This window comes from Cervus canadensis, chromosome 13, assembly GCF_019320065.1.
Source record: "Cervus canadensis isolate Bull #8, Minnesota chromosome 13, ASM1932006v1, whole genome shotgun sequence".
In the NCBI taxonomy this organism is placed as follows: domain Eukaryota; kingdom Metazoa; phylum Chordata; class Mammalia; order Artiodactyla; family Cervidae; genus Cervus; species Cervus canadensis.
Window position 1 is genome coordinate 4,872,378 of NC_057398.1, and position 72,089 is coordinate 4,944,466.

A 72,089-nucleotide genomic window follows, 5' to 3' on the forward strand; every position below is an offset into this window, starting at 1 on the left:
AATCATAAAGGATTTGATTTAGGTCATACCTAAATGGTCTAGTGGTTTTCCACGCTTTCTTCAATTTCAGTCTGAATTTGGTAATAAGGAGTTCATGATCTGAGCCACAGTCAACTCCTGGTCTTGTTTTTGCTGACTGTATAGAGCTTCTCCATCTTTGGCTGCAAAGAATATAATCAATCGGATTTCAGTGTTGGCCATCTGGTGATGTCCATGTGTAGAGTCTTCTCTTGTGTTATAGGAAGAGGTGTTTGTTATGACCAGTGCGTTTTCTTGGCAGAACTCTGTTAGCCTTTGCCCTGCTTCATTCTGTACTCCAAGGTCAAACGTGCCTGTTACTCCAGGTGTTTCTTGACTTCCAACTTTTGCATTCCAATCCCCTATAATGAAAAGGACATCTTTTTGGGGTGTTAGTTCTAGAAGGGCTTGTAGTTCTTCATAGACCCATTGAACTTCAGCTTCTTCAGTGTTACTGGTAAGGGCATAGACTTGGATTACTGTGATATTGAATGGTTTGCCTTGGAAATGAACAGAGATCTTTCTGTCATTTTTGAGACAGCATCCAAGTACTGCGTTTTGGACTCTTTTGTTGACTATGGTGGCTACTCCATTTTTCTAAGGGATTCCTGCCCACAGTAGTAGATACAATGGTCATCTGAGTTAAATTCACCCATTCCAGTCCATTTTAGTTCACTGATTCCTAGAATGTCGATGTTCACTCTTGCCATCTCCTGTTTGATCACTTCCAATTTGCCTTGATTCATGGACCTAACATTCCAGGTTCCTATGCAATATTTCTCTTTATAGCATCAGACGTTGCTTCCATCACCAGACACATCCACAACTGGGTGTTGTTTTTGCTTTGGCTCTATCCCTTCATTCTTTCTGGCATTATTTCTCCACTGATCTCTAGTAGCATATTGGGCACCTGCTGACCGGGGAGTTCATCTTTCAGTGTCTTGTCTTTTTGCCTTTTCACACTGCTCATGAGGTTCTCAAGGCAAGAATACTGAAGTGGTTTGCCACTGCCTTCTCCAGTGGGCCACATTCTGTCAGACCTCTCCACCATGACCATCTTGGGTGGCCCCACACGGCATGGCTTAGTTTCATTGAGTTAGACAAGGCTGTGGTCCATGTGATCAGATTGGCTAGTTTTCTGTGATTGTGGTTTCAATCTGTCTACCCTCTGATGCCCTCTCTCAGCACCTACGGTCTTCCTTGGGTTTCTCTTACCTTGGACATGTGATATCTCTTCATGGCTGCTCCAGCAAAGGGCAGCGCTGCTCCCTACAACAGATGCATAAAAAGCATTTGACAAAATTTAGCATCCATTTATGATAAAAACTCTGAGTTAAGTGGGTACAAAAGGTACATACCTGAATATAATAAGGGCCATAATGACAGGTTCACAGCTAATATCATAATCAGTAGTTAAAAGCTTAAAACTTTTACTCTAATATCAGGAACAAGACAAACCATTTTATTCAACATCAACGTTGCCATTTTATTCAACATAGAATTGGAACACCAAGCCACAGAAATCAGAGAAGAAAAAAATGTCATCCAAATTCAAAAGGAAAAAGTGAAACCGTCACTATTTGCAGGAGACATGATATTATATATAGAAAACCTTAAAAGCCAGGGATCTTTTAGAGCTAATAAACAAATTCAGTAAAGTTACAAAATACAAAATTAACACACAAATATCTGTTGCATCTCTTACTTTAACAACAAACTATCATAAAGAGAAATTAATCAAACAGTCTCATTTACAATAACATCAAAAAAAAAAAGTACCTGTATTTAACCAAGGAGCTGGAAGACCTGTATACAGAAAATTATGTCATTAATTAAAGAAATTGAAGAAGACAAATAAATGGAAAGATATTTCATGTTCTTGGATCAGAAGAATTAACACTGTTAACATGTTCAGACTAACCAAAGCAATCTATAGATTTAGTGTAATCCCTATCAAAATTCCAATGGCATTTTTCACAGAAATAGAACAAACAATCCTAAAAATTTCATATAAGCCAAAGGACCACAAATGGTCAAAGCAATCTTAAGGAAAAAAAAAAAAAAAACAGCTGGAGACCATGCTCCATGGTTTCAAACTGTATTATAATGCTCTAGAAATCTAATTTTTTTTAGCTCATTATATTCAATTTAATTACCTCTGAAATACATAGAAACATTTTACATATTTCCTTTGGTTCACATTTCTAAGAAACAAAGTGATGGAAGAGATGTTTAAAAGCTACAGGTGCTGGAGGGCAAGGACCAAGTGAAGCCCTGACAAGTAGACAGAGTTTCCCCAGACTAATTCAGAAGCTCAGAGAGAACAGCATTCTCTGCACATGTGTATGCAGTGTTAGCCTAAAAGCAGTCACATAGATCAATGGGACAGAATAGAGAGCCCTGAAATAAATCCCCACTCATGTGGTCCATTATGGTGTCAGGAAAACTGAACAGCTATATGCAAAAGAATAAACCTGGACTATCATCTTACACCATCCAGGAAAATTAACTCAAAGTAGATTCAAGACTTGAACATAAGACCTAAACTCATAAAACTCCTAGAAGAAAATGTAAGCAGAAGCTCATTGATATCCATCTCAGCAATGATATTTTTTAAATTTGACACCAATAGCAAAGGCAATAAAATAAAAATAAACAAGGGGACTACATCAAACTAGGGCTTCCCTGGTGACTCAGACAGTGAAGTGTCTGCCTGCAATGCGGGAGACCCGGGTTTGATCCCTGGGTTGGGAAGGTCCCCTGGAGAAGGAAGTGGCAACCCACTCCAGTACAAAATCCCATGGATGGAGGAGCCTGGTAGGCTACAATCCACGTGGTTGCAAGAAGCTGGACACGACTGAGCGACTTCACTTCACATCAAACTAAAAAAGCTTCTGTACAGCAAAGGAAATCATCAACAAAATGAAAGGGCAACCTACTGAATGGAAGAAAATAATTGCAAATAATATATATTTCCAAAATACATGAAGAACTCACACCACTCAGTAGTAAAACATCAAACAATGTGATTTAAAATGGGAATAGGATCTGAATGGACATTTTCCAAAGAAGAGACATAGATCACCAAAAGTTACATGAAAAGATGCTCAACATTACTAATCATCAGGGAAATGCCAATCAAAACCCCAAATGTTATATCATCTCATAATCAAGGTTCCTCAAAATATAAAAAATACAACTACCATACAATGCAGCAGTTCCACTCTGGGTATTTATCCAAAGGAAATGAAAACACTAACTTGAAAAGATATCTGTACCCCAATATTCATTGCAGCATTATTCATTAGCCTAGATACAGAAACAATGTAAGCGTCTATTGATGGATGAATGGATAAAGAAAATGTGAGAGATAGGTAGATAGATAGATAATAGAATATTATTAAGCCATAACAAAGAATGAAATCTTGCCATTTGCAGCAATATGGATGGACATGGACCGTGATGGCATTTTTCTAAGTGAAATAAATCAGATAAAGAAAGACAAATATTGTATGATCTCACTTATATGTGGAATTTTTCAAAAAAGAAAGAAAGAAAGAAAAAAAAGCTCATACATGGAGAAAACAGGTAGGGCCAGAGGCAGGAGCTGGGGGTTTGGCAAATTAGGTGAAAGAAGTCAAAAGTTACAAACTTCCAGTTATAAGTCATGGGGATGTAATGTACTGCACGGTGACTCTAGTAATGCTGTATTGCATACTGAAAGTTCTAAAGAGAGTATAAAAGGTTCTTATCACAAGAAAAAAATAGTCTGTACATATGTATGGTGTTGGATATCTACAAGACACTGTAATGTTCATTTTGCAGTATTTTATATATATATATGTATATATATATATATTATAAGTACACCTAAAGCTAAGACAGTGCTATCTCTCAATTTTAAGAAAAAGCCCATATTTTACAACATAATATCTAAATTATCTTTGTAAAGAAAACAAAAAAATGCCACACTAAAATTGTAAAATATATTGGAAAGATATTATATCTGTAACCAGTGAAACATAATTAATCATATATGCAGTAGCATAATTTAAGAAAAAAATATTTTCAAAAAGTAGTGTGGGAAGGGTAATTAATAATTGCTTTTGCTAAAATATAAGGTATGGCTGACTCTTCATTACAAGGTGATTAGAGGTGCAGTCGAAAACCCACACATAGTTTTACCTTTATTCTCCCACATCCACTGCCAGTCCGTGGCTCTGCATTTACGATTCCACCCGCTGCAGATGCCGCCGTCCTTAGGCAGGAATTTAAATTTAAATTGTTGAAGAACATTCTAGGTCTAAGGAAAATAGGCAAACCTGGCATTCTAAAACTTTTTAATTCTTGGTAATATTGTAACCAAGAATGAATAATTTTATATACTAAAAATGTATATATTTGTACTCAAGAGAAGAATTTAACATAGTCTATTAACTTCCAGAAATATTGCAAAATTGAGTGAGGGCACACACATTTTTTTTCATAACCTGCATGGCTTTCGTCATTTTCCAGGCTCATTCATTCAGAAAAGCTTACCCTAAAATGGTCAGTCTTTATAATCTTAGCGCTGCTGCCCTCCTGTGGACTATTAAGGTATCTGACGGTCCCTTTCTTACATTGGTCAGATTTCCATCATTGCAGATTCCCAGAAGCCATTTTTTATTTTGTTTTAATTAACTAGCTATTTTCTTCTTGCCTTCTAGGAAATTAACTTTTGAAAAGAGGCTAACATCTGTGTGCTCAGTCAACTGTTTTTCCTTCACTCTGGCTTAAAAATCTAAAGAAAGTGACCAAATTGCCTTAAGTATGAATCACATTGAGAAAGGAACCGCCCTGACTCCTGACTTGCTAGCCACCCCCAACCGCCCAAAAAAAACAAACTTGTTTGGGGTAGTAAATTCATATTAGCTGGGCATCAAACTTAGGCACTCAGCCTTTTTATTGTCCAGCTCTCACATCCATACATGACTACTGGAAAAACCGTAGCTTTGACTAGACGGAACTTTGGTTGACAAAGTAATGTCTCTGTTTTTAATATGTTGTCTACATTGGTCATAACTTTCCTTCCAAGGAATAAGCATCTTTTAATTTCATAGCTGCAGTCACCATCTGCAGTGATTTTGGAGCCCAAAAAATAAAGTCTGCCACTGTTTCCACTGTTTCTCCATCTATTTGCCATGAAGTGATGGGACCGGATGCCATGATCTTTGTTTTCTGAATGTTGAGCTTTAAGCCAACTTTTTCACTCTCCTCTTTCACTTTCATCAAGAGGCTCTTTAGTTCTTCTTCACTTTCTGCCATAAGAGTGGTGTCATCTGCATATCTGAGATTATTGATATTTCTCCCGGCAATCTTGATTTCAGCTTGTGCTTCCTCCAGCCAAGCATTTCTCATGATGTACTCTGCATAGAAGTTAAATAAGCAAGGTGGCAATATACAGCCTTGACGGACTCCTTTTCCTATTTGGAACCAGTCTGTTGTTCCATGTCTAGTTCTAACTGTTGCTTCCTGACCTGCATACAGATTTCTCAGGAGGCAGGTCATGTGGTCTGGTATTCCCATCTCCTTCAGAATTTTCCACAGTTTATTGTGAGCCACAGTCAAAGGCTTTGGCATAGTCAATAAAGCAGAAATAGATGTTTTTCTGGAACTCTTTTGCTTTTTCGATGATCCAGCGGACATTGGCAATTTGATCTCTGATTCCTAGGCCTTTTCTAAAACCAGCTTGAACATCTGGAAGTTCACAGTTCATGTATTGCTGAAGCCTGGCTTGGAGAATTTTGAGCATTACTTGTGTGAGATGAGGGCAATGTGCAGTAGTTTGAGCATTCTTTGGCATTGCCTTTCTTTGGGATTGGAATAAAACCTGAACTTTTCTAGTCCTGTGGCCACTGCTGAGTTTTCCAAATTTGCTGCCATATTGAGTGTGGCACTTTCACAGCATCATCTTTCAGGATTTGAAATAGCTCAACTGGAATTCCATCACCTCCACTAGCTTCATTCTTAGTGATCCTTCCTAAGGCCCACTTGACTTCACATTCCAGGATGTCTGGCTCTAGGTGAGTGATCATACCATCGTGATTATCTGGGTCATGAAGATCTTTTTCCTACAGTAGTTCTGTGTATTCTTGCCACCTCTTCTGAATATCTTCTCCTTCTGTTAGGTCCATACCATTTCTGTCCTTTATTGAGCCCATCTTTGCATGAAATTTTCCCTTGGTATCTCTAATATTTTTGAAGAAATCTCTAGTCTTTCTCATTCTACTGTTTTCCTCTATTTCTTTGCACTGATCATGAGGAAGTCTTTCTTATCTCTCCTTGCCAGTCTTTGTAACTCTGCATTCAAATGGGTGTATCTTTCTTTTTCTCCTTTGCTTTTTGCTTCTCTTCTTTTCACAGCTATTTGTAAGGCCTCCTCAGACAGCCATTTTCTTTTTCTTGGGGTGGTCTTGCTCCCTGTCTCATGTATAATGTCACGAACCTCCGTCTATAGTTCATCAGGCACTCTGTCTATCAGATCTAGTCCCTTAAATCTATTTCTCACTTCCACTGTATAATCATTAGCAATTTGATTTAGGTCATACCTGAATGGCCTAGTGGTTTTCCCTACTTTCTTCAATTTAAGTCTGAATTTGGCAATAAGGTAGAGAAGGCAATGGCACCCCACTCCAGTACTCTTGCCTGGAAAATCCCATGGATGGAGGAGCCTGGTAGGCTGCGGTCCTTGGGGTTGCTAAGAGTTGGACACGACTGAGCGACTTCACTTTCACTTTTCACTTTCATGCATTGGAGAAGGAAACGGCAACCCACTCCAGTGTTCTTGCCTGGAGAATCCCAGGGACGGGAGCCTGGTGGGCTGCCATCTATGGGGTCGCACATTGTTGGACACAACTGAAACTACTTAGCTGCAGCTGCAGTTGGAAATAAGGAGTTCATGATCTGAGCCACAGTCAGCTCCTGGTCTTGCTTTTGCTGACTTACAGAGCTTCTCCATCTTTGGCTGCAAAGAATATAATCAGTCTGATTTCGGTGTTGACCATCTGGTGATGTCAATGTGTAGAGTCTTCTCTTGTGTTGTTGGAAGAGGGTGTTTGCTATGACCAGTGCATTCTCTTGGCAGAATTCTATTAGCCTTTTCCCTGCTTCATTCTGTACTCCAAGACCAAATTTGCCTGTTATTCCAGGTGTTTCTTGACTTCCTACTTTTTCATTCCAGTCCCTATATTTAAAAGGACATCATTTTTGGGGTGTTAATTCCAGAAGGTCTTGTAGGTCTTCATAAAACTGCTCAACTTCAGCTTCTTCAGCATTACTGATTGGGGCATAGACTTGTATTACCGTGATATTGAATGGTTTGCCTTGGAAACAGAGATCATTCTGTCGTTTTTGAGATTTCTGGGGTTCTGTATTTCCTTGTGTTCCATACACTATTTGTGAAGGATGTCTAACAGCCTCCAGAGGTATCTGAGTCCTAATGCCTGCAAACTGGGAATGTTTTCTTATAACTAAAAAAAAAAGGTCTTTGAAGAAAAGATCTTGGATGGGGAGATTATCCCCCCAAGGTGGGGCCCTAAATGTAACCATGTTTAATCCTCACAAGAAGAATGCAGAGGGAGACCTGAGTACAGCAGAAAGACAGTGAGACCGCTGAGGCAGCGTGCCAGGGTGCTGGCTCGGAGGACGCAGGAGGGGGCCGCAAGCCAAAGCACGCAGCTCTGCAAGCTGAAAAAGGCGAGGAAACAGATTCCCTACCAGTACATCCCTGGGGACTGTGGCCCTGCCTGTAACCTGATCTCACGCTCCGACCTCCAGAACTCAAAGAACACACATGCGTTGTTTTAAACAGCAATCGTGTGAATGTTTGCATCACATCGAAATTCCTGTTAAAATACTACTCCAGAGGTGTCAGCATTAGCCAGTGAGGGCCACTGGGAAGTCATTAGGTCTTGAGGGTGGAGGCCTCCTGACTCGGGATTAGGGTCCTTATGAAAAAAGACCCAGTAAAATTTGCTCACCCTGCTGCCCCAGGAAGTTACCGCTAGGGGGCACTGTCTGCAAACCAGAAAGCTGGTTCTCCCCAGACACCACCTCCGCCAGGGCCTCGATCTTGGTGTTCTCAGATTCCAAACTGCGAGAAAGAAATCTGCTGTTTACAGGCTGCCTTGCCTGGAGTGTTTGTCAGAGCCGCCCGGAGCCCCTATGACAAACACCAGGTTTGCTGTACTTTGTGAAAGCAGCCACAGAAAAGCTAAGACAGAGGGGCTCTCGCCCCTGATTGCACAGCGGCATAACCTGCGCAACTTGCAAGTCAGAATTGTAGGGGTGGGACCTGAAAACCACCACTCTAACGGCCCCTCGGGTGATTGTGATGGGAAGGTGGGTGGAATCACATTAGAACAGACCCAAAGCAGAGCGTTCTTGTGTTCAAGGAAAACTCTCAAACTGCCCCCCGAATGTAAACACACCAGTCTGCTAGGCACCCCCATAAAACTATACACCAGCTTCTCAAAACGCGGAGTTGCCAACATCTTACACGAAGACTTACCAGGTCCGAGATTTAGCGCAGTCTTTTTACTCTAAGTTGGTCAAAGATTCGACTTCTCTCCTGTTTATTGAGATTGACCGGCCCTTAGTTCCGCAGCTGGAAATTCTTTGCCAGTGCAACCGGCGTGAGGCTGCGGGTGCCTTCAGCCCAATGCACTCTCCACTGATACGCTTCCAGTAAATATGTGGCAAAACTCAGGTAATGCCTGGCAAAGAATTTTCTAGCCAGGTAGAAATCATCGCTTGGAAAACCGGACTCAAGATATCTCCAAAAGAAACATTTTGCTTAGCAATTTATTAGGAAAAATCACTTGGAATGCTGATTTTAGGTAAAGAGCTGCTAGCCTGCAGATGAATAAAGCAAGATAAACCTAAATGAGGGTCACCTTAGTTACTTGGGGCATGCATTTTGCTTTTCATGACCCAGCCTTAAGCACTGTTAAAAATTAAGCATTCATGAGAACTCCAGAAACTACTTTTACGGAAAAGATGTCCCAAGTCACTGTTTTTTATGCTATTATGTTCAACTCTGTCTTCTGGCACTTTCTCATTTGGGAGCTGGAATCACAGCAACCTGCTAGCAGAATCTTTGAGTTACTTGTTTTTTTGGCAATATCTAGCCTAGAGCCAGGACACAGTAGGTGAATCAGAAGTTGTTCGGTTTGTTACAGCTGAACCAAAGCTGTCGTGCCCATAGGTCTGTGGTAGCTTCCTCAGCAGAGAGGTGAATAAAGCAATCCAGGGTCTTAACTGTTCCCACATCCTGGGAACCAGAACCTGAATTCTCCAGCCAACAGCCCCAAATAGCCCTGCAGCTACAGTGGGAGGTGCCCCCCATTCCCAGGGAAGTTTTCCCAACAGAGGCTTCACCCACCTCACCCCACCCCACCAGGCAGGGCAGCCAGCTGGGGGGAGACTGGCAGGAACTGGACCTTGAAAGGCTTCCCAGGTGGTTGAGATGCCACCGCTTAAGGAGAACCACTGGTGTGAAAGCAAAGTCCTGCAGGAAGGTCAGGAAATGGCTACCCGCTCCCATATTCTTGCCTGGAGAATCCCATGGACAGAGGAGCCTGGCGGGCCACAGTCCGCGGGGTCGCAAAGAGTCAGACATGCCTGAGCACAGCACAGAAAACAGTTTAAAACACCACAATTTTTAGTAAATTTCCTATCTTCCTGAACTACTTCTTCAGATATCAGTGTGAACTAATCTAAACCTGGCATCTCATAGTTACACCATGTCAGAAATCTTATTTTCAACAGAAGATTGTATTAATATTAATAGAAGTAGATACAGGAGAAGGTAAAGATATGAGAGAGGCATTTAGGGCTAATATATAGGCAATTCAATTTTTTCTTAATGACAAAAATAATACAAGTTATGTCCTATTTTCTCCTAAACAGAAATAAATTTGCAAAGCCCTGTCTGTATTATCTGGGAAGGCACTCGACTTACTTGTGTCCCCATGCCCCTGGAGGAACATGTTTTCCACTAATATCTGTGGAAACAAAATCTACATTACTTTTTAAGAATTTAGAATTAGTAATTCATTTTTTGAAGCATTAAAGATCATCCAGTGATCTTTCTCAGTGGGTCTGTGCATATGTTCTGAGGATGCTCAGCTGATATAGCAATAGGATATAAAGGCTTGAGATAAAAATGACAAGGCTTCCTATGAGAATCCTTTTTCTAGTGTTATTCCAATAGTTTGAAGGGGAAATAGAGTTATTTCTGTATTTACACAAATACATATGTAAGGGAGCAGAAGGCAAATGAGGCAGGATAGTTTACAATGAATATAACAGAGAATATTGTGATTTCAGGAATGCTTTAAGTGATGCCTCCAAATCTCTTGGGCAATGCATTCCTTTCCTTTACTGTTAGGGTACTAGGGTAGAAAAGCTGTACAAAATGATTCATAGCAGTCTGTGCTACCTCCAAATATAAACAGACTAATTCCAGACTATGAAAACGTAGGTTGTCTTTACAAGTTATTTAAAAAATATATTCCATAAGAATGCTCAAAATATCATTTGACTTGGCCTTATTCCTGCCAGGTTACCTGCCTAAAACACATTTCACCTTTCTATCTAAGTTGCATTAATATAGCTCAGAATTCACTCACCCATGAACCTCTCCCAAACAATTCCAAAGTGATATCTTTCTTTGGAACTCATAGCCTTTCCTCTCCATACCAGTTGTACTTATTTTTAAACAATTTTAAAAAATAAACCATTTTCCCTGAGTAATATGTGCTTATTATTGAACACACAGAAAATACAGAAAAATATAAAAATTATCTGTAATGGCCTCCTTCCAGTGGTAGCGTTCTTAAGCTTCTTGCATATTATTTTACATTTCCAGGTTTGTATCTTGAGATTATACTGACTGTATAATACTGATATCTTTTTAAAAATTTTTACTAAATGACAACCATTTCACCCTTTACTCAAAATTGTATATGAACACACCCCATAGCATTTGACAATCATATCTTTTAATTGCATTCTTTCAATTTCTCATTCATTCTTCTAACATTGAGTAGTCATTTTAATTTACCATAGATTGTGCTTTTATGTTTTCTTTCCCATGCTAAATTAACATTTGTGTAAGGCTCACTTTTTTAATTTACATAATTTCTGAGTATAGATAATCAAATGAGAAGTGTAAATATTTGAGAATGGATTTATCAAAATTACAATTATTCCCCAATCTTTGGAAAGCATACTTTACAGCATTTCAAATTGTGCACGTTGACTACTGAGCACCTTTCAAATAAAACAGTAGGAGGTCCTCAATGAATTTGTCTCAACCTTTTCTTTTAAAATAGTTTCTTTGTTCACAACGTTCCAAAGTAGCAAAGTTAATCATTTGCAGCAACATATGGTGGATAAGGATTGGGTCAGAGTCCATACAGAGTCTAATTTCTGTGCACCTGGACAGGTCCAGGGGCAGAGAGCGCAACACAGGTAAAGAAGCAGACTCCAGACGCAGCCTCATGCTGGAGCCATCAGAACGTGTTCCGGAATCAGGCTCTTTTCATTTAGTTGCTTAACTCTGAAACCTCTTGCCTTTGACAAAAGAAACAGTAAGTAAAGGTCAAGTCACTCAATACTCCCTCTCTTATCTACTCGGTGCCTAGATTTACGCCATACTTTTTCTTGCACTCAACATAGGAACCACGGCAGGGAGGAAGTAGATGCTTCTTTTGAATTTATATCGATAATGTATGTGTCGTCCTTGCATCATGATTATCAGCATAAAAATTTTGAGTAATTCATAGGATGATCACGCTCTCATCTAGATAAAAATCTGTTATTTCAGTGTCCTTCCTTGACAAAGTAATATAAAGCTGGAGAATACCTTATATTAAAATGTTGATTGAAAAGGAGCCAATTCATGCCACCAGAGTAAGATCTGAGAGTTATAAAATGTAAGAAGTGACTTCACAGAGATGCGAACATGTACCCTTGAAGATGCTGGAGCTCTCCCAGCATGCAACGAAGCTCCCTCCTCTTAGTCTGGATTCTGGTCACCCCTTCACCCTCTTCTATTGTGCTGAAAGCAAACATTATCTAGTCAGGAGAAACTACACTTGGGATTTATAAGCAATCTCAATTACTTAAAAGAAAGATATCACCTAGGATTTCTATTTACATGTTCATCATCTTTCTTATTTTCAAATGTTTATAATATAGAAGGGAGTCATCAAGGAGAATTTAGAAAATGCAGGAAGATAATATGTAACACTTATCAGTCACATGTACTTATATTACTCAATGATAGCTATTATTAATACTTTAATTTTCTTGTAATCTTTCTTTATATGTTTCTTTAAACACATACACCTTTCTTAAATAGCTATTATTTTTATACAATTATTATTCTTAAAGTTATTATTATTTTGTAGATTTATACTATATTCCCTGTAGACGGACTAAAGTAATATATATAGTGTATCAGTTTTCCACTTTCTTAAGGGAAAAAAATGTAATTGCAAGAGATCCATGATTTTTTTTTAAACTTCGGTTATCTATGGAAATACTGTATGTATTAACTATGGATAAAATACTATATTGCCTAACTTTACCTGTAGTGTTGAGCAACTCTGTTCACCTCTGGCCTCACATTTTTTATCTGAAAAGCAGGAACTGCAACAATTGGTCTAGAAGCTATTCCTAGTGAAAGCATTCTAATTTTGCTTCATTTGCTTTTTGTATGGTTAAGCGTGAGATGTAAGTCAGTTTAAGTCTACCATGTTTAAATGCACTGTCTCCACCATTATAAAAAGAGAGGAATAAAAGATACTATCTTTGCAAACCTACTCCTGGAATACGGTTTGTAACATATTTACTGTGTGAAGCTTCCAAAAGCCAAGAGGAAACAAAGTGAGATGGTGGTCCTTCTGAGAAACGCCCTCCTCTCTGCGCCTGGCTGGGTTCCAGATCCCTGTGTTGGGTGTGGCTCCACAGTAATTCTCCTGAGGTCTGGCAGGCGCCTGCCAGGTGCAAGTGGAGGTGGGGAGGTGGCGGGGCTCCCAGGACCAACATCAGAAAGGTGGCTTAACTATCCTCCGTTAAGCCATTCTCTTTCAGGTTTTCACAAATGCCTAACCTGTAGAGAGGGGCAAGCCCCCCTTCTGAGAGCATTGACAGGCCCCTTCATGCTGCTGTGCCCACTTCTGAAAAGCAGAATGTAAATATACCCATTGAGGAGGCAAAGGATCATCTAACTTTGTTTCATTTAACAAAGTCCCCCAGTTCATTTATTTTTATTCTTTGGTTGCACTTTGTGGCATACAAGAGCCTAGTTAGTTCCCTGGCCAGGGATCGAACCCATGCCCCCTGAAGTGGAAGCACAGAGTCTTACTCCAGGGAAGTCGCTGCAACTCTTCGTTTAATGACATCCCCGGACACCTCTCTCTACCCTACCATCATTCCTAAAGTTTGCGGGAGAGCTGCTACAGAGCTCAGAGCCTGTACTCTCTGTTCTGTCCCCATTTTCTCATTGGCACTTTAACAAAATCTTCAGGGGGAGTTGGAGGAACCACTAGTGTTTAAGCCCCTACTTCACGCAAAGCCTGACCCTTAAGTTCTATTCCTCTCAGGACCTTAGAAAGTTCATAGTCAATACCCCTCCCCCACCTTGGAACTCTGTCACTAAAATGATCTCAAGGCTAAGGGTTAGACAGTGAACAGATCCACTTCACAGCTCAGCTTGTCTGCCTGATTTAGGAAAGCTTTCTGTGCAGACACTTGTAGGTCATTCTTTTCAGAGGCAAATTCTGCATTGTTCCCAGAACCTAACATTATTAAAATCTCTCATAACTTTCCCAAGATTTGGTAAATCCACACGGGGGAGGAATAGCAGAGACATGTTAAATGCATCTGACAGCAACACCCATTTATTTTATTCAGTATTTGATGGGTATTTGTTATGCACCTAATATAGGTCTAGAACTGTCTCAGTATTGGAGATACAGCAAGAAAACTCTCTCTGCCCCATGGAACTTGTACAGGAAAATAGAGAACAAGGTTCAAAACCTTGCAAATGGAACCTCCTTTTTGTCAAATCAAAATAAGCCGAAGAAATCCATGTGAAAGTCTTTAATTTAGAATAGTTTCATAAATCTTAGGTGTAGAAATTTTAGAGATCATAAGAACATTTCAGTAAAGCCCAACCTTTAAATATGATATACCAACTGAAACTAGGAAACCAAAAAATAGCCTTATCTCTTTCCTACCTTTTAAAAATCTGATGAGGAAACACACACTACTTACTTACAGACCTAAAACTACACAGGAAACTTTTTCTCAGTTTTATTGAAATATAATTAAATGGATTCTCTTTTCACAAATAATTGCCAACAATAAACCACAGATTATTTCTGTTACACCACTCTTTCACAAATACAAGAATTAAAAGAAATTTCAGTTCTCTCTCATTGTGTTTCCTTTCATTGTCTTAATTATAACTCCTTTAATTGCATTATCATGGATGGAATATCTGGATTTTATGACCCAAGACACTAAAGTATTTCTTTTATACATCACACCCACACTTTGGGTTTTTTTGTTTTTTTTTTTTTTCACACTTTGGGTTTTATATGCTCTTCCAAGAATTCAAAAAATTGTGTTGGTCTGAGAGGAAGAAGTTCCATGGTTTGTGTATCCCAGACTATCTTTAGCATATTTCAGATATAAAATTGCTTAAATGTTTATAAAGTATTGTAATTCCAGCTGATACATTTGACTTTTACAAGGAGAATTTTCATTTCCTCGCCATCCTCTCATACCTTTACTCTGTGTGATACAGGCTCTGTCGCAGCCATCCTATGAACAAAGTAACATTTGAAATGGAGGTTGCATGTAAATTTTTTTCTTTGCCTGGTAACATAGGGTCAATATAGAAAGCTGAAAAGCACAAGGAAAATGAAATATCCATAATCCTATCAACTATTACTTAATTTTGGAATATTTCCAGCTAATCTCTTTATGTGTATCAAGTACTACTTTTGTTTTAATAGAAGGAATGACAAAAAGTTATGAAGTGGTTTGGAGTCTGTTTTGTCCACTTAAAACATATCATAGTTTCCCACATTGATATTTTTTAAGCTGCTGCACAGAATTCCACCCTTTAAATTACCTATCATAGAATCCTTAAGACTTCTGCTAAGTACAAAGGGCTTAAATTTTCCCCCCAAAACTATGAATCTTTGCTCACAGATGATTCTTTGGGATAAACTCTAAATGGGACTGCTAAATTGTTAAGAAGTCATGTCCATTTGAAAACTTGTGGCATATAAAATGTTATGTTAAATATAAAAATTTGAGAGTACTGGTCTCCCAATATGCTTACTCACATTGGTTACCCTTTTTAGTTTTTCTCAACTAAGAAGAAGAAAATGTCAACTCCTTTTGTTTGCTCTTTGCTGCCAGTCATGTTACTTTTGTCTTTCGCCTACTAAACATACAGGTTTACTTATAACTTTACAAATAAATTGTGCTCACTCTTGATTTTGCAGCATCGTTTGCAAGATTGTTTCAACAGAAAAGTTCTCCCTCTTGCCACTTCACCTAACCAATTTCTACCCCTCCCAACTCTAATGACATTCATTGCTTCCAAGAATTTTGCACTTAATGCATCCTTGTCCTCACCTTTTCAATAAAAGTGTATTTCATCTTTAATAAAACATTTAGTCGTTCAATGACAAGGGTTCCTGAGAGTTGAAACCCATTATGCTAACGGCCCATGTGACTTAATAATTTACCTTCCCGGGGCACTCTCTCGGAAATATGTGAGAGACTGACTGATCCTAGCAATTGGGAGAGCAATGGGCAAATCTTTTCTGATTCTGAAATCTATCAGGCCACAAGAGGTTTCAGTAGTAGATGCTCAACCACAACTATAATCCTGAAATATCCCTCAGTTCAGTTCAGTTCAGTCGCTCAGTCCTGTCCGACTCTTTGCAACCCCATGAATCGCAGCACGCCAGGCCTCCCTGTCCATCACCAACTCCCGGGGTTTACCCAAACTCATGTCCATCAAGTCGGTGATGCCATCCAGCCATCTCATCCTCTGTCGTCCCTTCTCCTCCTGCCCCCAATCCCTCCCAGCATCAGGGTCTTTTCCAATAAGTCAACTCTTCGCATGAAGTGGCCAAAGTGTTGGAGTTTCAGCTTCAGCATCAGTCCTTCCAGTGAACACCCAGGACTGATCTCCTTTAGGATGGACTGGTTGGATCTCCTTGCAGTCCAAGGGACTCTCAAGAGTCTTCTCCAACACCACAGTTCAAAAAGCATCAATTCTTCAGCGCTCAGCTTTCTTCACAGTCCAACTCTCACATCCATACATGACCATTCGAAAAACCATAGCCTTGACTAGACGGACCTTTGTTGGCAAGGTAATATCTCTGCTTTTTTTTTTTTTTTTGTCTCTGCGTTTTAATATGCTATCTAGATTGGTCATAACTTTCCTTCCAAGGAGTAAGCGTCTTTTAATCCCCAACTAAGCCAAAGACTGAACAAAGGACCCAGGTGTCCGGACAGTCTGGAATGCCCCAGGTCCAGACTGCAGTCCTGAGGGGTGTCTGGCCGACCGTGACCCGCTGCCTGGGCTTAGGTTTTTATCCTCAGGTCGATGCACTTGATTCTTTAATCCAGACTTCCAGAAAAGGGACAATGATGACCGCGTCAGCCCTTGATTCCTTTCCACCCTCCCTGCGTAGGGTGATAACAGTCTGTTCATCAAGAGGAGGTGAGCCAGATATTCCCACTGAGTCGCCGCGGCTCTCCTTCAGGTCTGCAGGCAGAGGAACCAGAGACACCCCATGTGTCGGCGGAGGCGCACCGATGTCTGCGCGCCCAAGGGGAACCCTCCGCAGCGCCGCGCCCCCCTACTCCAGGCACGGGGACCGCCCCTCCAGCGCCGCGCCCCGCCCCTCCAGGCTCACGGACCGCCCCTCCGGGCACACGGACCGCCCCTCCGGGTGCAGGGGCCTGCCCTCCAGGCACACGGACGGCCCCTCCAGTGTAGGGACTGCCCCTCCGGGCACACGGACCGCCCCTCCGGGCGCGGGGACCGCTCCCGGCGCCGAGGCCCCGCCTTGCAGCCCGCCCATTGGCCCCGCTAGACCCTCACCCCGCCCCCGGCACGGCCCAGCCACGCCCTCCTCGTTACTGCTCCGGACACCTTGTGAGTCTGGGGATTGTTGCGTCTGGCAACCGAGCTCAGAGCTCCGCCGGGCTGGGCTCAGCTGGGAGTCCGCCGGTCTCCCCGAAAGTGACAGAGGCTTTCGTATCGCGCAAGCCCCCTCCTGGTCGCCCCGAGAGTCCCCTTTTTCTGGTGCCTCGTAGGGATGCTTTTGGTGGTCCTCGTGTTCCTGCTGCCCACAGTCTCGGGTAGGAGCCTGCAGAGCGTGCGCGCTGCTGGGGAACCGGAGCGGCTCGCGAGGCCGGCCGACTGGAACCGAGGGTGGGAGGAGATTTGCTTTTTGTCTCTCGTGAGAGTCGTGGGACTGGGTCCACTCCAGGGTCATATGGAGTTGGGGTAGAAAGCGTGACCAGAGGGGACCACATAGCGCTAGAAGAGAAGTCTTGCTTGTTGGTGCGCACTCAGCGGCGCGGAGTGATGTGCGCAGCCGGACTTACCAAGGGGGAAACTAGCAAAAGCTTGCAGGGTTTCTGGGACTGAGCCACTTGGGGACTGGTCTGCTGGCCTGTTGGTGGTGGTGATGGCTTGCTTTTGAGTTCTCAGGTGCCTGGGGAATATTGGTAGGCTGGTTCTGTGCCTATGTATGTGTGGAGGGATGGGAGAGGGTGGGCGGGGAGGTTTGCTCTCTGTACTCTGGGCAGGTTTATAACGAGAGTGGAGTATTGGTATCCTGCTGGGCTGAGGGAGGCCGTTCAGGGTGTTCTGTAGTGTGATTTTGTAGAAGTGGCCACCCAGCGGTGCCAAGTTGGGAAGCTCGTGTGGTGCACAAAACGGTCAGGTGGGAGAAGTCGCTGTGTACTCTGCCTACACCCCCACGTTCCCAGCCCCGCCTGGTGGTGGAGGCTGTGGCTCAGAATCCAGGAGGCAGCATAAGAAGTCACCATCCTTGTGCCCCGGGTGCTCACACCATTGACACAAGGCACCAGTGAGCACAGAGACATAAGTGATAAGGTGGCCACTAGGCATATAATCCTGACGGAGGCAGTGGAGGATGAGAAGTGCTCACTTGCCTTGGTCACCAGAGGCAGCACTGGACTCCCCAGGTGGCTCAGTGCTAAAGAACCTGCCTGCCATACAGGAGACGCCAGTCTGTCCCTGAGTGGGGAAGATCTCCTGGAGAAAGGCATGGCAACCCACTCCAATATTCTTGCCTGGAGAATCCCGTGGACAGAGGAGCCTGGCAGGCTACAGCCCATAGGGTCGCAAAGAGTTGGACATGACTGAAGCGGCCTAGCATACATGCACGTATCATCAAACTGACTGTCATAGGTAACCCAGGGCCCCCAGCTACCCCAAGACCCAGTCTTGCCCACCAGAAGGCTGAAGACACAGCCGTACGCAGGAGTGGGCCCACATTAACCCTTGGATCCCTGGCACCCCAAAACCAGGTGTAGAACAGGGTCTTGTCTGCCAGGAGGTCAGGATGGATCCCTGACCTTGCCTAATCCATGAAAAGATGGACACCAGCCCCAAGAGCCCTGAGCCTCAGCCCATCCTCTCTGTGTTAACACCAACTCCAGGACCCTGTCCCTGAAAGCAGGGTCCCTGGGACCTGGTCCTGCCCACCTTGAGCCTGGTGCTGCTCGCCAGCACTAATGCCAAGACCCACAGGGCCCCAGCCCACCAGCAAGCTGACACAACCTCCAAGATGCCTTGCGCCCCTCAGCCAGCCATGTCGCGATCTGACCCTACCCATCAACTGGTCAAAACCAGCTATGAAACCCACCTATGCTGTGACCCCAGCCACCAGCAGTTCTGGGGCCCCTGACCCTGCAGCTGCCACCCTGAGACCAGGTTCTGCCACCCCCAAAACACACACACACATACACACACACACACACACACACGCGCGCGCGCGCGCATGCGTGTGTCTCCACATCCAGCCAGTTTGTGACCTGGTCCTACCTATCAAAGGGCTGGCTCCAAGACTGGGATTCCCCTGACCTTGCAGCCAATCACACTAGGATCCAGACCTACACACAGTGACTAGCAGCCTCAACACAGAACAGAGCCTGGCAGTCAGTCATCCAGACCAGGAGCCCGTCATTCCTATAGTCGTGCACACAGTGGTCAGACCATCACAGCAGAGGTGTTCAGACAGCCCAACTTAACGATTTCTGAAGACAAGATATGGCTTGGCATTCAGTACCTTTCCTTTACAATTGATGATGTGTCTGCAATCCAGCTTCATCTTCCTCACCAACTAGAATCTTCTTTATGTGGCAGTTTTTTCAAGTTTGATTTAAAAAAAAAATGTGCAGTATTGTAAGATTTAGATGTTCTTGCTTACGAGCATTATATCAGCCTTTTAGAATCTTAATTTATACAAACATGGACTTCAGTTTCAGTGAAATTTATTTTGATATTCCTTTTAAAAAGTAGTTTTTGTGGACAGTGAGAGAAGGGGCGGGATGGTCAGGTTTCATTGAGGTCCCACTTTGATCAGAGACCATAATTATCCTGAAGTTACCATCTGGGCATGGATCTGGGTTTGTGCTTGAGTATGAGAGTTATTTTTAAATTTTGTAAGCAGGTAGAGAGTGCTTGCCAAACTTTTGCAAGTATACAGAAGGTGAACAGTTCTCTTGATATGTACAGAGACTGTTTCATCTTCTTTAAACTCATCTGGGAAACTGAAAATTTGGGGATTTTCTGAATGCAATCTACCATATTCTATAATGGCATACTGTATAATGCTTCTTGTAAAAGTATAGCATCGCAGGCCAATATAATTGTACTGTAAACCATCTGGAAAAAAATCTTAGTCAAGATATGTTTACTTTGAAAATCCTCACAGGAATAAAGAATCCAATATTCTGAATAAGAGAAGAAATTATTCAGATACATAAAGCAAAGCAAATACATAAAACAAACAACATTTGTATAATTTAATTATGGGCATGCTATTAACTTGATTTCTTTCTTGGTTCCAGGAAACTCTGAATGATGTTATACATTTCTATCTAGGATGGAATTGTACAGCATTTCTAGTCCATTTTTTTCCCCTATTGTAAAATGAGAACATATAGCTCAAATTGAGTAAATTTAATGTTATTAGTAAAATCCAACTCTATACTGATCATTAAACAGTATTTTTAATAACTGCATCATTTTTTTTGTTTATTTTTTGCTTTTGTTTTGGGCAGTTGATGGAGATGCATTCATATATTAAGATCAAAATACTGGAAATGCTGAAAACATTTTGCCAATAGGTGGATTTCAGCACACGGTGTAAATGAAATGTCGGACAGAGTATCAAGAGAGGAATCTGAAATTTAGAAAATGGTGAAAAAGGAGAATAATATTTCACTTGTTTAGAGTTCTCTCTTGACTAGTCTGTCAATCTGAAGACCTAGATTCAAGAAGTAATTACAGCAAAGTTTCCTCAGGGATCAAAATAGATTTATCTCCCTTCTCCTTTAGGTCCTTAACTGTATAGGAGAGGCCTCTGCATTCTTTTAGCACTTTAGGACTTTAAATATCATAATATTTTACATCATTTCTAGCAGATTCATAAGATTTCCAAGAGCACAGATAATTAAAGGGAAGAGGACTTCTTGAAGCAGGAGTAACACTGTTCTAGGGAAGAACCCCCGACAAAAAAAAGGCCAGAGATAAAAATTCTAAAATAATAGCAATAGAATTTATTGTCAGGATACATTGGATAAACAGCCCAAACAGTTACTGCAGGAAGCTTTTAAGGGCATGTACAATCCATTAATCAGTGAATGAAGATTAAATTATGTTTACAGTAATGTCCAAGAAACCAATTTTTTATGTAAGGTTATTCAAAGTAATAAAATTTGATTATTTAAAGGGTATCCATTTATTTATAAAATGTTCAATTCACTAACCTAGACAGTGTATTAAAAAGCAGAGACATTACTTTGCTGACAAAGGTCCATATAGTCAAAGCTACAGTTTTTCCAGTAGTCATGTATGGATATGAGAGTTGGACTATAAAGAAAGCTGAGCACCAAAGAATTGATGCTTTTGAACTGTGGTGTTGGAGAAAACTCTTTAGAGTCCCTTGGACTGCCAGGAGATCAAACTAGTCAGTCCTAAAGGAAATCAGTCCCGAATATTCATTGGAAAGACTGATGCTGAAGTTGAAGCTCCAATATTTTGGCCACCTGATGCAAAGAATGACTCATTAGAAATGATGCTGGGAAAGATTGAAGGCAGGAAGTGAAGGGGACGACAGAGGATGAGATGGTTGGATGGCATTATCAGCTCAATGGACATCAGTTTGAGCAAGCTCTGGGATATGGTGGAGGACAGGGAAGCCTAGAGTGCTTCAGTCCATGGGGTAGCAAAGAGCTGGACGTGAGCGACTGAACAACAGCCACAACAATTCACTGATACAAAGCAAATAGAAGGATGTTATATTTTTAAATACTTTAGTCCATATTTATTTTGACCTATGAAATTCACAATGTTTATTTGATATTACTCTTACCCAGTATGTACAGAGTGTAGTAAAAAAGAAGGCATATGATCTCTGCCCTCTAGGACATTGCCTTCTGAGAGGACACTGAGTCTAAACTATGGAAGAGTAATCTGATCAGAGTGCTATATGCTATACAAGACTTCTTAGGGAGAGGTGAATTTTGAAATGATGAATTTAGAAAGAAGAGGGAAGGACACATACCTATAAATACATTTTAAAACCCAAAACATAGATGCTATCTTTTCAATTGTGTTGAATGAAAGTTCACCTTATTCCTCAACAAACCAAAAAAGCTCATCGATGGTTATTTCAAGTAAGCAGGGCACATCCTTTGCTACTGTTGCCACATGGGTAAAAGCATGGGCGTGTATGCGTGCCCAGTTGTGTCCAGTTCTTTTCGACCCCATGGACTATAGCCTGCCAGGCTCCCCTGTCCCTGGGATTTTTTCAGGCAAGTATACTGGAGTGGATTGCCATTTCCTCTTCCAGGGGATCTTCCTAACTGAGGGATCGGACCCAGATCTCCTGCGTCTCCTGCATCCTCAGGCAATTCTTTACCAGTTAGCCACCTGGGAAAGCATGAGACAGTCATTGAATCTTTCTACTTATTCTGTAGTACCTACCCGAGGCCAGGCCACAGTCCCTGGCTGATGAAAGAGATAAAGTACTTCACTTGCATGTTCTTATTCTCTCTATTCCTAGAGGCTTGTGGTGATCCACCAAGATTTGACACTATGAGGCTCCAGGGTGCACCCAAACCCAATTATCGTCCTGGGGAATGTGTACAATATGAGTGTCGTCTAGGTTTCAAGCCCAAGGTTCCTACTCTCCCGAGATCTGCTCTTTGTCAAGATAATAATACATGGTCATCTCTCCAGGATGCCTGTGTAGGTAAATAAACAAACAAAAATGTTTTATAGCACTGGATATTTACACACCTTAGTGTGCCTATTCCACTACTTCAGTGATGATTTTATCATGTGAATATAGGTTTTTAGATATCTGTGCATTTGTTCAGGCTTTGAAAAATCCCCAGGGAATCTTTTTCTTGGTAATTGTTTACCTGGGTAAATATGAATCTTGTTTGGCCATATAATATGGAAAGAAAATAATAGTTAAATGAATAACAAGATTCCCATGAATTCAAACAAGCAAAGTAGACTTTTGAATTTGATTTAAACCTATTTTTGAAATTAGTATAAACCAACATATTTGAACATTTCCTTTTAGAAAAATCATGTCCTAATGTAGGAGAGCCTGTGAATGGCCAAGTCAACTTCGTGAATGGAAGTGCTCTGTTTGGTTCACAGGTTCACTTTGCTTGTAATCCGGGGTAAGTAAGATGCTCATTACAGAAAATAAGGTTCAGTATTACTAATTCCATTTTTGTTTTGCTCCTCTTTTTAAACATTTCTATAAACTAGATTTCATTTTGTTTTCTATGTGACAATTTGTACTTGTAGTCAAAGTTATTGCACTATTTACGAAGACCTGAAAAATGTGTAATTAGAAAGAAGTTTAAATTGAAGTAAAGCAAAACTGTATAACTTACTATGTGTGTGTTCAGTCGCTCAGTCATGTCCAACTCTTTGAAACTCCATGGACTGCCAGGGTCCTGCCAGGCTCCTCTTTCCATGGAGTTTTCCAGGCAAGAATACCTGGGTGGGTTGCCACTTCCTACTCCAGGGGATCTTCCCAACGCAGGGATCGAACCTGCATCTTTTGTGTCTCCTGCATTGACAGGGAGATTCTTTAACACTAGCATCACCTGGGAAGCCCATGTAACTTACTATATGTAGTAATAAACCTATTGTATAAATTAAAAATGTAGTAATCATGGTAATTTTATTCTTGACAATAATTTAAAATTGTCAGTTCTTAGAGTTGAAATGGGGCTTATGAAATAGGAAGAGAACTGTCAACCAGACATACTCTTATTTTGAGATAATCTGTAGTTTTAAGGGGCTTCGCTGCTGGCTCAGAGGTTAAAGTGTCTGCCTGCAGTGCAAGAGACCGGGGTTTGATCCCTGAGTCGGGAAGATCCCCTGGAGAAGGAAATGGCAACCCACTCCAGTACTCTTGCCTGGAGAATCCCATCTCATCCTCTGTCATCCCCTTCTCCTCCTGCCTTCAATCTTTCCCAGCATCAGGGTCTTTCAAATGAGTCAGTTCTTTGCATCAGGTGGCCAAAGTATTGGAGTTTCAGCTTCAGCATCAGTCCTTCCAATGAATATTCAGGACTGATTTCCTTTAGGATGGACTGGTTGGATCTCCTTGCAGTCCAAGGAACTCTTACGAGGCTTCTCCAACACCACAGTTCAAAAGCATCATTTCTTCGGCGCTCAACTTTCTTTATGGTCCAACTCTAACTGGAAAAACCATAGCTTTGACTAGATGGACCTTTGTTGGCAAAGTAATACCTCTGCTTTTTAATATGCTGTCTAGGTTGGTTATAACTTTTCTTCCAAGGAGCAAGTGTCTTTTAGTTTCATGGCTGCAGTCACCATCTACAGTGATTTTGGAGCCCCCAAAAATAAAGTCTGCCACTGTTTCCATTGTTTCCCCATCTATTTGCCATGAAGTGATGGGACCAGATGCCATAACCTTTGTTTTCTGAATGTTGAGCTTTAAGCCAACTTTTTCACTCTCCTCTTTCACTTTCATCAAGAGGTTTTTTAGTTCCTCTTCACCTTCTGCCATAAGGGTGGTGTCATCTGCATATCTGAGGTTATTGATATTTCTCCTGGCGGCTTGTGCTTCATATTAGTTAGTCTACTAAAATGAATATAATCATTTTAACAGTATTAACTCTTCTAATCCATGAGCATGGTATATCTTTCCTTATTTTTCTGTCATCTTCAATTTCTCTCATTGTACATTACAGTACTCCAAGTAAAGTACAGATCTTTTACTTCCTTTCTTAAGTTTATTGCTAGGTAGTTTATTCCTTTGATGCAATTATAAATGGGATTGTTGTATTAATTTATCTTACTGATAGCTTCTTTTCAGTGTATAAAAACACAACAGATTTCTGAATACTTATTTTTTATCCTTCAACTTTTTATCCTTCAACTGAATTTATTCAGTTCTGTTCAGTCACTCAGTCATTTCCAACTCTTTGCGACCCCATGGACCACAGCACGCCAGAGTTCCCTGTCCATCACTGACTCCTGAGCTTGCTCAAACTCATGTCCATTGAGTCGGTGATGCCATCCAACCATCTCATCCCCTGTCGTCCCCTTTGCCTGCCCTCAATCTTCCCCAGCATCGGATCTTTTCCAGTGAGTCAGTTTTTCACATCAGGTGGCCAAAGTGTTGGAGCGTCAGCTTCATCACCAGTCCTTCCAATGAATATTTAGGGTTGATTTCCTTTAGGATTGACTGGTTTGATCTCCTTGCTCTCCAAGGGACTTTCAAAAGTCTTCTCCAGCATCACAGTTTGTAGGTATCAAATCTTCGGCACTCAGACTTTTTCATGGTCTGGCTCTCACATCCATACACGACTACTGGAAAAATTGTAGCTTTGACTAGATGGACATTTGTTGGCAAAGTAATGTCTCTGCTTTTTAACACACTGTCTAGGTTCATCATTGCTTTTCTTCCAAGGGGCAAGCATCTTTTAATTTCATGGTTTGCAGTCACTGTCCACAGTGATTTTGGAGCCCAAGAGAATAAAGTCTGTCACAGTTTGCATTATTTCCCTATCTATTTGCCATGAAGTGATGGAACCAGATGCCATGAACTTCAGTTTTTGAATGTTGAGTTTTAGGCCAGGTTTTTCACTCTTCTCTTTCACCTTCATCAAGAGGATCTTTAATTCCACTTCACTTTCTACCATAAGGGAGATGTCATCTGAGTACCTGAGGTTATTGATATTTCTTCTGGCAATCTTGATTCCAGCTTGTGCTTTATCCACCCTGGAATTTCACATGATGTACTCTGCATATAAGTTAAATAATATATTATCTTATATATTACCTATATTATACTGAGGTATGTTCCTTTTATGGGGAATGTCCCAAGTGGTTCAGTGGTAAAGAATCTGCCTCAATGCAGAAGCCATAGGAGATGCAGGCTCAATCCCTGGGTTGGGGAGATACCCTGGAGAAGGAAATGACAACCCACTCCAGTAGTTTTGCCGAGAGAAACCATGGACAGGTTAGCCTGGTTGGCTACAGTCCATACAGTCCCTAAGAGTGGGACACACCTGAGCACGCATGCAGTACTTTCTTCCTTCCCTCTATATCCATGTTGTTGAGAGTTTTTATCATAGATGGACCTGGAATTTGTTAAAAGCTTCCTGCATTTGTGAGATAATCTATGATTTTTATTCTTCAGTGTATTAATGTAGTATATCACGTTGACTGATTTGTGACTTTGAACCATCCATGCAGCCCTGGTAGGGCTTCCCTGGTAGCTCAGCTGTTAAAGAATCCACCTGCAATGCAGGAGACCCCGGATGGATTCCTGGGTGGAGACGATCCTCTGGAGGAGGGCATGTTAATACACTGCAATATTCTTGCCTGGAGAATCCCCATGGACAGAGGAATCTATAGGGTGACAGTCCATGGGTCACAAAGAGTTGGACATGACAGCGTTATACTAAGCACAGCTCATGCACCCCTGAGATAAATCCCACTTAATCATGGTGTATGACCCTTTTAAAGTATTTTTTTTATTTATTTGCTAATATTTTATTAAGCATTTTTGTATCTAGGTTCTTCAAGGATATTGGTCTGTAATTTTCTTTTGCTGTGGTATCTTTGTCTGGCTTAAGTATTAGAGTGATTTTAGCCTTTTACAATGCATTTGAAAGTGTTTCTTTCATTGAAATTTTTTGAAATAGTTTGAGAAGAATAGGTGTTCTCTTTCAATTCAATAAGGCATAGTTAGTTTGCAGTATTCTATTAGTTTCAGGGGTACAATAAAGTAATTCAAAACTTTTATAGATTAGACTTGATTTATCATTATTTTAAAATACTGGCCATATTACCTGGGTTGCATAATATATTGTTAGTTTGAGGAGGATAAGTGTCAACTCTTCTCACAATGTTTTGTTTGTTGAGAGTTTTTTTGTTAGTGACTTGATTCCATTACTGATAATTAATTAGTTAATATTTTCTATTTCTTCCTGGTAGAGTCTTAGGAGATTGTGCCTTTCTCAGAATTTGTGCGTTTCTTCTTGGTTGTTCGTTTTATTGCCATAGAGTTGTTCATGGTGACCTTTTACGATCCTCTTTGTTTCTTAAGTGTTGGTTGTAAGTTCTCTATTTTGATTTCTGATGTTATTGATTTAGACCCTCTTTTTTTAAAAAATTGAGTCAGGCTAAATGTTTTAACTGTTTTTTTTTTTTTTTTTTATGTTTTCAAAGTACCATGTCTTTTTTTCTTTCATCCTTTTTTTTTTTCTATTTCATTTATTTCTGCCTTGATCTTTATGATATTTTTTTCCTTCTACTAACTTTTGATTTTGTTTTGTCTTCATTTCCTACTTCCTTAAGATGTAAGTAGGTGTTTAATTGAGATTTTTCTTGTTTTCTAAGGTAAGCTTCTTTTGCTATAAAGTTTCCTCCTGGAACTGCTTTTGCTGCATCTCATAGAATTTAAGTCATTGTATTTTTGTTTTCATTTGTCTCCAGTTTTAAAAAAATTGTTCTTTGGTTACATGAGTGGTCTGTTCATTGTTTAGCAGGATAATGTTGAGCCTTGTTAGTGTTTATAGCTGATTTCTGGTCTCATGTCTTTGTTGTCAGAAAAAATGCTTGATATGATTTCAATTTTTTTAAATTTACCAAAGCTTGTTTTGTGGCCTGGAATATGATCTATCCTGGAGGATGTTCCATGTGTCCTTGAAAAGAATATATATTCTTTTGCTTTTGGATCTATGTTCCATACATATTTATTAAGTTCATCTGATATAATGTATCATTTAAAGCTAATGCTTCCTTATTGATTTTCTGTCTATATGTCCTTTGATGTATGTGTGTTGTTAAAGTCATGTTTGATTGTTGTGTTGCTGCCAATTTCTCCCTTTATATCTGTTATATTTTCCTTATGTATTTAGATGATTGTCTATTGTATACATATGTATTTACAATTGCTATATCTTCTTCTTGGACTGATCCCTTGATCATTATGTACGGTTCTACTTTGTCTCTTCTACAGTCTTTTTTTAAACTGTATTTTGTCTGTGATAAGTATTCGTATTATAACTTTCTTTTGCTTTACATTTACATGGAATACATTTTTTCATTTCTCCATTTTCAGACTTTGTGTCTTTATATCTGAAGTGAGTCTCTTTCATGCAGCATATCATTAGATCTTGTTTTTTTACCCTTTTAGCCACTCCATGTCTTTTGAGTATTGTTTCTTTTACATTTAAAATAAAAATTGGTAGGTATCCATGTTTTGTCATTTTCTTAATCATTTACTGTTTGTTACTGCAGTTCTCTTTCAATCTTCTTTTGCTAACTTTCTTTGTGATTTGATGAGTATCTTTAATGTTCAGTTTGGATGTCTTTCTTTTGTGTGTGTGTGTATTATAGAGTTTTGGTTTGTGATTGCCATGAGAATTTTGTATAAAACTTCATGATTGCTTAACATTGCTGAGTTCTTAAGTTCAAATACATTTTAACTACACTTATTTTTACTCCCCTCCTCTCATGTTTAATGTTTTCGACATCATATTTTATAGTTCATTGTTTTGTGCATCCCTTAACTTCTTATTATATATATGTGTGTGTATGTGTGTATACATATATGTATGTGATTTGGCTCCTTTGTCTTTTAACCTTCCTACTAGTTTTATAAATGGTTTATCTACTACCTTTCTTGTATGTTTCCCTTTACAAATAAGATGATTCCTTCACAATCTTCATATTTTTTAGTTGTGGCCTTTTCTTTTGTACTTAAAAAAAAATCCTTTTAACATTTTTTTGTGAAGCCCATTTAGTGGTACTGAATTCTTTTAGTTTTGCTTGTCTGTAACATTGTTTCATGGAGAAGGCAATGGCAGCCCACTCCGGTACTCTTGCCTGGAAAATCCCACAGATGGAGGAGCCTGGTAGACTGCAATCCATGGGGTCATGAAGAGTCGGACACGACTGAGCAACTTCACTTTCACTTTTCACTTTCCTGCATTGGAGAAGGAAATGGCAGCCCACTCCAGTGTTCTTGCCTGGAGAATCCCAGGGACGGCGGAGCCTGTGGGCTGCCGTCTATGGGGTCGCACAGAGTCGGACATGACTGAAGTGACTTAGCAGCAGCAGCAGCAGCAACATTCTTTCAAATCTAAATATCTTTGCCAGGTACAGTATTTTTATATATAGATTTTTAGCTTTCATACCTTTAACCTTATCATGCTACTGCCTTTTGATCTTTAAAGTTTCTTCTGAAAATGCTTATAATCATATGGGAATTTATTATATGCAGCCAGCTGCTTTTCTTGTGCTGCTTTTAAGAATCTCTCTGTCTTTAATTTCTGCCAGTTTGATTACAATTCATCTTGGTGTGGATCTCTTTGTGTTCACTGTGTTTGGGACTCTGCTTTCTGGACCTAGAAATCTATTTCCTTTCCCATGTTAGGGAAATTTTCAGCTATTTGTTCTTTAATTAAATTCTCTGCTCCTTTCTCTCCCTCTTCTTCTTCTGGGGCCCCATGATGCAAATTATTTAGTATGTTTGATATTGTCTCAGAGAACTTAAACCATCTGCATTTTTTTCAATTTTTTTCTAATCAGCTTTAGTGATTTCCTCTATTCTGTCTTCCAGTTGCTGATCCATTGTTCTGAATCATGTAATCTACTATTGAATCCTTCTGGTGTAATTTTATTACAACTATTGTATTCTTCAGCTCTGTTAAGGTTTTTTAAATATTTCATAATTTATTAAATTTCTTACTATATTCATCCATTCTACTTCTGACTTTTTTGAACTTTCTTATAATCATTACCTTGAACTTTTTATAAGGTATATTGCTTGTCTCCAATCCAGGTAGTTCTTCTTCTGGGCTACTTCCTTCCCATGGGACATATTTTTTCTTGCCTTATTTTACCTAATTCTCTGTGTTTTCTTTGTTCTAGGTAGTTCAGATATGTTTCTGAGTTTTGGAAAAGTGGTCTTATGTAGAAGACATTCTATATGGCCCAGCAATGTACTCCCATCTGTTTACTATATGTGTATCTTCTAATGTTCCTTATACAGGCTGCAAGGCTCTTTATTTATGGCAGAGCCAGCTACTGGGAAGCATTGATAACAGTGCTAGCCCTCAGATGGCTTGGCTGACAGGCCATGCCTCATACAGACTCTGATGGCCCACTAGTGGGTGAGACTGGGTCTTGGTGCAGCTGTCTGCATGGCCCAGGGAGTCATGGGACTGGTGTTGACTGGCAGGACCAGGCCCCAGGGTGTCTGGCTGCTCATCCCAGTGCATCCTGGGACTGTTGCCAGTTCATTGGTGAATGGTAAGCCCCCAACACTAATAAGCAAGGAAGAGGTTCTCAAAACGGTATTTTTTGTTAGCATGACTGTCCTCCTGGTACAATGAATTCCCAAATGGCTACCACCAGTCTCTGTGTTCCCAGAAGGAGGCCCAGTTGCCTCTTGGAGAGGCTCTGCAAGATCACACACAGTCTGATCCAGGCTCATTTGAAGTTACTGCCTCTGGCCTATGTTTCAAAGTGTGCAAGTTTTTATATTTTTTAATGTAAACATTTATAAATTTAAATTTCCTTCTTGTCACATCTTTTGCTGTATTCCATTCATAAGTTTTGGTAGGTTATATTTTCATTTCCATTTTTTACCAAGTCCAAGTACATTCTCCTTGATGCATGACAGGGCAATAAATCTGAGAGGTGAAGTGTTGAGGTGAAGAATACAACTTTACTCAGAAAGCTGGCAGACTGAGAAGATGTCAGACTAATATCTCAAAATAACCATCTTATTGTGATCTAAATGCCAGGTTCTTTTATAGAACAGAAAAGGGGTGGGGGTGAGGAAGTAAAGTAAAAAAAAAAGGCCATTAATCTTACAAAAGTCTTCTGGAATAGCCAGCCTCAGGGAGGGGATGTGAAATTTTTTCCCTTGTTGTGGGCCAGGGTCCTGAACAAAGGCCTTAGATAGGCCATTATGTATGATTACAATAATAAAAGCAAAGAAAAGCAAAAGTTAAAGTCAAAGATACAAGCCCAACTTGGAGTCAATATTGACTCTTCCCTGTAACACATTCATGTCAAAGTGTATTCTAAGTGCCCTTATGATTAAAAGGACTTTTTAAATTTTAGCAATTTTGAGAGGTTTCCAATTTTCCCATTGATTTTGATTTTTGAGTTTGTCCTGTGGTGATCAAAGACCATATTTGTGTGGTATCTACCTTTTTTTCCCCTCCCCAACCTGATATCTACCTTAATTCTTATTAATTTTGGCCTAGCAAAATTAACTACTATTAAGTATCTATTATCTATTATGTAATTATATTATGAAGAATATTAATTTTTTTCATCTGTGACCTAACATGTGGTCTAACCTGGGAAATGTCCAGTATGCACTTGAGAAGACTATATTCTGTTGTTGTTAGATAGAGTGCTCTGTATATGTCAGTGAGACCTAGTTTGTCTTGTATTGTTGAAGTCCTCTACTTCCTTACTTATCTTCTACCAAGTTGTTTAATACATTATTATGAGTGGGGCATTGAAGTTTCCAACTATTACTGTAGAAATGCCTATTTTGTATAAATGTCTTTCACTCCTTTCAGTTCTGTCATTTTTTGCTTCGTATATTTTCATGGCTTCTTATTAGATGCATAAATGTTTATAATTGTTATATCTTATTCAAGTACTTAATCCTTTTTAAAATATAATGTCCTTCTTTGCCTATACACTTTTTGTCTAGAGTCTATTTTATCTAAATTAGTATAGTCATCCCTGCTCTCTTTTAGATACTATTAGCAAGGAATATATTTTTGCACCCTTTCATATTCAACACATTTCTGTCTATGGATGTCATGTGAGTCTCTTGGAGGTAGCATATAGCTGAATCATGTGTTTTATGCACTCTGCCAATTTCTGACTTTTGATTAAAGAGTTTAATACATTTAAATTTAATAAATTACCAAAAGGAGGGACTTATTTCTGTAATTGTGCCATTTGCTTTCTATAAGCCTTTTAGCTTTTTTGTTCCTAATTTCCTGCATTACTTTTTTCTTTTGTGTCTAGTTGATTTTTATAGTGAAATGAATAGTTTCTGCATTATTTCCTTTTTTGTACATTCTATAGCTATTTTGTTTATGGTTACCATTGGGACTACATTTAACTTCCTACAGTTATAGAACTCCAAGTTGAATTAATACCAAATTAACTACAAAAATTGTAGTAGCAAACCACCTGTAATCAAATGATATCTTTTAAAATTGCTTATGAATTTACTTTAAGTGAGATCTTTATTTTTCCACAACAATTTGAGTTACTGTCTCATGTCCTATTATTTCACCTTGCAAGACTCCCTCAAGTGTTTCTTGCTGCTGAGGTCTCAGTCAGTTTAATCACTCAGTTGTGTCCAACTCTTTGCAACCCATGGACTACAGCATGCCAGACATCCCTGTCCATCACCATCTCCCAGAGCTTACTCAAACTCATGTCCATAGACTTGGGATACCATTCAACCATCTCATCCTCTGTTATCCCCTTCTCCTACCCTTCTGCCTTCAATCATTCTCAGTATCAGGGTCTTTTCCAATGAGTCAGTGATGCATCAGGTGGCCAAATATTGGAGTTTCAGCTTCAGCATCAGTCCTTCCAATGAATATTCAGGACTGATTTCCTTTAGGATTGGCTAATTGGATCTCCTTGCAATCAAAGGGACTCTCAAGAGTCCTTTCTAACAACACAAGTCAAAATCATCAATTCTTCAACTGTCAGCCTTCTTTATAGTCCAACTCTCACATTGACACATGGCTGTGGAAAAACCATAGCTTTGACCAGATGGACCTTTGTTGACAAAGTAATGTCTCTGCTTTTTAATAAGCTGTCTAGGTTGGTCATAACTTTCCTTCCAAGGAGTAAAAGTCTTTTAATTTCATGGCTGCAGTCACCATCTGCAGTGATTTTGGAGCCCAAAAAGATAAAGACTTTCACTGTTTCCATTGTTTCCCCATCTATTTTCCATGAGGTGATGGGACCAGATGCCATGATCTTTGTTTTCTGAATGATGAGTTTTAAGTTTTTTTCACTCTCCTCTTTCAATTCATCAAGAGGCTCTTTAGTTCTTTGCTTTCTGCTATAAGGGTGGTGTCATCTGCATAACTGAGGTTATTGCTATTTCTCTCCACAATCTTGATTCCAGATTGTGCTTCATCCAGCCCAGCATTTCTCATGATGTCCTCTGCATATGTTAAATAAGCAGGGTGACAATATACAGCCTTGATGTACTTCTTTGCTGATTTGGAACCAGTCCATTGTCCCATGTCTAGTTCTAACTGTTGCTTCTTGACCTGCGTACAGATTTCTCAGGAGGCAGGTCAGGTAGTCTGGTATTCCTTTCTCTTGAAGAATTTTCCACACTTTGTTATGATCCACACAGTCAAAGGCTTTAGCATAGTCAATAAAGCAGAAGTAGTTTTTCTGGAATTCTCTAGCTTTATCATGATACAGTGGATGTTGGAAATTTGATCTCTGGTTCCTCTGCCTTTTCTAAATCCAACTTGAACATCTGGAATTTCATGGTTCATGTACTGTTGAAGTCTGAATTGGAGAATTTTGAGCATATCTTTGCTAGCATTTGAGATGAGTGCAATTGTGCAGTAGTCTGAGCATTCTTTGGCATTGCCTTTCTTTGGGATTGAAATGAAAACTGACCTTTTCCAGTCCTGTGGCCACTGCTGAGTTTTCCAAATTTGCTGGCATATTGAGTGCAGCACTTTCACAGCATCATCTTTTAGGATTTGGAATAGCTCAACTGGAATTCCATCACCTCCACTAGCTTTGTTCATAGTGGTGCTTCCTAAGGCCTACTTGACTTCACATTCCAGGATGTCTGGCTCTAAGTGAGTGATCACACCATCGTGGTTATCTGGGTCATGAAGATCTTTTTTGTACAGTTCTTCTGTGTATTCTTGCCACCTCTTCTTAATATCTTTTGCCTCTGTTAGGTCCATACCATTTCTGTCCTTTATTTTGCCCATCTTTGCATGAAATGTTCCCTTGGTACCTCTAATTTTCTTGAAGAGATCTCTAGTGTTTCCCATTCTATTGTTTTCCTCTATTTCTTTGCACTGATCACTGAGGAAAGCTTTCTTATCTCTCCTTGCTATTCTTTGGAACTCTGTATTCAGGTGGGTATATCTTTCCTTTTCTCCTTTGCCTTTTGCATCTTTTCTTTTCTCAGCTACTTGTAAGGCCTCCACAGACAATCATTTTGCCTTTTTGCCTTTCTTTTTCTTGGAGATGATCTTGATCCGTGCCTGCTGTATAATGTCATGAACCTCCATCCATAGTTTTCAGGCACTCTGTCTATCAGACCTAATCCCTTGAATCTATTTCTCACTTCCACTGTATAATCGTAAGGTATTTGATTTAGGTCATACCTGAATGGCCTAGTGGTTTTCCCTACTTTCTTCAAATTACGTCTGAATTTGGCAATAAGGAGTTCATGATCTGAGCCACAGTTGGCTCCTGGTCTTGTTTCTGCTGACTGTATAGAGCTTCTCCATCTTTGGCTGCAAAGAATATAATCAATCTGATTTTGGTATTGACTATCTGGTGATGTCCGTGTGTAGAGTCTTCTCTTATGTTGTAGGAAGAGGGTGTTCGCTATGACCAGTGCATTCTCTTGGCAAAACTCTGTTAGACTTTGGCCTGCTTTGTTTTGTACTCTAAGGCCAAATTTGCCTGTTACTCCAGGTGTCTCTTGAGTGCCTACCTTTGCATCCAGTCCCCTGTAATGAAAAGGGCATCTTTTTTTGGGTATTAGTTCTAGAAGGTCTTGTAGGTCTTCATAGAACCATTCAACTTCAGCTTCTTCAGTGTTACTGGTCGGGGCATAGACTTGGATTACTGTGATATTGAATGGTTTGCCTTGAAATGAACAGAGATCATTCTGTCATTTCTGAGACTGCATCCATGTACTGCATTTCGGACTCGTTTGTTTACTATGATGGCTACTACATTTCTTCTAAGGGATTCTTGCCCACAGTAGTAGATATAATGGCCATCTAAGTTAAATTCACCCATCCAGTCCATTTTAGTTCGCTGATTCCTGAAATGTTGATGTTCACTCTTGCCATCTCTTATTTGACCACTTCCAATTTTCCTTGATTCATGGACCTAACATTCCAGGTTCCTATGCAATATTGCTCTTTACAGCATCGGGCTTTACTTCCATCACCAGTCACATCCACAACTGGGAGTTGTTTTTGCTTTGGCTCCATCTCTTCATTCTTTCTGAAGTTATTTCTCCACTGATCTCCAGTAGCATACTGGGCACCTACTGACCTGGGAAGTTGATCTTTCAGTGTCCTATCTTTTTGCCTTTTCACGCTGTTCATGGGACTCTCAAGGCAAGAATACTGAAGTGGTTTGCCATTTCCTTCTCCAGTGGACCACGTTTTGTCAGAACTCTCCATCATGACCCATCCATCTTGGGTGGCCCTAAATGGCATGGCTCATAGTTTCACTGAGTTAGACAAGGCTGTGGTCCATGTGATCACATTGGTTAGTTTTCTGTGGCTGTGGTTTTCATTCTGTCCCCCCTCTGATGGAGAAGAATAAGAGGCTTATGGAAGCTTCCTGCTGGGAGAGACTGACTGTGGGGGAAATTGGGTCTTGTTCTGATGGGCAGGGCCATGCTGAGTAAACCTTTTAATCCAGTTTTCTGTTGATGGGCGGGGCTGTGTTCCCTCCCTGTTGTTTGACCTGAGGCCAAACTATGGTGGAGGTAATGAGGATAATGGTGACCTCCTTCCAAAGGTCCCGTGCGCACACTGCTACACGCAGTGCCCCCAATCCTGCAGCAGGCCACCGCTGACCCACAGTTCAGCTGGAGACCTCTGGACACTCACAGGCAAGTCTGGGTCAGTCTCTCATGGGACCACTGCTCCTTTCTCCTGGGTCTTGTGTGCACAAGCTTTTGTTTGTGCCCTCCAAGAGCCTGTTTCCCCAGTCCTATATAAGTTCTGAAGGCTCTATGGTGGGGTTGATAGCGACCTTCGCCAAGAGGGCTAATGCCATACCCAGGTCTACTGCACCTAGAGCCCCTGCCCCTACAGCAGTCCACTGCTGCCCCATACCTCCTCAGGAAACACTCAAACACAGTTCTGGCTCAGTCTCTGTGAGGTCTCTGGGTCCTGGTGCACACAAGGTTTGTTTCAGCCCTTGAGCATACCTCTGGCGGGTATGGGGTTTGATTCTAAACACGTTTTCACCCCTCCTATTGTCTTACTTAGGTTTCTCCTTTGCCCTTGGATGTGGGGTATCTTTTTTTGGTGGGATCCAACATTCTCCTGTCGATGGTTGTTCAGCAGTGAGTTGTAGTTTTGCAGTTCTCAGAGGAAAAGAGGAGTGCACATCCTTCTGCTCTGCCATCTTGGAGTCAAATACAAATCCCACTTCTAGAGCAGGAGAATGAGTATTCATTACGTTGGTTGTCATGTTCAACAGCTATAACCCAAAATATTCTTAAAAGGTCAGAAATTCTCTGAGACACGTCCAGATTCTCTGTTCCAAAGCACAGCCAGTGCCACACACACCTCACTTCCCCAAAAAAGTCTGTGAGTGTCCAGGAGTCTCCAGTGGAGGTGTGGGTCCACAGTGGCCTAGTGGTCACAGTCTCTCTCTGTTTTTATTTCTGGAAAGGTCCTAATTTCTCCATAACTTTCAAAGAACAGTTTTTTCCTGGATAGAAGATTTTTGTTTGTTTTTGTTGTTGTTGTTGTTTTGTCTTTTAGCACTTTGAGTATCTATAGTCACTATCTTGGGGTTCTGAGTTCTTAATGAGAAATTTCATAACCTTGTTTAGAATCCTCTCTATGTGATTATTCTATCTCTTTCTTGCAGCTTTCAATATTCTCTCCTTGTCTTTTGAAAGCATGAGTATTATGTGTTTCTTTGAGTTCATCTTAGGGTGCATTGAGATTTTGTCATATTTATATTAACATTTAATCAAATTTGAATAGTTTTCTGCCATTAATTTTTCAAACATTCTCTCTGCTCTCTTCTCTGCACTGCCTCCTTCTGAGAGTCCTACATTGTATATGTTGGTAGATCTGTTGGTGTTCCGCAGTTCCAAAGATTTCTTAGGTTCTGTTCATTTTTCTTTAGTCTTTTCTCTTTGTGTTCCTCAGAGACACTAATTTCCATTATCCTGCTTCCAAGTTCTCTGATCCTTTCTTCCTTTTGCTCAAATGTGCCTCCCATGGATTTTTAAAGCCCATTATTGTACTTTTCAACTCCAGAAGTTCCTTGAGGTTTCTTTCTAGTTCTTCTGCCTCCTGTTTGAGATTTCTATGTTTCACACGTGTTCCCTTGACTTCATGATTTCTTCCTTTAGTTCTTTAAACATCTTTAAGCCAGTCATTTTGTTTTTGCTTTTCAAATATTACTGAGGGCCTACCCATGGGGATTAGGCAGGAGGCCTCTGTGAAGACAAACAGGTGCCGGTGAAAGGTGTTATTTGACCTCCTTCTGGAGGCAGTTTGTTGGTATGGCCACATTTGTTCTTGTGGCAGTTGGCAGCATGAAGATTTAGGTGAGCATACACTTGTGGGAAATCATTTGTAGAATATATTTTGGGGCAACCTTGCGGAAGGAAGTTCTCAATGATGCTATACCACAGGCAAAGCACCAAATGCAAGGTGGATTATTTATTTTTTTAAAAAAATTGTTGATTAATGGCTCTGTGCTGAATATCAGCCTGATGAACAAACTGAAAAATATTTCAGGTCTTTCCTGAGCCATTCCCTAGGCATACACTATCACTTTCTGATTTTCGTGCATGTGCAGTTGCTTTGGAACGTCCTAGTATTTAATGTCTGGCTCCTATAAGGGGAAAAACTGAAGATGAAATGGGGAAGAAAGGGCACTTGATATGTCAGCCTCTTGAAGTTACTTCATCCAGGGCAGAAGGGGATTACAAGAGTAGGGGGAGGTGTGTAAAAAATGGCTACCTGTTTCTTTGTCTGATTATCTGTGATCAGAAGCAGCTATCAGTGATAAGAACACAGATCCTCATATTTGGAGGACAGGGTCCTTTTTGAACACCTTGGCTCCCACAAGCAACTTGTAAGCTGCTCTGCAAACACATGCAGAGATCCCTGCCACACTGCTATGGGTGAGGATGGGTAGCTACCACTGTGCTAAGGTAAGAGTTGAAATAGACCAAAGTAAGCCAATTTACCTAAGTCTTCACCTGGACATTGTAAACCATCAAGAGAAGTCAGAGTTCCAAAATAGTGACATCAGGCAGATTCTACCTGTGCAATTGTTATCAAGGTGGGGAGACAGATTCCTGATGCCTCTTAAATTGCCATCATACCAGAAATACACATTATAATATAGAATCAATGAGTGAGTCTTGTAGAAAAGTCAGCTGGAAGCAGATAGGGTATATTTAACTTACTCAATTAGAAATAATGGAACATTCAGTGAGTATTTATATAGAGAGACCCTACTAGGTAGTTTGAGGAATGCCAAAAGTTTAGTACATAGATTCTTCCTAAAGAGGTTGTATCCTTCTTGAGAAATACAACATATACAGAGAGGCATCAAAGCATAATAGTAAGTGAGAAGAAGTATAAAATATATAGAATTACTCACAGTCATTACAGTGAACTTCCAGAAGGAGGAGAGTGTATTGTGAATTTAAATCATCAGAGAAGATATCGCCAAGTAGGAGTATTCCTGTGCTACTCCTAGGAAGGTGAAGACATACCTCGGAGATATTACAGGTTCAGTTCCAGACCACTGCAATAGAGCAAGTCAAATGAATTTTTTACATATGTTTACACTATATCATAGTCTAGTAAGTATGTAATGAAATTATGTCTAAAAAATATACATACCTTAATTTTAAAATGGCATATTGCCAAAAATTGTTAGGGCTTCCCTGGTAACTCAGATGGTAAAGAATCTGCCTGCAGTTTGGGAGACCCAGGTTCAATCCCTGGGTTGGGAAGATCCCCTGGAGGAGGGAACGGTCATAATCTGAACCTTCAGTGAGTCACAGTAGTAACATTAAATAGCATTGATCACAAATGACCACAACAAATATAATAGTAGTAATAAAGTTTGAAATATGTGATATTTATCAAAATGTGACAAGAGAAATAAAGTGAGGAAACATTGCTGGGAAAATGGCACAAATAAACTTGCTTGAGGCAGGGTTGCCACACACCTTCAGTTTGTTAAAATCTCAAAAAGTTAGGAGCAATAAAATAAGGTGGGTTTGTATTCTGATCTAAAAAATATTGATAAGAGTTAAAATTTACCTAGTACTCACTATGTGCCAGAGGCTAACTCATCCAATCCTCAGAACAATCCCATGAGTTGTGTAGGGGAAGCATTAAGGAAGCATTAAGGGATTTCCCGGAGAAGGAAACGTCAACCCACTCCAGTGTTCTTGCCTAGAGAATCCCGTGGACAGAGGAGCCTGGTGGACTGCGGTCCATAGGGTCGCACAGAGTCGGGCACAACTGAAGCGACTTAGCAGCAGCAGCAAGGGATTTCCCAAGCTCAAGTCAGTCATGGAGCTAGAATTTGAATCCAGGCAGGCAAGTTCTAGGGCCCTGATCTCTGCTCAGTCCTTACTGAGCAAAATGGTGTGAGCAAAGAGTAGAAGTCAGTGTGTGATACACGAGCCAGAGGGAGCAGAGGGGTACACTGACAAGCGTGACAGTAATTTGCACATTTTACTGTAGGCCGAAGTGGGTCCACATGCAGAACTCTGTTTGATTGAGTTGCAGATTTAGGACATCCATTATATTAAGAAATTTCTCACTCAAATTACTATAGTACAGAAAAACCATCATATAAAACATTTTTGATTATTATATACATCTTGTAATTGCTTAAAGGACATGCTAACTTTTTTCTCTCATTTAGTTTTTATCTGATTGGAGCAAAAATTCTATATTGTGCAATTTCTGGAGATAATGTGGCCTGGAGTGATAATATCCCAATTTGTGAAAGTAAGTATGTCTTCCCTTTAGAATATAGAGCAGCAGTTCTCAAACTTTATGACCTCTTTATGCTTTTAAATTAACATCGACACCAAAGAAATTCTCTTCATATGGGTTATGTCTATAGATATTTATTATATTGCAATTAAAAATGAAAAGTTGTAAAAATAATTATTAATTCATTTTTAAGAAGTGTTAGCCTCAATACATATAAATATATGCAACATATTTTTATGAAAAGTCAAAAATTTCCCAAACAAATAGTGGGAATTGTGTCATTGTTTTATATTTTTGCAAGTTACTTCAATATCTGGTTTAAAGGAACACATTTGGATCTACTCTACTGGAAATCAAATAGCTGTATATGAAAAATTTAACCATACATCATTGGAATGAAAGTGAAAAATGACAGTAATACTCAGTATCAATGTGAACAACCAATTTGTGAATGGAGATATTTATAAACCATAAAGTATTTTTCAACTAGCACTGAGTTAACTTTTTAATCACAAGTATATTTTAGCATTAAATTGTCAGCATCTTTCATGATGATAAGAGCAAAACTTAGCATGGCCTTGCAGATAAATATGTATTTCATATTTCAGAAAATAAGTTTTTTCTATATTAATGGCTTGAATTTGGGATAATACATATTCACATAGAGGCTTTCTTCTAAATGGATATTGAATTCACAACTGGGGTATATTAATCATATGTTAATGAATTATATGAAGGCAGTTCATAGGACTTTGCTAATGCTGTCTTAATATTTTACTTTTACTTCATGTCCTTTTTCCTCCCTTTTTAAGTAATTGTGTGTGCAGCACCTGGAAATATAACAAATGGAAGATTCACCGTTTATAAGGAAGTATATCAATATAGTGAAGTAGTAATGTATAAGTGTAATCCTTCAAATGGACCAGATGAATATTCTCTTATTGGAGAAACCACCCTTATTTGTATTGATCATAACAGATGGAGCAGTGCCCCGCCAGAGTGTAAAGGTAATAATATTTCCATGTATTTCCTCCTGAATCTAAATACTGTGGAAACACTTCAAAAATATTTTTATCTCCAAGTAAACAAAAGATTCCTGTGTACTTGCTCCTCCTGCCAAATTGACTTCTAATTTAGTTTAATATTGCTCAAATCAAATTAAAAGAGTTATAATTGTAGACTTCGCAACCAGTCACTCAACATGTTCTTGGAATTTCAACTTACACATCATGAACTACTGTGTATATGCATGAGCTAGAACTTTGGGATTTTTTTGTTGTTGTTGTTATTGTTGTTTGTTCGCAAGCATCAGAAAACTGAACACACTGCAGCTTAAGAAATAAGAAAGTTTTATCTTGTAATATAAGATCTCTGAGAGTTTGGGCTATAGGAACATTAAAAGACTAACCTTCTCACTGATAAGATTGTTAAACTCTGAACAAAGCTTATTTTAACAACTTCATGTTAACTAAAAGTGGGGAGACACTGGAGGGGATGTGACCCCTGACAAAGGATCCAGTGAATGATAGCAAAATATTTATTTTCTCCCAGTGTACATGAGACATTCTGTAATAGCATTTTTAGGTAATATTTTTAACACATTTATTTCCAAAATATTGAAACTAGTACCAGTACATTGACCTGATCACAATGGGATGAATGTAGAAATCAAACCAAATACTTGAAAAATGTGCAAGACACTTTTAAATAACCCATGAGTCAAAGAAGCAGTCACAAGGGAAATAGAAACTGTTTTTAATTGATTAAAAACTAAAATTTGGTATATTAATATACAAAAATTTGTGGGATACAGCAAAAGTTTTGCAAAAGTTTTGCTCAGGGGATCTTTATAATGTGAAATACTTATGTTGGAAAAACAGAAAAGTCTCAAATCAGTCATCTATGCTTCTACCATTAGAAATTTAAAAAGAAGAGCAAATTAAATCTACAACAAGAAAACAAAGGGAAATAATAAAATTGGAGAGCCATGAAATTGAAAAGAGAAACAAAACAGAGATAATCAAAGAAATCAGCCTGGTTTTTGGAAACTATGGATAAAATAGATAAATCCATAGACAGTCTGACAGGAAAACAAAGATAAAATCACCAATATCAAGATTGAAAAGGAGAACATCATAAAATATCCTATAGACGTTTAAAGAATAATAAGAAAAAAACAAACTACTGTATGCCTATAAATTTGACAACTTAAACCTTCTCACAAAGAGTACTGCAAACCATGTATCCTTACTGGTGATCTCTACCAAACGTTTAAGCCGTAAATCATGGCAGTTCTACACAAAGCAGCTGGGCCTCCCCAAGGCTCAGCAGTAGAGAATCCGCCTGCAACGCAGAAGCATCAGGGGCCACGGGTTCCATCCCTGGGTTGGGAAGATCCTCTTGAGGAGGGCATGGCAACTCACTCTAGTAGTCTTGCCTGGAGAATCCCATGGACAGAGGGGCCTGGGGGCTCCAGTCTGTGGGTCACAGAGTTGGACACGACTGAAATGACTTAGCATGCACACACACAAACCCAAAGCCTTAAAAAAAATACAAGAGGAGAGAATCTTTCACAGTTCATTTCAAGGACAGCATTGCCCTGATGCAAAAACCAGGTCTACAACATAATGATTCCACATTTACATATATAACAAGATGATCACCATGATGTCTAGTTCCCATCTGTCACCATGTAAAATAAGTACAGAGTTGTTGACTGTATTGTCTAGTCTGTGTATCATAACCTCATAACTTATTTATTTTATAACTAGAAGATTTTGCATTTTAATCCACTTATTTTCCTCCTCTTTCCAGCCACCTGCTCTCTACCAATCACTAGGTCTCTGTATTCACGAATCTGTTTCCTTTCTGTTTTATTAGTTTATTTGTTTTATTTTGTAGATCCCACATATAACTGAAATCACATGGTGTTTCTCTGACTGACTTATTTCACGTTGCATAATTCCCACTATATCCATCAATGCTGTCACAAATGGCAAGATTTCATTCTTTTTATGACTAGGTAATATTCCATTTTATTTATTTTTTTTATTTATTTATTTTAAATATTCCATTTTATATGTACCATATCTTCTTTATTCATTATTCTATCAGGACACTTAGGTTGCTTTCATATCTTAGGTATTGCAAAAAAAAAAGATGCTGTAATGAAAAAAGGGCTGCACAAATCTTTTCGAATTAGTGTTTTGTTTTCTTTGGGTTAATACCCAGAAGTAAAATTGCTGATCATATGGTAGTTCTATTTCCCTCAGTCTATGGTTCATTTTATTTATTCCATACAGTATCCTTTGAAGCAAAATTTAGCTATTCTTTAAATGCATAATAGAATTCATCTGTGAACCCACGGAGTCCTAGATTTTGTTTACTGGAAATTATTTACTAATTCAATTTCATTACTAGTAATTGCTCTATCCCCATTTTCTATTTGGAGAAGGCAATGGCAACCCACTCCAGTACTCTTGTCTGGAAAATCTGATGGGCAGGGAGCCTGGTAGGCTGCAGACCATGGGATCATTAAGAGTCGGACATGACTGAGCGACTTCACTTTCACTTTTCACTTTCATGCATTGGAGAAGGAAATGGCAACCCACTCCAGTGTTCTTGCCTGGAGAATCCCAGGGACAGGGGAGCCTGGTGGGCTGCCGTCTATGGGGTCGCACAGAGTCAGACACGACTGAAGTGACTTAGCAGCAGCAGCAGCAGCAGCATTTTCTATTTCTTCTTGACTTAGCATTGGCAGATAATATGTTTTTAGGAATTTATCCATTTATTCCAGGTTTTCCAATTTTGGATATATAATTATTCATAGTATTCTCTTATGATCCTTTGTATTTCTGTGGTATTGATAGTAACTTCTCTTTTATTTTTTATTTTTTTGGATCCTTTCTTTTGTTTCTTGATGGGTATGGCTATATGTTTCTCAATTTTATCTTTTCAACGAGCCAGCTCTTATTTTCACTGATTTTCAGTCTCAATATCATTTATTTCCACTCTTTTCTTTATTATTTTAACCTTCCACAAACTTGCAGAGATGGTTGTTCTATTTTTTATATATAGGTGTAAATTTAGATTGTTTACTTGAGATTATTCTTGTTTTTAAGGTAGGCCTATATGGCTACAAACTTCTGTCTTAGAACTGTTTTTCCTGTGTTACATAGATTTGGAATGAATTGTCTCTATTTTCATTAGTCTTAAGATATTTTTTATTTCCTTTTTAATTTCTTCAGTGAATTACTGATCATTTAGTAACATGTTTTTTTGGTCTCCATGTGTTTTTTAGCCATTTTTCTTCTGGTAGTTGATTTGTATTTTCATACTATCATGACTGGAAGAGATGTTGGACCACAGATTCAAATGTAAAACCTAAACTGTAAGACTTATGAGAAGACAGAAAATATTTGTGAGTTAGCAGAGATTTCTTCAAAAACTTTAAAAGCATTATTCTTTAAAGAAAAAAACAAAAAACAAACAAAAAAAGACTGGATTTCTTAAAAACTGAGAACTTCTCTCAAAGACACTGTTTGAAGAAAGAAAAAACTTGTCATAGACTGGGAGAAAATATTTGTCAGGGACATTTCTGAATGGACTTCTAGCTATGATGTATAAAGAACTCTCAAAACACAATAAGAAGAAAGCAGCCCAGTTTACACAAAAAAGGGTAACATATTTGGATAGAATTTTTCCCACTGAAGAAGAATGTGGATGTTAAAAAAAGTACATGAAACATTGCTCAATATCATTAGTAATAACAGAAATGTAGTTTAAAACCATGATGAGAAACCACTAAGAACTTATTCGAATGCATGAAATTAAAAAGAAAAAATTAACAATTCCATGTTTTGGTGAGGATATGTTATATTTGGGACTCTGATAACACTGCTGATAAGAAAGCAAGTGATATGATCATTTGGAACACAATTTAGCAACTTCTCATACAATGAAATATATACTTAAGGTACAATTCAGCTACCCAGGGTAAAATGAAAACATGTACACATAAAAATCTGACATGAGAATATTCATAATATCCTTAGTCATAATCATCCTATACTGGAAACAACTCATATGTCCTTGAACTGGTAAATGGAGGAACATCATTGGTACGTGCATATAATTATAATACTCTGCAGGAAAGGATGATGAGCTTTTAATTCAGACAACAGGAATGAATCTCAAATGCATTGTCCTAAGTAAAGTAAGTCAAACTCAGAGGATGTGATTCCGTATGACATTCCGGAAAAGCAACACTATTGCTGCCCCTCAGTTGTGTCCGACTTTGAGACCCCATGGACTGCAGCGCGCTGGGCTTCCCTGTCCTTCACCATCTTCTGGAGCTTGCTCAGACTCATCTCGGTTGAGTCAGTGATGCTATTCAATCATCCTGTCCTCTGTCATCCGTCCCCTATTTGTCCTGCCTTCAATCTTTCTGAGCATCACGGTTGTTTCCAATGAGCCGGCGCTTTGCATCAGGTGGCCAAAGTATTGAGCTTCAGCTTCAGCATCAGTCCTTCTAATGAATATTCAGGACTGAGTTCTTTCAGGGTGACTGGTTTGATCTCTTTGCTGCCCAAAGGATTCTCAAGAGTCTATTCCAACACCATACAGTTCAAAAGCATAATTCTGTGGTGCTCAGCCTTCTTTATGGTCCAACTCTCACATCCATACATGACTACTGGAAAAACCATACCTTTGACTAGATGGACCTTTGTTGGCAAAGTAACGTCTCTGCTTTTTAATACATGGTCTAGGTGTGTCATAGCTTTTCTTCCAAGGAGGAGCATCTTTTAATTTCGTGGCTTCAGTCACCATCTGCAGTGATTTTGGAGCCCAAGAAGATAAACCCCATCACTGTTTCCATTGTTTCCTCATCTATTTGCCATGAAGTAACGGGACCAGATGCCATGATGTTCATTTTATAAGTGTTGAGTTTTTTTTTTTTTTTTTTTTATTAGTTGGAGGCTAATTACTTCACAACATTTCAGTGGGTTTTGTCATACATTGATATGAATCAGCCATAGATTTACACTTATTCCCCATCCCGATCCCCCCTCCCACCTCCCTCTCCACCCGATTCCTCTGGGTCTTCCCAGTGCACCAGGCCGGAGCACTTGTCTCATGCATCCCACCTGGGCTGGTGATCTGTTTCACCATAGATAGTATACATGCTGTTCTTTTGAAACATCCCACCCTCACCTTCTCCCACAGAGTTCAAAAGTCTGTTCTGTATTTCTGTGTCTCTTTTTCTGTTTTGCATATAGGGTTATCGTTACCATCTTTCTAAATTCCATATATATGTGTTAGTATGCTGTAATGTTCTTTATCTTTCTGGCTTACTTCACTCTGTATAAGGGGCTCCAGTTTCATCCATCTCATTAGGACTGGTTCAAATGAATTCTTTTTGAAGGCTGAGTAAAATTCCATGGTGTATATGTACCACAGCTTCCTTATCCATTCATCTGCTGATGGGCATCTAGGTTGCTTCCATGTCCTGGCTATTATAAACAGTGCTGCGATGAACATTGGGGTGCACGTGTCTCTTTCAGATCTGGTTTCCTCAGTGTGTATGCCCAGAAGTGGGATTGCTGGGTCATATGGCAGTTCTATTTCCAGTTTTTTAAGGAATCTCCACACTGTTTTCCATAGTGGCTGTACTAGTTTGCATTCCCACCAACAGTGTAAGAGGGTTCCCTTTTCTCCACACCCTCTCCAGCATTTATTGCTTGTAGACTTTTGGATAGCAGCCATCCTGACTGCGTGAATGGTACCTCATTGTGGTTTTGATTTGCATTTCTCTGATAATGAGTGATGTTGAGCATCTTTTCATGTGTTTGTTAGCCATCTGTATGTCTTCTTTGGAGAAATGTCTGTTTAGTTCTTTGGCCCATTTTTTGATTGGGTCATTTATTTTTCTGGAATTGAGCTGCAGGAGTTGCTTGTATATTTTTGAGATTAATCCTTTGTCTGTTTCTTCATTTGCTATTATTTTCTCCCAATCTGAGGGCTGTCTTTTCACCTTACTTATAGTTTCCTTTGTAGTGCAAAAGCTTTTAAGTTTCATTAGGTCCCATTTGTTTAGTTTTGCTTTTATTTCCAATATTCTGGGAGGTGGGTCATAGAGGATCTTGCTGTGATTTATGTCGGAGAGTGTTTTGCCTATGTTCTCCTCTAGGAGTTTTATAGTTTCTGGTCTTACATTTAGATCTTTAATCCATTTTGAGTTTATTTTTGTGTATGGTGTTAGAAAGTGTTCTAGTTTCATTCTTTTACAAGTGGTTGACCAGTTTTCCCAGCACCACTTGTTAAAGAGGTTGTCTTTTTTCCATTGTATATCCTTGCATCCTTTGTCAAAGATAAGGTGTCCATAGGTTCGTGGATTTATCTCTGGGCTTTCTATTCTGTTCCATTGGTCTATATTTCTGTCTTTGTGCCAGTACCACACTGTCTTGATGACTGTGGCTTTGTAGTAGAGTCTGAAGTCAGGCAGGTTGATTCCTCCAGTTCCATTCTTCTTTCTCAAAGATTACTTTGGCTATTCGAGGTTTTTTGTATTTCCATACAAATTGTGAAATTCTTTGGTCTAGTTCTGTGAAAAATACCGTTGGTAGCTTGATAGGGATTGCATTGAATCTATAGATTGCTTTGGGTAGAATAGCCATTTTGACAATATTGATTCTTCCAATCCATGAACACGGTATGTTTCTCCATCTGTTTGTGTCCTCTTTGATTTCTTTCATCAGTGTTTTATAGTTTTCTATGTATAGGTCTTTTGTTTCTTTAGGTAGATAAAGACTCTACGAGAAAATTACTAGAACTAATCAATGAATATAGTAAAGTTGCAGGATATAAAATTAACACACAGAAATCCCTTGCATTCCTATATACTAACAATGAAAAAACAGAAAGAGAAATTAAGGAAACAATACCATTCACCATTGCAACAAAAGTGTTGAGTTTTAAGCCATTTTTTTCACTCTCCTCTTTCAACTTCATCAAGAGGCTCTTTGGTTCCTCTTCACTTTCTGCCTCAAGGGTGGTGTCATCTGCATATCTGAGGTTATTGATATTTCTCCTGGCAATCTTGATTCCAGCTTGTGCTTTCTCCAGCCCAGCATTTCTCATGATGTCCTCTGCATATAAGTTAAAGAAGCACGGTGATAATATACAACCTTGACGTACTCCTTTTCCTATTTGGAACCAGTCCATTCTTCCATGTCCAGTTCTAACTGTTCCTCCTTGACCTGCATACAGATTTCTCAGGAGGCAGGTAAGGTGGTCTGGCATTCCCATCTCTTTAATAATTTTTTTACAGTTTGTTGTGATCCACACAGTCAAAGGCTTTGGTGTAGACAATAAAGCAGAAGTAGATGTTTTTCTGGAACTCTTGTCAATGATCCAGTGGCTCTTAGCAATTTGATCACTGCTTCATTTGCCTTTTCTAAATCCAGTTTGAACATCTGGAAGTTCTCAGTCCATGTACTGTTGAAGGCTCACTTGGAAAATAATGAGCATTACTTTGCTAGCCTATGAAATGAGTGCAATTGTGCATTAATTTGAACATTCTTTGGCATTTCCCTTCTTTGGGATTGGAATGAAAACTGACCTTTTCCAGTCCTGTGGCCACTGCTGAGTTTTCAAAATTTGCTGGCATATTGAGTGCAGTACTTTCACAGCATCATCTTTCAGGATTTGAAATAGCTCAACTAGAATTCCATCACCTCCACTAACTTTGTTCGTAGTGATGCTTCCTAAAGCCCATTTCACTTCACACTCCAAGATGTCTGGCTCTAGGTGAGTGATCACACCATCGTGACTATCTGGGTCATGAAGATCTTTTTTGTACAGTTCTTCTGTATATTCTTGCCACCTCTTCTTAATATCTTCTGCTTCTGTTAGGTCCATACCATTTCTGTCCTTTATTGAGCCCATCCTTGCATGAAATATTCCCTTGGCATCTCTAATTTTCTTGAAGAGATCTCTAGTCTTTCCCATTCTATTGTTTTCCTCTATTCCTTTGCAATGATCGCTAGGGAAGGCTTTCTTATCTCTCCTTGCTATTCTTTGGAACTCTGCATTCAAATGGGCATCTTTCCTTTTCTCCTTTGCCTTTCACTTCTCTTCTTTTCTCAGCTACTTGTAAGGCCTCCTCAGACGGCCAGTTTGCCTTTTTGCATTTCTTTTCCTTGGGGTGGTTTTGATCACCACCTCTTGTACAATGTCACGAACCATAGCTCTTCAGGCACTCTGTCCATCAGATATGATTCCTTGAATCCATTTGTCACTTCCACTGTATAACTGTAAGGTATTTGATTTAGGTCATACCTAAATGGCCTAGTGGTTTCCCCTACTTTCTTCAATTTAAGTCTTAATTTTGCAATAAGGAGTTCATGATCTGAGCCATAGTCAGCTCCTGGCCTTTTTTTTTTTTTTTTTTTTGCTGACTGTATAGAGCTTCTCCATCTTTGGCTTCAAATAATAAAATCAATCAGTATTGACTATCTGGTGATGTCCATGTGTAGAGTCTTCTCTTGTGTTGTTGGAAGAGGGTGTTTGTCATGACCAGTGTATTCTCTTGGCAAAATTCTGTTAGACTTTGCCCTGCTTCATTCTATACTCCAAGCCCAAGCTTGCCTGTTACTCCAGGTATCTGGAGTACTTGACTTCCTGCTTTTGCATTCCAGTCCACTATGATGAAAAGGACATATCTTCTTTTGGTGTTAGTTCTAGAAAGTCTTGTAGGTCTTCATAGAACCATTCAACTTCAGCTTCTTCAACATTAGTGGTTGGGGCATAGACTTGGATTACTGTGATATTGAATGGTTTGCCTTGGAAATGAACAGAGATCATTCTGTCATTTTTGAGATTTGCACCCAAGTACTGCATTTCAGACTCTTTTGTTGACTATGATGGCTACTCCAATTCTTCTAAGAGATTCTTGCCCACAGTAGTAGATATAATGTTCTTCTGAATTAAATTCACTCATTCCAGTCCATTTTAGTTCACTGATTCCTAAATTGTTGATGTTCACTCTTGCTGTCTCCTGTTTGACCACTTCCAATTTACCTTGATTCATGGACCTAACATTCCAGGTTCCTATGCAGTATTGTTCTTACAACATTGGGCTTTACTTTCAGCTCCAATCACATCCACTACTGGGCATGTGTTTCTGCTTTGCCTCAGCCTCTTCATTCCTTCTGGAGCTATTTTTGTTTTTCTCCAATCACATATTGGGCACCTGATGACCAAACAACACTATAGGGATAGAAAATTGATTAGTGGTAGGCTGGTTGAGGAAGGCAGAGTTATTGGTGGGCATTGCTTACGAAGTGGCATGAGGAAATTTGGTGGGGGGGGCGGGTAGGGAAACTTTCTATGTCTTTATTGTATTGGTAATACATGATTATTTGCATGTATTAAACAGCAAGCAGTTATACACTTTTACTGTTTAACGGCATGTAATACAGTTAACACTTATCATTCAGAAAACTAAGATCATGGCATCCCGCCCCATCATTTCATGGCAAATAGATGGGGAAACAATGGAAACAGTGAGAGAATTTATTTTTGGGGGCTCCAGAATCACTGTACATGGTGACTGCAGCCATGAATTTAAAAGACGCTTGCTCCTTGGAAGAAAAGATGACCAACCTAGACAACATATTAAAAAGCAGAGACATTACTTTGCCGACAAAGGTCCATCTAGTCAAAGCTATGGTTTTTCCAGTAGTCATGTATGGGTGTGAGAGTTGGACTATCAAGAAGGCTGAGTGCAGAAAAATTGATGCTTTTGAACTGCGGTGTTGGAGAAGATTCTTGAGAGTCCCTTGGACTGCAAGGAGATCCAACCAATCCATCCTAAAGGAGATCAGTCCTGAATATTCATTGGAAAGACTGATGCTGAAGCTGAAACTCCAATATTTTGGCCACCTGATGTGAAGAACTGACTCATTGGAAAAGACCCTGATTCTGGGAGTAATTGGGGGCAGGAGGAGAAGGGGACGACAGAGGATGAGATGGTTGGATGGCATCACCGACTCAATGGACATGAGTTAGTTTGAGTAAGCTCTGGGAGTTGGTGATGGACAGGGAAGCCTGGCGTGCTGCAGTCCAAGGAGTCACAAAGAGTTGGACACGACTGAGTGACTGAACTGAACTGAAACCTAACTTAAAGAAAATCATTAGCACAAATTTCAGCAGTGTAGCACAACAGAGAAAAGATCAGTGAACCTGAAGTCAATACAATACAAATGTAACATGATTTCAAAAGAAATATTACATGAGAGAGAGAGAGAAACTTGTACACCTGTGGAAGAGTAGCAACCAGTAAACGTACATGTAATTGGAGTGTCATAGAAAAAGGACAGTGTAGACAATTATTTGTCTGTCTGTTTTATATTGAAGTATAGTTGCTTTACAATGTTGTGTTAGTTTCTACTACCTGGCAAGTGAATCAGATGTGTGTGTGTGTGTGTGTGTGTGTGTGTGTGTGTGTGTATACACATATATATCCACTATTATTTAGATATTCTTCCCATTTACATCACCCAGAGCGTTGAGTACAGTTACCTTTGTTATACAGGAGTTTCTCATTAATTATCTATTTTATACGTAATAGAGTATATATGTCAATCCCAATCTCCCAGTTTGTCCTACCCCTGTTTTCCCTCTGGTACCCATGAGTTTGTTCTCTATTGATTTTTTACTGTCTATTTATTTTATTCTCTATTATTTGAATTTGATCCACAACATTCACCCCAGAGATCCACCCCAGGGAATTCATTGACCCTAGCAGGATAAATAACTTTTGAAAATTCACCAAAGAATCCTCATTAGACTAAAAACAAAAGGAAAAAGCTGCCCGTAAGAGGGGAAACAAGCATATTACATTCTTTCTTCCTCACCTCCAAGAAAGAGTAATAGCTGACTTCTCTCAAGAAACTGTGAAGAGCAGAAGACAATAACTTCTGCTAATGTGCTGAAAGAAAGATAAAGCACTTCTCCCAGAATTCCCTCTCAAGGAGAAATCTTTCAAAACTGAAGCTATAATAAATGAAAACAGTTTCAGATAAAGAAGAGCTAAGAGAATTTGTCATTAGACAACCTGAACTCAAAGAATTGATAAGTTCTCCTGGCTGAACAAAAATTATACCTAATGAAAATTCAGATCCACAGGAAAGGAGAAAACATCTTTCTGGTTTAAAAGGCTATATTTCTGTGCTCGCGTCAGCAGCACATATACTGAAAGGCTATATTTCTGGCCCTCATCTGTTGTTCAGATTAATCTCATAAAATGTTCTCTTGAACTCACTGCCCTGCCCAGTGTTTTTTCGGATTTGTTTTGTTTCCAAATTCTGCCAAACCCATTAGTAGATCTGAAGTCAATCTAGAGGGCCCTGACCTTTAATTTACTTCTGGAGAAGTAGAGTAGAATGGAATCTACCACAGTACACTGTCGTCAGTGCTAAATATTACCTTCTAGCATTATCTCAGGCGTATGTTCTTGCATACTGATTTAACACTTAAAATGTGTTTTAAAACTTAAAACGTGTTGATCTCTGGGTTTACAATCCAAAATGTTTGGAAAACACTGCCCTAACTCCACTGACCTTTGTGTTTCTTGAACATCCCAGTTCCTGTATGTTGTTACCACCTGAGAACTTTCTATTTCCTTTTTTTTCCCCCAATGGCTAACTTCTTTTAAATTTGTACTCAAGTATTATTACCTTCTCAAAAAACTCTTTACTACCTTTCTAAAAGAACATGGTGCTGTAATTAGTGTCAGCATGACCTGAAAAAAAATCCTAGCGTTAACGAACATCAAAAGTCAGTTTTGAACTTACCCTATGTTTGTATCTGGTACTCAGACCTTTCTCAATACATGTCAATACTGGGAAAAAAAAAGGTAGGAAAGCCAACAACTATTATGATAGACTATTTTGGTAGAAAAACATTATTAGATTTCTCTACATCTATTTCCCTGGAATTCAAAAGCACAGAGTCTTGTGTTGTTTTATTTATTTTTTTTCAATTAACATCTTGCCTTTCATTCCTCATTTTTTCCTTTCTTCTGGGAGTTATTATTTGCACTAGATATTTGGTGTTATATGAAAGCAGGCTTTCAGTAATTATGGAATTTCTCCACTTTTCAGTGGTCAAATGTGACTATCCAATCGTCGCATATGGAACAATAGCATCAGGAGTTAGAAGAAAATATTACTACAACGCCCAAGTTGTATTTCAGTGTCATGATGGTTTTTACCTTCATGGGAGCAGCACAGTTGTCTGCGGTGCAAACGGTACCTGGGAGCCCGAGCTACCAAAGTGTACTAAAGGTATGAAGGTGTCTGTTTCCTTTTTCTTTTTTAAAAGATTTTATTTTTTCCACAATAGATTTCAATGATATAGAGCAGTTGGAAAGGAACAGTTTTAGTATTTATGTCTGTCTTGTATTAATTTCCATGCTACGTGTTTGACTTCTAATTCACGAAGAAACTTGTTTTGGTTTTCCTTTTATAGACTCTTAGTATGTTGCATACATCACACAGATGCATAAATTTCTCTTGTTCAACATCTTTACATGTAAAATGGATAGCAAACATTTTTTAGTGTAAATTAAAGGGTTAGTAACTCAGTTGTGTCCAACTTTTTGCAACCCCATGATGGACTGTAGCCCAGCAGGCTCCTCTGTCCATGGAATACTCCATGTAAGAATACAGGAGTGGGTTGCCATTCTCTTCTGCAGTGGATCTTTCTGATCCAAGGAGTGAACCCGGGTTTGCATTACAAGCAGATTCTTTACCATCTGAGCCACCAGGGAAGCCCGAATTAAAACATGTGCATTTTTACCTAAATAAGAATGAAAAGGATAATTCATATAAGTGAATAGTAGTAGAAAGCAATAAATCCCAAGTAATCGAATGAGTTTACATATATTTTTTGTTTGTTTGTTTTCCAGAAGCAATTGCTACCACTACGGTGTCTACAACTTCTAGTGCCTCAGGTTTCATAAAGTCCTGCTTATATTTGTCAATATCCTTTAAATTCCTTGTGATTTTTTAAAATCCTTTAAAAGTCTGGTGATTTACACTCACTAGAACTTTTAGTAATAAAAGGAGGAAGAATGTATTTATAGCCATTTTTGCTATTATACTTAGTGAATCTAAAATTATAGGTCATAGTCCACAGATATAAACAGGTTTGTAAACTTAGGTAATTTATATAAACTTGTTTATGTACATGTGTAATGACTGAATGCCTTCCTCGCTGTGTGATATTAAAGTTAACAGTGGGATGCATTTAAAGCACTTAGCACAGTGTCTGGTGTGTAGAAAGCTCTTAAAGGTAGCTCACCTAATTTACAGTTTCATTGGAGTCAATATTAATGTAGAAATCAATATTAATTAAGGTCCATGGCTTCTGTTTTTTAATATGTATGTTTTCTGTGTCATCAACATTGATAATTTATTCATTTTAAAAGTGATCTGTTGACACCTGTACCAGGTATCATCCGGGTTCAGGAATGTATTTCATTCTCCTGCCAACGACCACTTTGGTTCTTTTTATCAAGTACAATTTTAACTGGGAAATTTCTACTGTCTCTAGAACAAGATCTGTGTTTCTACTCCCCATCCCAACCTAACCACCTCATACAATTATTTTTTTCTCTCTACTGGCTTTTATTTTTTTGGCAACAGAAAGGGAATTGTATAACAGTGGAAGGGCAGCCAAAGTCCTTATTTGTGGAGATGAAATGGAGGATCTCTGGCAGGGTCGCCTGAGCAGCCGCTCTGCCTAAGACTTGAGAGACTATTTTGATATGGTGAAAGGAATTATCTTCCTGAGTCCAAGCTGTTATCTTTGGCTTCGTCTTTTTGGATGCAACAGAAGCCAGTGAACAGTGGCAAGAGCATTAGCCCGAGCAGACCGCTCTGCTTACTCAAGTAACATCATTTCTGTGGTTTCTAGTTTCTCACTGTTGAATGACTCAAACAAATGTCCATCACTGGCTTCCAATGTGTTTACTTCCTATTGTCAAATAATTTTAAGGATTGAGGGGAATTATTCATATTAGCATGGTAATTAGAACACTTTTTTATAATTCCTATAAACCTGGTACTCTGTAACCTCCTCCAGTACATTGGGGGTTGCCGTGAAGTTCTGTGGAGAAAGCAATGTCTGTGGATGATACATAAAGATTGCACAAGAAATCTATACTCATTGACTCACCCGTGTTTGCTCATATGGTCCTAGTGGGAATATGCACTGTAGTATGTTATGCTTATTTATACACGCTTTTGAGAGTTGACCATAAGCGTCTCATAAAGAATTTCTAAAACATGTATTCAGTTTAGCATTGTAAATAACAGGAGAATTGTGAGGACAAGTTTATAGAGGTGATAAACTATAGGGATCTTGTTTTAAATATCATAAATCAAAGTTCTTTGTGAGGTTTTCAGTCATTTTTTATCAGAGAGTATGAAAAGCATCATTAGTGACATATAATGTTGATAAGGTAGATCTAACTATGTGAATGTGAAAAAATTGGGACAAATATGAAGTGACAAACTAAGAATACAAATTATGTAATATGATACTATGTGGATGGTATTCTTTTAAGATTTGTAAACTTATTCTGAACACATAATTTCTATGATTTATTATTTGCTAATTTCCAGGGTTTCTGCTATGTAATATAGATCCATAGTACATATTCTTATGTATACATTCTAAGGTACTTGCATAAATATATATTTAGGTTAACTTCCCAGAAATAGAATAGCATAGTTTGGAAACTATGCATATTTTCATTCTGAGAAGTAATTCATTTTGAGAAATAATTTTCTTAAAAAATGAAAATAATCAAAGTTAATTCTACAATTTTGTATTGATGAGACTGGTGAATTGAATCAAAATAGATTTTTCCAGGTCCTCAAACAACTACAGCTCCAGAGTCAAGTCCTGCAGGTTCAATGCCTCTTTATCTTACTAACATTGTTTCGAACTTAATAAGATGATGGGTGAAAAGTAATGTCACATACTAATTTGTATATTGAAATTATCAGTGAAGCTGAAATGTTTTGGTTTACAGTCACTTATATTGGTCTTTAGTTCACTTTTCTATGTGATTTCTGAAATATTTTTCATGTTGATGTAACAAAGCTCATTATAAGTTAAAATCCTTTTAACAGGAAGCAGAATTTTCCTCCAGTTTGTCATTATTAAAAGTCAATTTTCTTTGAAGATTTTATACTATTAAAAATAGATTGCTTAAAAAAAAATAGATTGCTTTGTATACCTTTTAACTAGATTAGCATACTAATCTGAGGGACTTCCCAGGTGGCTCCCAGTGGTAAAGAATCCACCTGCCCCTGCAGGAGATGTGAATTCAATCCCTGGGTCGGGAAGATCCCCTGGAAGGGGAAATGGCAACCCACACCAGTATTCTTGCCTGGAAAACCCCATGGACAGAGGAATCTGGCGGGCTATGGTCCATAGGGTAGCAAAGAGTTATATATGCCTGAGTGACTGAACATGCACACATACTAACATGAATTTATTAAATTTCAGATATTTCAAAAGCATACATAGTGAAAAGATTGGTTCTCCACTTCTTCCTCTCATCTAATTACTAAAATTAATATCTTTATAGTTTAGGGAGTCTTTTTAATCTACTTCTATGCATAAATATTCTTATTTGTGTCGGTTTACATATTTGGCTTTATTCTTATCCAAAAATGTCATCATGCTGTTCTTATTTTTCTGAAACTTGCACTTTTTCCACTTAACGTCTTGGATTGGAGCTTCAGTTAGATTTACTCCCATATTTTTATATGATTTTAATATGTACCATATTTCCCTTGACTTTTCCATCAGTGGTCATTTAAATGTACAGAATATTTATATTAATAGGAAGTTGGATGTGTTGATGTTTTCCCTAATGGCTAAGAGTGTTGTGTTTTTCTTATAAAAGCGTCAGGTCTTCTGCATGGTGAAATTACATAAACGTTGCCATCATAGTACTTATGTGATTGCATCAAATCATTGATTCATCTCACTTTCTTTAGGGTATCTGAAATAAGATTGGGTTTATCTTTATTCCACTTACTTTCATCCAGTGTGAAGTAGCACCATTTGTTGAGTAAGTCCTTTTCTTTCCAGCTTTATTAAAGTACAAGTTTTTATCACACATTAAATTCATATATGATCTGATCTTTCTGTTCCCTTGAATTCTGCCCATTCCTGCCCTAGCACCAAATCAATGCTTTGATTGCAGAATGATGATATGTTTTAATATCTGGCAGAATACTTCCTTTTCAGATGCTCAGGCTACATTCTGTGCTAATTCTTCTAGACCAACTTCTATTTTATTTTACTGACAATTTTAGCTAATTTAATGGTACATTTCAGTGGCATTAAGTATATTCACATTGTTGTACAACCATTACTACTATCTATCTCTAAAACCTTTAATCACCTCAAAATGAACATTATACCTATGAAACAATAACTCTCCATTCTCCCTCCTCCCAGCCGTGTTAACCACTACCTATTTTCTATGTTGATTAATTTGACTGTTCTACATACTGCATAGACTTGGAATCACTTCTGGATTATTTCACTTAGCATAGTGTTTTCAAGGTTCTTCCATCTTGTAACATGTATCAGAACTTTATTTCTTATATGACTTGGTAATATTTCTTCATATATACCACAATTCCTTAATTTATTCATTTGTTGGAAGACCCTTTGTTTGACTATGCCAAAGTCTTTGTGTGGATCACAAGAAACTGGAAAATTCTGAAAGAGACGGGAATACCAGACCACATGACCTGCCTCCTGAGAAATCTGTATGCAGGTCAAGAAGCAACAGTTAGAACTGGACATGGAACAATAGACTGATTCCAAATAGGAAAAGGAGTACGTCAAGGCTTTATATTGCCACCCTGCTTATTTAACTTATGTGCAGAGTACATCATGAGAGATGCTGGGCTGGAAGAAGCAAAAGCTGGAATCAAGATTGCCGGGAGAAATATCAATAACCTCAGATATGCAGATGACACCACCCTTATGGCAGAAAGTGAAGAACTAAAGAGCCTCTTGATGAAAGTGAAAGAGGAGAGTGAAAAAGTTGGCTTAAAGCTCAACATTCAGAAAACTAAGATCATGGCATCTGGTTCCATCACTTCATGGCAAATAGATGGGAAGACAGTGGAAACAGTGACAGACTTTATTTTGGAGGGGGCTCCAAAATCACTGCAGATGGTGACTGCAGTCATGAAATTAAAAGACGCTTACTCCTTGGAAGAAAAGTCATGACCAACCTAGACAGCATATTAAAAAGCAGAGAGATTATTTTGCCAACAAAGGTCCATCTAGTCAAAGCTATGGTTTTTCCAGTAGTTATGTATGGATGTGAGAGTTGGACTATAAAGAAAACTGAGCACCGAAGAATTGATGCTTTTGAATTGTGATGTTGGAGAAGACTCTTGAGAGTCCCTTGGACAGCAAGGAGATCCAACCAATCGTTGGCCACCTGATGCAAAGAACTGACTCATTGGAAAAAACCCTAATGCTGGGAAAGATTGAAGGTGGGAGAAGGGGACGACGGAGGATGAGATGCTTGGATGTTGTCACCGACTCAATGGACATGAGTTTGTGTAAGCTCTTGGAGTTGGTGATGGACAGGGAAGCCTGGAGTGCTGCAGTCCATGGGGTCTCAAAGAGTTGGACACGACTGAGTGACTGAACTCAACTGAACTGAATATTTCTTCGTATATACCACAATTCTTTAATTCACTCATTTTTTGAAAGACCCTTTTGGCCATTCTGAATAATGCTACTCTGAACAGTGGCATTCAGGTATCTGAGTCCCTATTTTTAATTTTGGTGGTTATATACCTAGGAATAGAATTGTTGTGTTATATAATAGTACTTTGGGCTTCTCTGATGGCTTAGATGGCAAAGAGTCTGCCTGCAAAAAATGTAGGAGACCCAGGTTTGATCCCTGGGTCAGGAAGATCCCCTAAAGCAGGGAATGACTACCCACTCCAGTATTCTTGCCTGGAGAATTCCATGGACAGAGGAGTCTTGTGGGCTACCATCCAGGGATGGCAAACTGTCTGACATGACTGAGTAAATAATACTTTCACTTTTTCTTCACAGTATTACTATGTTTGTTTATTTTTTTGAGGAACAACCAGGGAATCTTCTGCAGTGGCTGCACAATGTTACATTCCCTCCAGTGACTCACAAAAGTTTAATTTCTCCCCCCTTTTGCCAGTACTTGTTGTCTTTCTTTTTTTCTTTTCTTTGTTTGATAAAAGCCATACCAGCATATGTGAAGTACTATCTCATTGTGGTTTTTCTTCGCATTTCTGTATTTATTAGTGATGATCATCTTTTCATGTGCATATTATTGGTCGTTTGTATATCTTCTTTGGAGAAATATCTGTCCAAGTCCTTTGCCCAATTTTGAATTGGATCTTTTTTCAATTTTTAAAAGCTCATAATACATTTTGGAGGTTAACCCCATCAGATATGTAGTGCCGTTCCCTCCCATTCTGTGGACCGCTTTCTCTCTGATGACAGTGTCCCTTCTTAAACAGCAGTGTCTGGTTTTGATGAAACCCCGTGTATCTGTTTGTGCTGTTGCTGTCACATCCAAGAAGTCACTGCCAGACCCAACATCCTGAAGCTGTCCTCCATGTTCTCTTTAAGAGTTTCGTAATTTTAGCTCTTAAGTTTATGGTTCATTTTTGTTCCTTTCTTCTTTTCCTCTCTTCACTTGTGATTTAATGACACTCTTTAATGTTATGTTGGAGTCCTTACTTTTTCTTATGTGTATATCTATTTTAGAGTTTTGTCCTTCTCATGAGGTTTATATGTAGCAATATATATACTTATATATATATATACATATGTATATACATGATTATTTTAAGTCGCTAATCTCTTTATTTTGTACACATTCTAACAACCCAGCACTTTTACTCCATTCCACCACATTTAATGTTTGTAGCATCATATTTTACAACTTTTTTGTTTTTTTCATCCTTAAGCTACTTATTGTGGTTATAAATGTGTACTTACTACTGGGATGACTCGTATTGACCAACCGGTTGGTAGAGCCGGGTCCTGGGGAAGCCGGCTGTGGTCTCAGAGCAAGTGTTGGCCTCCTGGTACATGGGGCTATGGCCTGAGGGATCCGAAGGCTGGTGTCCCCCTGCTGGCAGGCAAGGTCATTTCCTGACTTGGCTGACTAGTGTCCAGGGGCTCCTGGAGGTGGTGTTGGCCCATGGATGGATGGAGTCTGCCCTTGGGGAGGCTGATTGAGGGGCCCATTGCTCCTGGAGCTGACATCTGACTGCTGGGCTTGGGTCCATGGGCTTCTGGGACTGATGCTGGCCCACTGGTGAGCAGAACCGGGTGCTGGGGTCTGGTTGCCCTGTACTGGGCCTTCTAGTGGACAGGGATGGGTCCAGGCAGCTGGAGGACAGGGGATCTAAGGCAGTCAGCCTGCTTGTGGGTAAGACTCTGTCCCTGCTCCAATAACTGCTGGGCCTGGGCTGTTCCAGAACTTGTGCCCACCTGCTGGGGGGCAAGGTCACATCATGGTGCTAATAAGCTAGAGGGAGGATTCCAAAATGCCACTTGCCAGCCCCAGACTCCTTTTGGTACGCACTCCCAACAGTGGCTACTACCAGAATCTCTGTCCGCAGAGTGAGTCCACATTGTCCTCTGCCTCTTCAAGATGAGCAAGTGAATCTGACCAAAACTCCTTTCAAATTACTGCTTCTGCACTGCGTCTCAAGAGTGTGTGACATTTTGTTCGTGCCCCTTAAAAGCAGAGTTTTTCTTCCTACAGCCCCTCGGATCTCCCAAAAATATGCCGTGTTGGCTTTCAAAGCCCAACATTCTAGGAGCTTGACTCCTGGTGCAGGACCCCTGCGCTGGGGAATCTGATGTGACTCTCAGACCCCTCCTTCCTTGGGGAGAACTTGTGCGATTGTAATGATCCTCCTCGTTTGTGGGTCACCTACCTGGTGTTACGGGTCTTGTTTATGCCGTGTCTCTGGTCTTCTTTCCTGTCTCATGTTGGTTCCTTCTTTATATCTCTGGTTGTAGAAGATCATTTATGCTAGTTTTCAGGTCATTCCCATCCATTGTTGTTCTGTAAATACTGGTGATGTTCATGTGCCCAAGGAAGGATGCAAACTCAAGAGTCTTTCTACTCCACTGACTTAGCAACTTCCCTAGGCCTCATTTAGTTCCTAATCTTTTAAATTAATTTTTGTGTATGGTGTAAGGTAGATGTCAAAATTCATTCTTTTGCACATGGATACCCAATTTTCCAAGAATCATTTGTTGAAAAGAGTGTCCATTCCCCATTAAATGTCCTTAGAACCCTTGTGAACAATCATTTGACCATATAAGTGAAAGTTTATTTCTGATCTCGCTGCTCTTTTATTTTTTTAAATAGAAATATAGTTGTTTTACAATATTATTTCTGAACATAGAGATTCAATATTTTTAAAGTTTAACTCCAGGTAAAGCTATTAAAAAAATAATAACTATATTTCCCTGTGGTGTACAGTATATCTTTATTGTAGCTTTTTAGTAAGTTTTGGAATTGGGAAATGTGAGTCCTCTCGTCTTTCCATTTCTTTATTAAGATTACTCCCTTCAGATCCCATATTAGGTTTAATTTGTCTATTTCGCAGAACACATTTTCAATATAGTCAAAGGGCTGCATTTAATCTGTGGATTGCTTTGTGTGATATTGACATCTTAACAATATTATCTTTCAATCCATGAATGCAGGATGTCCTTTCATTTTCTTATGTCTTCAATTTCTTTATGCAGTGCTTTGTGGTTTTCAGGGAACAAGTCTTTTAGTTCCTTAGTTAATGTTTATTCCTAGGTACTTTATCCTCTTTGCTGCTACTGTGTGTGGAGTTGGTTTTTTAAATTTTCTCTTTAGACTGTTCATTGGTAGTGTATAGAAATGCAGCTGATCTTTGTTGATTTTGTAACCTCTGACTTTGTTGAATTAATTTATTAGTTCTATTTAATAGGTTTCTGTATATATGTGTGTGTGTGTGTGTGTGTTGGTGTGAGTATGCATAATCTTTAGAGTTTTCCATTTAAAAGATTATATAATCGAAACAGAGAGAGTTTTATTTCTTCTTTCTCAGTTTGGATGATTTTTATTTTTTTCTCTTACCACTGCTCTTGCTAGGCAAGAAAAATAAGTTAAAATATTTTGTTGTATTGATTGAAGTGACAAATATGAACATCCAGTATTGCTCCTGACTTAAGGAAAATAAATTCAGTCTTTCACTATTGAGTATGATGTTATCTATGTTTTTTTTTAATAAGTGGCCTTTATTATGTTGAATTTTATTATGTTGATTCTATTACAGATCAGCTCTTAAATGGTTTTAGGCCATTGTAGGTCTTTTGTATTTCAATCTTTTTTTTTACGTTTTGATTGGAGGGAAAATTGCTTTATAATGTTGTGTTGGTTTCTGGCATAGTGAAGTTGCTCAGTCGTGTCCAACTCTTTGAGACCACATGGACTCTAGCCTACCAGGCTCCTCCATCCATGGTATTTTCCAGGCAAGAATACTGGAGTGGGTTGCCATTTCCTTCTCCAGGGGATCTTCCAGACCCAGGGATCGAAGCCAGGCTTCCTGCTTTGCAGACAGACGCTTTACCGTCTGAGCCACCAGGGAGGGTTTCTGCCAATAACAACATACATCAGCCATAACTCTGCGTGTATTTCCTCCCTCTCGGCCTCCCTCCCCTCTCCCCATCCCGCCGCTCTGGGTCATCACACAGCAGCAGGCTGGGCGCCCTGTGCTATGCAGCAGCTTCTCACCAGCTAGCTAGTTTACACTTGGTATTGTTCTTATGTCTGTGCTATTTTCTCCCTCCTTCCACTCTCTCATTCCTTCCCCTACTGTGTCCACAAGTCTGTTCTCTATATATGCATCTCCATTCCTTCCCTGAAAACAGGTTCATCAATAACATTTTTATAGATTCCATATATATGCATAATATATGATATTTGCCTTTCTCTTTCTGACCTTCTTCACTCTATGTAACAGGCTCTAGGTTCATCCACCTCACTGGAATCCGTTCTTTTTTATGGCTGAGTAATATTCCATTGTGTATATGTAATTAAAAAAACTAAACTGTATGTGATTTTTTAAAAAAATATTTAAAAATATGTAATTTAAAACAAACAAAAACTAAAGGAATAATAAAGAACCATATTAGAACAATACAAAAAATAGAGAGAGAGAGAGAGACTGGTAGTATGAAGAATGTCCTCCTGAGTCCTCCATTGTCCAATCCACACAGTGAGCACCAGCCAATCTACCTACCCAGAAAGTCCTCCAGTATTTCTAGGAAAGTCTCTGGACCTGCTGTGGGCTCTGTGGGGTCAGCTCTGACTCAATCCTGGCCTCACTCCCCCTTGCGCTTGCTCCCAGGGTCCACAGTTGCCCCCACGTCCGCGGTCTCGCTCATCACGGGCACTTTGTCAGTGCACCTGCAGCCGCCCGGGTGCGTTCCCTTCCTCGCGCCCACGCGGCCCTTGGCGCCCTGGTAGGGTCTGGGGCCTGCCTCTGTGTGTGGGCCTCACTCCGGCGCCTGTTTCCCACCCAGTCCAGAGCAGGCCGCAGTAGTGGCCTATTAGGGGCCACTTGCTCAGCCGGCGCGGGGAAAGGAAGGGGTGTGGCGGCCACGGCTGGGGTGTTCGGGGATGCCTGCTGCAGCTGAGGCCCGCGGGAAGTTGCTACAGTCGGAGGCGGGCCGTGCGCTCTCCCGGGCGGATTGGCCGCAGGCCTGGGGTCCCGGCAAAGCCAAGCTGCGCAGGCTCCCAGGAAGCAGAGCGTCATAACCTGGGCCTGTTCTTGGCTTGCTGACAGCTGCAGCCTCTGGGGTTGGCCTTTTGTTCCCTGCCTCAGGCGCTCACCCTTGGCTTTTTATGATACTACTTTTAAAGAGATGCATTGAGATAATGCATGTAGGGAAAGTGAAATTATCAGGGGTTTTGTACAAAGGCCAAAAAAAAAAAAAAATCAAAACACATAAATGTATAGGTCTTTAAGCTTTATTATTTTCTCCTTCTACCTTTTATTCTTATGTCCACTTTTTTTTTTTCTTTTGCCAGCATATCCCAATCCAAGTGATGATTTACAGCCTGAAGGTTTTCAAGATTTAGGTATTATTTTGGTTATAAATAGCCCTGCATTATGAAACTCTAGAGTTCTACATGGAACTATTGCAATAATATATAACTAGAGAAGAAATAACATATCACAAATTGGTGTTAATTGGCAATCATGTTATTTTAATAGTGCAGATCCCATGACAAATTTAAGTGGTGGTATGTAAGGTGGAAAGTGTTAGTTGCTCCGTCCTGTTCCAGTCTTTGCGACCGCATGGACTGCAGTCCACGAGGCTCCTCTGTCCATGGGATTCTCCAGGCAAGAATACTGGAGTGGGTTGCCATTTCCTTCTCCAGTGTAGACTTGTAACTAACACAATTTTCAACAAGTGCCCCTACTTAGGATTCCCAGTGGAGTGAGATAACTTTCTTAAATGCTTTGGTCACGGGCAGGTTAAAATATATAAAATGTAACTTGTTTATCATGTGATAGTGTTCTTTTATGATGGAGATTTGTAGGTAAATTTTCTTTCTGTTGGTATGTTGTATATGCAAGCCTTATGTACCATATTTTGGGATAGTTTTTCTATAACAGGCCGGGGTAGCACACTTCAGGTTGTCTCCCATAATTCACACAATATATGTTAAAGAACATGGTGAAGTATAGTGGTGAAGTTAGTTGGAATATAAAGATTTCTTGCTAAGAAAATGAAGAAAAGATCTATTACTTTTCTTTATATTAGAGTGAGGTAGTCAAGTTTATCTTTTCATAAAATGCACTTCAGGCTTGTTGTGTTTCCTTCTGAAAACTGGTCAAGTTGCGAGTATGCCAGGTGAACCCAGGGCCATTTTTTTTTTTTTTTTGGTAAAGCTGCTTGAGATTTTCTTCTTTCAAATGTATCTGTGCATTTTTATTTTTGGTTGCACTGGGTCTTCATTGCTGCGTGTAGACTTTCTTTAGTTGCAGTGAGCAGGCAGTCCTCTGTCGGGGCACACAGGCTTCTCGTTGCGGTCGCCTCTCTCGTCGGGGGCAGTCTCTGGGCACACGGGACCAGCAGTTGTGGCTCGCAGGCTGAGTAGTTGGGCTTCATGGGCTCTAGAGCTCAGTAGGTGTGGCACCCAGGCTTAGTTGCCCTACGACATGTGGAATCTTCCCAGACCAGGGGTCAAACCTGTGTCCCCTGCATTGGCAGGCGGATTCTTAGCCACCATACCACCAGGGAAGCGCTAGTGTCATTGTAAGATGGTTACAGTTAACTTTTATGAAATAAAAAGAGCAGAGCTACCATGACATTTTATATTCTGAGTTAAAGGTAGAAGCAGAGGTACTGCTGACAAACATTTATAAAAACATGTGTTAGTATTATTTCTTGCCCTCTGGATTGTCAAAAATGCACGTTTACATTTTTGCACATAGTGTTTATCCATGTGCCCTGACGTTTCATTAGCATTATTAGACAAAATCTTCTTGTAATTTGGACTGTGTCTTAATCTGGGGACAGGGAAATAAAAAGGGTTGATGGTAAGTTAAAGCATTGTTTGTGAAGACTGCAAATAGCATTTGTGTGATAAGAGTTATAGAGCTTTATTGTCATTTATTAAAAAATCACACTATTGGAATAGTGTGTTATATTCTTAATAAAATCATAAGGACTAGATTGAATACCAAACTATAATAGGATAATATATTTTAAAACCATTTTCTTCTAGTGAATTCTGATTGTTTCAGCTACCTTACTAAATAACCTGATGTGGTCGCTATAGCACACAGTGTAAAAAGTAAGTTTCCTGTTAAGAATTTCATGAGATAGATCCTAACCCTGGAATGTATTTTGAAGTGTTCTGTGGTCAAAATGACCTGGATGCACTAGCAGTCATGCTAAAACCAGATTGGTAATTTTTTTCTTTGCTGTAATTATAGCTGATCTATGATCAGATCATTAAAATGCAGTAGCTATTTGAAGACACCTGTGTGTTTAATTATCATCAAAACATTTTTTTATTTTTCCCAGATATAGCACTCATTACTGCAATTGTTCTTTCTGTATGTAAGTATTCCAAACTTTGTTACGACTTAAATCAAGATATTACTGTGAAGTGCATTATCTTTTTTAGTGTTTTTTCAGTTTCTTTAATTTTAATAGTGTGAAATTAAGTAAAGCAGTTTATGAAAAATAGCCTCTTATATAACATACTACTTTTTGTTGGTGATCGTACATTCCTTTATATTCTATATGTCCACCTACTAACAACCATAAATAATACATGTTGTTTCAAGGTGCATAGCCATATGAGTTTGCATCCCAGATATGCTTGGGGTAATTTTCTAAATTAATCAAGCACTGCTCTGACTTACTGTGAACTGTTTTAAGTGATTCCAGGGAACTGGATTCAAATAATGAAGAGACCAAACAGAATAAAAATGTATATGTGGTTAAATAAAATATCATTTTCTGACCATAGAAATCTAACCAACATTTTTTCCTTATGTTAGATTTTGAGTGTTAAGCAGTGATTTTTCAATTACATGCCATTTGTTTCCTGGTTTCTTGTAGTTGGTGCTGTTGCAATGGTTACTGCCTGTCTGCACAGATTTTCCACACGGCGGACAGAGAGGATACATTAAAGCATTTTCCTTTAATTTATTGGTCCTTCTCACTCTTAACATAATTTTATGCAGTTTTGTTTGTACTCTGTTTTATATGCCAACTTAAAAAAAAAAAAGTACCTGCATGTGTATGCTGTTTGGGTTGCGTTTCTTTACTAAAAATATTTTTAGCTGCTTTTAATATCAACTCAAGAAGATAATCCATGCTGGTCACTTCAGCTATTATGATGTAAGAAAAATTCCTGAGGGAGTGGACGTTTAAGTGCTGCAGCAAGTCCTGGGCTGTCCTGGGGCCTTCCCGCCCCAAGATACACCCTCCTGCCTAGACTGGACTGGTACCCAAGATTAAATTTGAAATAGTCCGCTGTGGACTTAAAATCTCTAGTCCTTGATATTTTTATGCTAAAAGTTTCATTTGCCTGTGTAACTTAGGTAGTTGTAAGAAGGTAGGTAGCTGTCAAATTCAAATACCTTGTTTTATTTTTTTCATTTAGAATTGTAATTTATACAAGTTAAACTAAGGAATTAAAAGCAACACTATTTGATTCCCCTCTTATGTTCTTTTAATTTGCTGGGTTGTAGTAAAGCTGATGGGCTTAAACTAAGTTGCTGAGTAGGATAAGATTTACACCTCACCTTATTAATATTGTCTCTTTTTATCTATATAAGGGAACAAAAAGAAAGGGAACTTAGATTTTTTTTAAAGTACAAATGCATATATTCTAAGCAAAATAGGGTTTTTTAATCAAGCTTAGATTATAATGAAGTAATTTACAACTCAATGAAATACCTAAAATAAATCATGAAGCATAAACTAAGATTAGGTGCTTTGAAGTTTATGATTTTAAATGATTTTTCCCCCCTTTAATGCTTTGGAAATAGTTTTGAAATCAAACTAATACTTTTAAGACTTTTGCCACTCATGATTTATTTGTGATTTTAATATATAATTTTTATATTAATGGGTTTACTTGTGGTTTTAATATTATATAATTTTTATATTGATGACTAGGCTTGGACTAAAGCCTAGTCTAAGACTAAGATAAAAATATCTTCTTCACTCATAGAGCTCAAATTTTTTCCGTGTTGCTTGGTTATCTTTTTAAAATACCCACAATGCCTTGATTTGAATCTTAAACCTTTTATTTATAGAATACATGATGGGCATACTTGATTTCTCTGTCAGCGTGTATTTTTAGAATACACAAGGACAACAGTCTGGATGGAAAACTCTCTCGGTGAGTTTTTTCCCTCTTCTTGACTGTGCTGTGTCCTCGTTGCGGCCGTGGGCTCTTCACTGCGCTGTGTGGACTTTCTCTTGTTCCTCGCAGGCTGCTCTTGTCGCAGAGCATGGGTTCTAGAGTATTCAGGCTCAGTAGCTGTGGCCCACAGGATTAGCTGCCCTGAGGCCTGTGGGATTTAGTTCTCTAACCGGAGATCGAACCTTCATCCCCTGCAGTGGAAGTTGGGTCCTCAATCACTGGGCCACCGCGGAAGTCCTAGGTGAAATATTTTTAAAGGTCCAAAAGACTCGCGTAGAGATAACCTTTAAAGAAACAAAACAAAATAGCTTTCTGCTCCTCACTCTCCATCTTTTTTTAAAAACATCACTGTACCAAAATACTTATACATTCTCAAACAAGTATTAACCAAGCTCTCTCTAGCTGTAATGAGTCTTTTAAAGTCAAACAATTAAAAAAAAAATAAAGTCAAACAATTATCTGAGTATCTTACCCCAAGGATGAAGTACCAGTAGCATTAGAGTTCTGAGATCCCATCTAATAAGTTCCCCAGTGAGGCTGCTGCTGGGCCTGGACGACCTTGAGAAAAACCAGGGTGTAGACTTACTGACGTGCCCACACTCTTTAGCTTTGAAAAAATCACCAAGCTTATTGGGAAATGGTTCACCTGTTCAAGATAACTGGATTTTTGAAAGACTGCTCAGCTATGTGTGTGCTTTCCAAAAGAAAGTGGGGGTCATAACCTAGCATTAGTTTGCTTTCCTTTTAAAAAGGTGAATGTTTTTGTTATGTTATTTGCCCTGTTGAATGCCCACTTTCTCTCAAAAATTGCATTTGTTGTCCATTTAAATTATGATGAAAAATGGCCACAAGGTTAAAGCATTCTGCCGTAGTTTTCTGTTTCTTAGCTCTCAACTAAGAATAGAATAGGATCCAGGTGATCTGATGGGCTCTGTCTACACCCTTTTCCTTCCCGGGCTGCTTTCTTAACTAACTCTTCTAACACACTTTCCAGACTTGAGAATCACAACCTTTGCCATCTCTTTTGCCACTGCCTGAGTCCTATCTTGCAAGTCCTGACTGTGTGGCTCCAAAAACAAGATGCCCTTTGTTGACATGTTTTCACTTATTTGTAGTGATTTTTCTTTTCATAAATGAATGATTTCTTTTACTGCAATTAAATCACCACAGGATAAATCAGAGTTTGGTGAGTTCATTAGAATTATTCTATAATTTATGTATTTTATAAACTAGGACAAAATTTTTTCCATTAAGGAGATTTACTATTTGTTATAAATTAATTTATTGAAGTGTAGCTGGTTTACAATGTTGTATTAATTTCTGCTGCCCAGAGAAGTGATTCTGTTATAGATATAAATACATTATTTTCATATTCTTCTCTGCTATGGTTTATTACAGGATGTTGAAATACAGTTCCCTGAGCTATACAGTAGGATCTTATTTATCATCCTATACATAGTAGTTTGCATGTGCTAATCCCAAACTCACAAACTATCCCACCTCCATCCCCTTGCCCTTGGCAACTACAAGTTTGTTCTCAGGGTCTTCCAATACACTGATTCTTTGCTTTGTTATGAGTCCCTTATTGTATTTTTCCGATCAGTCATTGTATTCTTTAGCGCTGTGACTTCTATCTTTACTTTCTTGTATTTTCCATCTCCTACTTGGTGTTCTCACTACGTTCATCCATCCTTCTCACCAATTTGGTGAGCATCTTTATGACCATTACTGTAAATTCTTTATTAGGTAAATAACTGGCCACAATTTCATTAAGGTATTTCTTGAGGCTTTATCTCATCCATTCATTTGAAGAGATCCCTCGATTTCTTCATTTTTTTAGACTGTTTGTCTTTCAGTTCAGTCGCTCAGTCCTGTCCGACTCTTTGCGATCCCATGGACTGTAGCACGCCAGCCTTCCCTGTCCATCACCAATTCCCGGAACTTGCTCAAACTCATGTCCATCGAGTCAGTGATGCCATCCAACCATCTCATCCTCTGTCGTCCCCTTCTCCTCCCGCCTTCAATCTATCACAGCATCGGGGTCTTTTCCAGTGAGTCAGTTCTTCACATCAGGTGGCCAAAGTACTGGAGCTTCAGTTTCAGCATCAGTCCTTCCAATGAACACTCAGGATTGATCTCCTTTAGGATGGACTGGTTGGATCTCCTTGCAGTCCAAGGGACTCTCAAGAGTCTTCTCCAACACCACAGTTCAAAAGCATCAATTCTTTGGTGCTCAGCTTTGTTTATAGTCCAACTCTCACATCCATACATGATTACTGGAAAAACCATAGCTTTGACTAGATGGACCTTTGTTGGCAAAGTAATGTCTCTACATTTTAATATGCTGTCTAGGTTGGTCATAACTTTCCTTCCAAGGAGTAAGCATCTTTTAATTTCATGGCTGCAGTCACCATCTGCAGTGATTTTGGAGCCCCCCCCCCCAAAATAAAGTCTGTCACTGTTTCCACTGTTTCTCCACCTATTTGCCATGAAGTGATGGGATCAGATGCCATGATCTTAGTTTTCTGAATGTTGAGATTTAAGCCAACTTTTTCACTCTCCTCTTTCACTTTCATCAAGAGGCTCTTTAGTTCTTCTTCACTTTCTGCCATAAGGGTGGTGTCATCTGCATATCTGAGGTTATTGATATTTCTCCCAGCAATCTTGATTCCAGCTTGTGCTTCATCCAGTCCAGCATTTCTCATGATGTACTCTGCATATAAGTTAAATAAGCAGGGTGACAATAAACAGCCTAAACATACTCCTTTCCCAATTTGGAGCCAGTCTGTTGTTCCATGTCCAGTTCTAACTGTTGCTTCTTGACCTAGCATATAGATTTCTCAGGAGGCAGGTCAGGTGGTCTGGTATTCCCATCTCTTTCAGAATTTTTTAGTTTGTTGTGATCCACACAGTCAAAGGCTTTGGCGTAGTCAATAAAGCAGAAGTAAATGTTTTTCTGGAACTCTCTTGCTTTTTTGATGATCCAGTGGATGTTGGCAATTTGATCTCTGGTTCCTCTGCCTTTTCTAAATCCAGCTTGAACATTTGGAAGTTCACGATTCATGTACTGTTGAAGCCTGGCTTGGAGAATTTTGAGCATTACTTTGCTAGCATGTGAGATGAGTGCAATTGTGTGGTAGTTAGAACTTTCTTTGACATTGCTGTCCTATGGGATTGCAATGAAAACTGACATTTTCTAGTCCTGTGGCCACTGCTGAGTTTTCCAGATTTCCTGGCATATTGAGTGTGGCACTTTCACAGCATCATCTTTTAGGATTTGAAATAGCTTAATTGGAATTCCATCACCTCCACTAGCTTTGTTTGTAGTGATACTTCCTAAAGCCCACTTGACTCTGCATTCCAGGATGTCTGGCTCTAGGTGAGTAATCACACCATCGTGATTATCTGGGTTGTGAAGATCTTTTTTTGTATAGTTCTTCTGTGTATTCTTGGCACCTCTTCTTATTATCTTCTGCCTCTGTTAGGTCCATACCATTTCTGTCCTTTATTGTGCTCATCTTTGCATAAAACATTCCCTTGGTATCTCTAATTTTCTTGAAGAGATCTCTAGTCTTTCCCATTTCATTGTTTCCCTCTATTTCTTTGCATTGATCACTGAGGAAGGCTTTCTTATCTCTCCTTGCTGGTCTTTGGAACTCTGCATTCAAAAGGGTATATCTTTCCTTTTCTACTTTGCCTTTCATGTCTTTTCTTTTCTCAGCTATTTGTAAGGCCTCCACAGACAATCATTTTGCCTTTTTGCATTTCTTTTTCTTGGGGATGGTCTTGATCACTGCCTCCTATACAGTGTCATGAACCTCCATCCATAGTTCTTCAGGCACTCTGTCTATCAGATCTGATCCCTTAAATCTATTTCTCACTTCCACTGTATAATCATAAGCAATTTCATTTAGGTCATACCTGAATGGTCTAGTGATTTTCCCTACTTTCTTCAATTTAAGTCTGACTTTGTCAATAAGGAGTTCACGATCTGAGCCACAGTCAGCTCCCAGTCTTGTTTTTGCTGACTGTATAGAGCTTCTCCATCTTTGGCTGCAGAAAATATAATCAATCTGATTTCAGTATTGACCATTTGGTGATGCCCGTGTGTAGAGCCTTCTCTTGTGTTGTTGGAAGAGGG

General features: G+C 39.2%; 2 protein-coding genes across 2 annotated transcripts in view; both read left to right on the forward strand.

Moving 5' to 3' along the window:
- Positions 1-8,601, forward strand: part of LOC122452313 — a 28,896-nt gene extending 20,295 nt beyond the window's left edge. Inside the window, exon 9 of the mRNA XM_043485822.1 lies at positions 8,050-8,601. Within this exon, the coding sequence (XP_043341757.1) occupies positions 8,050-8,601 (552 nt within the window). The remainder of the gene's footprint in view (positions 1-8,049) is intronic.
- Positions 8,602-17,271: 8,670 nt separating this feature from the next.
- Positions 17,272-54,025, forward strand: LOC122452377 (membrane cofactor protein-like). Its single transcript, XM_043485935.1, has 7 exons — positions 17,272-17,463; positions 22,428-22,616; positions 22,956-23,058; positions 39,812-39,897; positions 40,698-40,892; positions 53,052-53,234; positions 53,858-54,025. The coding sequence occupies exons 1-7, from the start codon at positions 17,421-17,423 to the stop codon at positions 53,959-53,961; spliced, it is 903 nt and encodes a 300-aa protein (XP_043341870.1). The 5' UTR covers positions 17,272-17,420; the 3' UTR covers positions 53,962-54,025.
- The last annotated feature ends 18,064 nt before the right edge of the window (positions 54,026-72,089 follow it).

Bases quoted from the DNA above. Each gene is read 5' to 3' on its own strand.
- LOC122452377 (XM_043485935.1), top strand. From the start codon at position 17,421: ATGCTTTTGGTGGTCCTCGTGTTCCTGCTGCCCACAGTCTCGG. The intron at 22,617-22,955 runs GTAAATAAACAA...ATTTCCTTTTAG, and splicing joins TCTCCAGGATGCCTGTGTAG to AAAAATCATGTCCTAATGTA. The intron at 53,235-53,857 runs GTATGAAGGTGT...TTTGTTTTCCAG, and splicing joins GCTACCAAAGTGTACTAAAG to AAGCAATTGCTACCACTACG.